Consider the following 60948-nt stretch of genomic DNA (forward strand, 5'->3'; position numbering starts at 1 on the left):
TAGACCGTATAAATACCTTTCAAACATCGAAAAATGAATAAAAAGAATACACTCGTGTTATCGATCAAGTCAAACCATTCATCCACAAAAAGAGCGTTCCTGAAGGAGAAGCTTCCTCTGTTTCATCTACGAATGAAAATCGCCACGTAAGCTGTGTCCTTGAATCTACTGAGATAACGATACCACGTGATAGTGAACGTTGTTGTAGATATAATACATGTTATACTCTCTCGGTGAATAACTGGTGTTAAACAATAAAAAAAAAACTTTGGTTTTAATACATGTTGGTGTATGAACGTTGTCAGTTAGGTCTTTTGGTGTAGACACATAAACATGAAATATTGGTCCTCCGACTCTCTCTCTCTTCTCTCTCTCTCTCTCTCTCTCTCTCTCTCTCTCTCTCTTTGTTTTAACATTTTGTGATATCAGACTACATCATACATTACACTAATATACCGTTTGTCTGTTAAAGTTAAAAGTGTCTGGTAAAGTTAAACGGTCATTCTTTGAAATGACCAGCCTTACATCACCAACTGGAGAAAGTATTAGGACAGGAATTGCTGAAGCCTTTGATAAGTACAATATACCAATCCGTAGAGTAGATGGAACTTCAGTGATGGTAGGACAGGCGAGATGACTGAATGGACGAATGTGGAAAAGGATTCCAAGTTTAAAGTCTGTAAGGAGTCTCCCTAACAGATTACACATAGTTTCAATGAAGAATACAGCAAAATTTCCCATGACTGTCCAAGATCTACCAGGGGAATTATTCTACTGGTCTAAAGATCCCACAAACGCTGTGCTATCTTTAATGAAAAGCAGACCTTTTGTACAACCTTACCATCATAAAATAGCCCTCTGATACACGGTGGTTGGCAATGCAGCAAGGTATGTGACAAGACTACATGGACAATAACATACTCTGGAATGTTATTTCAGTTCGCCGCCTGTGCCCGCTGGATGAATGCGGACGGGAAAATGTGCCAGAAAAGAGTGCAAAGGAAAACCTTAAAGATTAACGTCAATGCTTAACGATGACTTAAATCAACTGTTTTCGTTTCTTAAAAATGTATCTCCGAAAATTTACATCTGTTAATATTACTTTACTGACCTGTAAACCTCCTACATATTCTCCAACAACCAGGATATATTCTCTACTTAAAAGTGTCATGAAATGCTTTGTCATCCACTTGTCAGATTTATTTGTTGAAGAAAATCTTCTTTCGTCAGAAGAATTCTGGTATGGAGAAACGGGTCTTTTTGAACTGACAGGTACCTTGATGCACACTGGTGAAGAACAAGTCGATTGTGAAGAACTGTTACCTCACCAGTGTTAATGAAAGCTGTCATATGACGATGACGTTAAAGAACCTAGCATTGTTGTGTCGGAACAAATATTTTCAAGACCGAGTCTATTCGGGGCTTGAAGTATGGTGTTACACACGATGACCCTCTGACCACAAACTTTAACAATGGATGTGAATGCAACAATTTTGATAGATGATAAGTTCTTATGACATATTCAGTAGAAGATTAGAGTGTGACGTTTCGATGACTACACGGTCACTTTCATCTAATCTTCTACTAGCTGTGTTATAAGAACTCTATTCTATTGACATTACCAACATGAAAAAAAAATGTTCCAAAATAACTACAGATCCAAACCAAAACAAACAATACGATACTGTTGACAGCCAGAAAGACACTAAATTGCTGCCAAAAACCTGTGGTAAGTCCTGGAGAGGACGATCACTGTAATGTATCATACTTTGGTACTTTGTCTGGAGGAAAATGAAGAAAATTTGATGGAAAGATGTAGAGCAAGGAAAAGGAAGATGGTAAGGGATTTCATTAATGAGTAGATATAAAAATGACAGGACATGGTAATGTTAATTGTCAATTTTTCGAGGCAATCTGTCCCTTTATCAAGACCCAAATATTCCATAGATTACATCACATACATAGAACAAAAAACAAACACAAAATTAGGGACAATACGGGCACAAACAAAGAGAGAGAGAGAGACAAAGTAGACAGAAATAACAGATGAACAATAATTCGGATATACTGGACCACAACATAGGTTATGACGCGTATTACTCAGTGTGAAAGATAGAATCTAGTAATATCGACGGTATGGTCCAATATTGGTACTGGATCCTAACAAACAAATGCTTTCATATTGAGTTCGCTGTGAATCTAACTCTTAAGTTTTATCAGAGACGTGTTATATATGTCTCTGGATTTATGCAATATTGTCACAATGTAGTCCTGTCGACACTTATTACTTTAAAGGATTGATTAACTTCACTTGAGCTCCCTTTATGATATCAATATATCGTGTGAAATATATCTCCCTTTACCATGTCAACGTTTTATGTGTAAACCTATCTCCCTTTATGATGTAAACATTTTTTAAAAATTATCTCCCTTTATAACGTCCCCAATGTTTCTGTGTAAATCTATCTCACTTTATGAGATCAATATTTCTCTATAAAATTGATCTCCCTTTCTAATGCAAATTATAGCGCATTGTGTAGTATGTCATCATGATAGAATGATGATATATTTGTAAATTTACCTTTACATATTCTGTAAGTTTACAATTTAAATGATACTTATGAGTTGCAGAGGAAGCTCAAAGAAGATATATCCCAAGAGAGCGACATGCACATTACGGAAAAACAATTTCTATATAAGAACTGTCAAGATATGGAACAGTCTACCAGAATCAATAGTATCCGCACCCAGTATAAATGCTTTCAAAAACGCCATAGATAATCACTGGAATAATCAAGAACTAGTATATAACTACAAAGCAGAAATAACATAATTTATATATAGAAAACAGAACTTTAAATTTTATTTTGAATGCTTTATTTTATACTCAGAAGTTACATATGTATATTTTTTTTATGGAGCCTGGTATAGAGGACTACAACAGTCCTGCACCGGAATAAACTTAACTTAACTTAACTTACCAGTAATTAAAGGCTTTGTAAATGCAGTTACTTTTCATTTTGTCTTTATTAAATATTAATATATGATATGACACACCTTCTTAATCACCTATCTTCATCAGTTTCTAAAAAATTCTGTATTTTGGTTTTAAATAAGTTGAGATGCATAAGTAAACTTTCTATCATTTTCTATTTATAGTTTACATTCATACCCCATTAAAAATATATCATGAAGTTCTATGTCTATAGGAAGGTAGATTGAAAATCAATAAAATCAGCATTTATTATTTTTAACGAAAATTAAACGTCAGGCTTTTCCAACCGGAACGTTCTGAACATAAGGCGGAATATCATAAGAGGTACACATTTTCAGTGACACCGTACAGATTGGACCGGAAATACAGAATCCAGCGGGAAATGTAAACAGCCGATGTTTTGGTGCATCATGTTCGGTGCCCAACGTCATATTACAATATAAATAGGTAAACTAAAATATTCATCGGTTAGAAAATGTCAGACACGTGTCCAGTTTTAGCTGATATGCTACCGAAGTCAGAGAAAATGACACACAATTTTCCGCTTTACACAGACTGACCTTTTTATAATGGATTTTGCAAAGGCGTTCAATATAAGTGTCACATCGTTGTCATTTATACAAATTAAATTTTTATAGCACCCAGTCCAACACTCTTAACTGGATTTCTACTTTCGAAAATAATCATTCCCAGTCGGTAGGGATATATGGTGTCCCTTCTAATAGACCTAGAGTCACGGTTACATAAGGGGCCTCACGGGACAATGTTCTTTGGCCTGCCCTATTCCTTATTTGTTAAAACGAACTCCCCGAATATCTCCACTACAGCAAACTCATGCTATTCGCTGACGGTAGTATTATCTATCGCAAAGTCTTAAGTAATGCAGACTCTGATGAACTGGAGGTCAACTATATCTTGAAGCTGCTGCCAGGTTGGAAGCAGATTAGCTAATGACTTGCCACACTGATAAATATACCTCACTGTCCGTCACTCGCAAGAGAATTCCTATTAAATATAACTACATTCTATATGACCATGTGTTGGAATCTATCTCATCTGCCAAGGTGAGACCTTGGGATGACAGTTCAGTCCAACCTCATGTGCAACATCCACTGTGATAACATATATAACACCAATGAAAAAACCAGCCCTTGGTTTTAGCAGGGACGTCCCTGGTTTTAGTAAGAGAAATCGTGAAATTTTGAACACCGCTATTAACACCAAAGCATATATTTACCAGTCACAATAAGATACAATTGTTCTTGGTGATTTTAATATTGATTTATTACATTCAATCATTTCCTTTATAGAGCAGTTTGTTAAATGTGGTGACATATTTGAATCACAATACATCAAGCCAGGTGTACCACAAGGTTAAATTGTAGGCCCTCTATTGTTCATAATCTATATCGATGATTCACCACTGATATGTATGCAGATGATACAACCATACATGGAAATGGAGCTAACTCTTTGGATATTAATTGTAAACTACAAAATGATCTTGAGAATGTAGTGAGATTGTGTACTAATAATAACATGCCAATAAATCTGCAAAAACTACTAGTATGTTAATTTCTTCACAATGCTGTAGATGGTTTTGGTATTACACCAACAAAAACAAAAATCAGTTTCAAGAAAACTGTTTTCAGCTTTTGCTTTACTTTGTAATATTTCAAAGTATCTACCATGCAATGTTAGGAAGATATATAAAATGCCTACTTTCTCGCGATAATAGATTATGCGGTATTTGGTACTCATCTAACTAAAGAACAAATTAAACTTATAAAAAAGTTACAAATACAAGCCATTCAAGTTATATTAAAGAAACCTGTTTTAACACTGAGCAGGGAACTTTTTAAGGAAAGCGATATTCTACCCTTTGAACTTAGAGTTAAGTATCATACTTGTGTATTGATTTATAAGGCTATCAATAATATGGCTACAGAGTGCATAAATAACTGTATCAGTATATATAATGGTGTGTATTTTATAATTTGAGATATACATCCAATAATTATCTTGTTCTACCGAGATCGTTAACCAAATATCTAAAAAAAAAATTGTTTAGTTTCTCTGGAGTAGCAATGTGGGAGTAGCCTTCTAAGTAAACTGAAATGTTTCATTTTGTTGTTAAAGACAGAATCAAAAACATATCTTTTACTTCAAATATGAAATTCTCCTTGAAGTCATTATTCATAGGAAATGTATTGAGATGTTGTCTGTTAATATTTTTCAAACAGGTCATATAATGAACATGTACTTATGTATATATATTTATCTGATTTCAAAATTTTATTATTAAATTTTATATATTCTTAATTATTGTTACAACTGAACCAAGTTCTAGGTTAACTGTGTTTTAATTATTTCATTATTATATGTATTGTTGTTGACTTTGATTTACTTGATTTAATGGTAACTCTTGATCTTAAATTATATGTGTATATAAATGTGGTAGATAGTATATAGATATATATAGGTACCTGATTGATTGTTAGTATTTATTTTTTATTAATCATCTGGAAGGTTTATGTGGAAGATCAGTATGCTTGTACTAGACATGTTACCCTCTAAAAATAAATGATCATTATTAATATTATTATTACTAGTGTAACCAAAACTTGAGTATGGTTCTCATTATGGGACCCTCACACACATCACAATTTCAACGAAATTGAAATGGTTTAATGACATGCAGTTAGATATGTATTCAATAACTACCACAACACTAGCAGTATGTCAGGAATCATAGAAAATTTCTGTTTGCTATTCCTATCAGAGCATCACCTAAATACATGCCTTGTGGTCTTCTTTAAAATTGTCCAGTGTCTCATTGCTGTTCCTGCCACTGACATCTCTTTCCTACTGACAGTAGGACCCAAAAATTAAACATTCAAAATTCCAGACATATATATGCAACAAATGACACTTCCAAATGATCCTTCTTTCTTTGCGTCATTATCCAATGGAATACCTTCCCTGCAGCCATTGTAGACAGTGCTTCTGCAGATATATTTAAAGTTCAGCTGACTCCATCTGTTCTTAAACCTCTAGTACTCTTAATTATATCTTTGTACATAGTTTTTGTTATCTCTCTCTCTCTCTCTCTCTCTCTCTCTCTCTCTCTCTCTCTCTCTCTCTCTCTCTCTCTCTCTCTCTCTCTCTCTCTCTCTCTCTCTCTCTCTCTCTCTCTCTCTCTCTCTCTCTCTCTCTCTCTCTCTCTCTCTCTCTCTCTCTCTCTCTCTCTCTCTCTCTCTCTCTCTCTCTCTCTCTCTCTCTCTCTGCATCCCCCATGCAGTTCAGCTAAAATCTTCTTTACTAACAAGGTCTGGAGAGAGAAAAGAAGTTTAAACTAAAGAGAATCTAATCAGCTAGGAATTTTAGTATCTAAACTCTTAATGATAATATAATGTCAGTTTTTGCATTTAGTATGCTTTGTTGATATCTGTTGTTACATTCTGACTGAGTATGCTCATGTTAGATCATAATCAATAAAGATGTAAATATCGATAAAAGCATAATAAATATAGACAAACTGTCATTTTAGAGAGAGAAATGGATGTTCCAATCTGTAAAAGCTGAATTATTTTGGAAACAATTTGTCAGTTATTTAACAGGTATTATGCAGTGATACATAGTATCAGAAGAGGCATTTTATACATCATAACATCTGGGAAAAGTTTTCTACACCAGATGTTAGACAGTTTGACCGATCGGTGTCTGTTAACAAGTTCACCAGGCAACTGACTTAAAATTTTCATATCTGGTGTATAGTATAGAATTCATAGAAATACTCACTAGCTCATACAAATAATGGAATAGTCAGGGACCTGAACATCTAAATAGATGAAGTGGAAAGTTTGCCCATCATTGAACCATAAAGCCATTGATGCCCCTACTGGACAGTTATCTCCCTTTCCTCTGTTGGGGATATGTTTGGCCTTTATGAGAGTGTTGACTTAGCACATAGTGGCCTCACCATTGTCTACTGGGAGCCCTAACTGATCAAGCATTCTACTACATGGAAGTTATTTATTTCAAATTAAAGCTATAGTGCTTCTCATTTAAAATTTACTGAATACTACTTGGCTTTATTATGCTATTCCACCGGAAAAGACCATTGAAAGAAATGGTTATTTTCATGCTTGCAGGACGATGATGAACAATTTTCCATCTCCTTACCAATTTTATTTGTTGATTTTCTAATTTGTTTGATGATTACCAGTTCATCATGGAGTAGTTTGACTACTATAAACTATGAGTAGCCAAGGCAGTAACTACAGCCACCAAAGTCAAGGAAGTAACTATGGTAACCCCCGAGGGGGCCAGGGAAGGGGTGGACGAGGAAACTGGCGGGGAAGAGGAAACTGGAGAGGCAGATGGAGGGGACGAGGTGGGAGATACTTCAGTCACCATGGAAACCGAGGAGGAAGAGGTACAAGTAAGCTGATCTCAAGTGAGATCTCTTTTTCACATGTGTTGTTTAATTTTCTGCAGTTTTGTTAAAGTTGTATAAAATATTAGATAAACCATTACATTATTTTCTAATAAAGTTATCAGTGACTGAAAGATTTATGGTAAATGTACTTGTATAGAATAATTGTGGTTGTGTGGGTCATTTCTCTATTTCATATGTTACAAAAATATGAGAACATGTACTGTTTGTTGACCAACAAGGTCGAGCTGGACCGGCTCTGATGGATGATCCTCAAGGGGCTCGTCGTCCTCCCGCCATGGTACAGACAAGGATAGAGGTCCAATCACCCTATAAAGGATGGAGGATGTACTTCCCAGAGGAAGGTAGGAAAAATACAGGTTAACATATATCTGAGTATTAAACTGTCCAGGAAAGAAGTGGTGTCTTCATTAACAGAGGAATTTAAATCTTAAAAGACCGTTTTCACAAATGGAAGAAAGTCTGTGATTAATGTTATGAAATTATCATTATCTGTACCAGTTTCAGAACCAAATATCCTTTTTAACATGAACCACAAGTAATAGCTGCCTTTTGAGTTAGATCCAACACTGAAGTTTTTCTCAAATTTAAGTCATGCTAATCACACAAGTTTCCAGTCTGAAGAATCAATAGTTGGAGTAAATTTCAAGTGTTAATGCCTTATTCTATGGTGGATAGATGCTAAAACAATGGAAATAAAGAGACCAAAGTTCTCTTATTTCAAACTCCACAAGTTATCCAAGAGTAAAACAAACTGACAGAGATCTTTTGGTAGTGTTAACAATACAGTCCATCATCTGAAGAGGTTCATCCAGTCAAGGTTCTATTGAAAAATTTGTGACACACAGCCAGAGTCATTTTGAGGTTGGGATCTTCTTGACTTCCTTACTGAGCAATATACAGGAGCCCTGTCAGATGCCATGACATGCCAAGGAGGCAACTACATTAGCACAAACTGGTCCATTTCTCATCTTCTTGAGGGACACAAGCCACCATGGGTAGGGTACAACAAACTACGCACCTTAGATCTTCACCTTTTGGTTATGTAGACCAACACTCTAACGGACAGAGCTGTTGTGTTCCTCTCTCCATGCTTTTAATGCTAACAAATTACTTTAAAATGGCTTTGTTGAAAAAACTGAAACTTTGAAATGTAACATTACAAACATGACAGTTATTATGAATTGGTGAGTGAGTTTTATTAATGAAACCTGTGTTTACCAACGACTGAAATCACATAAGCAGCTAGAACTAACAAAATTTGCAAAGGTAGAGACTAATCCCGAAACTCCTGATATGGGCAACTCCAAAGGCAGCTTTTGAATAGATATTCTGATATCACAACCAGTAAGAAAACTAACATTTTGATGGCTACAATGTCACCAATGATAGCATGAAGCTTATTTACAATGAGGTATACAGTATATAAGATGACCAGGAAATCCTGATGTAGATGAATGTGTTTGTATTTTTCAGTTTACTGTGACCATTCACCAAATGTAACCAGAATCCAGGTGTTTGAGAAGTACTTTATCAGCTGGTCCAACACCTATAAATGGGTAAAACTTTCAGCCATGTTGAATACTTGATATGAAATTCATTTTTATGCTCCACAATTTTATGGAAAATATGTAATTCATCTGTAAAGAAAGTGAGTTTGTTAGTAAGATGAGAGTTAGTGTGTAGTATACCATGCAAATTAGTTACACATGAAGATTGAATGCGGGTCTTTAGAGTGAATTGCAGTTTTTTGACAAGGTCTTTCCCTCTGTGCTTTGCAGGAGGAGGGTGATCAGAGATTTAAGTGGACTGCCACTGGGCTGTCTCAGTACTAAGCTGATTTCATTTTTTTCAGGTTGATGTTGAAGATAAAGGTAGCTTTACCATAGACTTTAAAGACCTGATCTCTGATGAAAGTAGGTATTCTTTATTTTTTTAATCTTATCCTCCAACCATTTAATGAGGGTTATTTAGTGTTATTGTTATATCCTATCCTTGATTAATGTTATCACTTAAGCAACTTCATTTCTTTATGGATTTTCATATAACTTAACACAGAGGTCAATTGTGACAATACTAGTAATCTCAGGTGAGTTTGTATTTCAGGATTGCCTGGTTAATACAGTTTATAGAAAAAGTTGTTGACCATTGATACTTACCAGGTATAAACATGGGAGATGGTGGCCTTCATATATCTCAAAAGGCATTTTTTAGGTGGATATATATTTGCCAACACCTAGATATGTTGGTAAGAAGATGGCTGTGAAAATTTGTTAAAGGAATTCTAGTATATCGTAAAGTTTTCTACACAAACATTAGTCATATTTCCATGACATTCTCTGCTACATTATATCAGTGGATTTTCCTGTATTGTGATTTAAGCCTTCCAATAAGTGACATTTACAAATGATATTTTTGTCCTGCTAAAGTATAAAAGAAATGATCTATACCTCGAGCTCTGTTTGCTCTAAATGTCAAGAAAAGAATACTGAACAATCAAATTGGCTGTAAAATCTAGGTTCCCTATTCTTAAAAAGGGTATACCAAGATTTATAACCCTTTTTAAGCATAGGGAACCTAGTTTAATTAACATGAACATATAAAAATTTCATATTAACATATTTGGAGCAAAGGTGATCGAAACTTTGATTCATTGTCATTATACTTATGACAAAAAGGACACTAGACTGCATAAACTGGGGATAGGTTACAAATGGTTTACACAAGAATAAAAATGTTGTGTGTCACAGGGATGATCCAATTTTGATATTTTTTCATTGTTTAAGGTTGAGGCTCTTAATGTAGAGAATTACATCATCCTTGTATGCTATATTCAATAAACATATAAACTATTATGAATTTAGTTATGATATTAACCATACTCTTTACATTTCAACATTTTTTTAGTCAGTCTTGATTTTCCTCAGTCTTCTCCTAGACTTCAATATTTTAGGCCACAAGCATCATTGACAAGTACTGGAAGGATATAAAATAGGTGTATAATGCAGTTTAGTTCAATATATCTAATTTTTAATTTGTATTGAAAGGTCCCATTCACTTGTCTTTTATACAATCTTTGTTATCATTGAATAGTTTGTGATTGAGACGCTGTTTCTATGTATGATATTACTAGTAGTTATATGTACTTACTCTGCGTTTCAACAGTAATACAGCAAAGGTTACCACAGTTAGCATCTGATCTGAAGGACATGCCAGAAAATATCCTCTCCTGTCTTGGTATTGCTGCACATCAGGTATATATGGTTGTTAAACTAATGTAGTTAGTCGCAGCCACTGGTCAACATATCACTCTCTGATATCCACACATCTCATCAGTGATCATCTGTCTGGGAATTCATTGCATTTTACAGACACTGTTAATAAGTAATTGATGTGACAAAAATCACCATCTCTCAATATCACCTCACAAAGTTATATATCAAGCTTGTTTCAACTTTAATAACTTTATCTTTTTTTACCTTAACTGAAACTTAAAAAACAAAAACAAAAGAAAAATCAAGTGAGATCCTGTAAATGAAAGTGAAATGTTAAATGAAACTTGTCAATCCTTTTTTTAAAATTTGATTATCCACAATGTCATACAATCTGCCAATTTTTTTCTTTATGCTTATTGATTCATGTAATGTGTCCATCATAAGAAAACAAAGTGTTAGTGACCTGTATGTGTAATAATATCATCCTTTGTCTATAGTTTGTAACAAACTTGAGGATGAGGGAGGCTGCGGAGAATGAGGACAGTACAGAACAGACAGATCCCGGTGTCCCTATGATCCAAGCTAGAGTTACCAACTTCGGTTCACCTATACCATTGAAAAACCTCAAGGCCAATTATTATGGTACAATGTTGAAAGATAATGTTTAAACATTGTATGTAAACCACAAAATTTAGTTTCCACAAACCTCAGAGTTTCTTGACTAGTCAGTAAGCTTTCGTTACTAAAGGAGTATTGTAATATACAGGTAAAAAATCCTTCTTCTTCAAGTATATATCAGAATTTGAACTTAGATATGGGATATATTAACAATAAGCCATCAATTATTATTGAAATTCAATGATTCTAAATTTAGGCAAAGTAGATAGATGATACATGTTCTCTGATAACAAAACACCTATTTAAGATAAATGTCAAGCTAGGTTGTATTTACTAGCTATATTAATGATGGACAGAAACTGGATTCCTACAAACACTACAACAGATGGAATTACATAACCTGAGAAATGGACTATGTCATCATCCTGAAATGTTCCATGTATAAGATTATTTGTAATTGTGGAAAGAAAGCTAATATGTTTTCACTTTGCTACATTTGTGATAAGAAAATTCTGTAATACTTGTATTGCTATGCTTCTGTTTGTAATGAAATTGGAACCTTAAAGTGGGGATGAACTAGCACTCCTGTAACAATTTAATGTTACATGATAAGGGTACCAGATTTTGGGAAGTTCAGGGGCTGATATTTGTTGTAACTTTGCTCTTACAAGCCATAACTGGCAAAACTGGTCAGCCAGGAATGACGTATACTACCTACTTCTGGTGTGAAGCTGGTTATTGTTAAGAACACTCTTACCTGAAAAAAGAATACTGGAACCTAGTGACATATTTATATGTATCACTATTGTCCCTTTATAATGTCTCCTTTACAATTTTATTTCATCATCTTGGATTACAGGAAAGTTTGTTTCCATCAAGGGAACCGTAGTGAGGGTTAGCAATATCAAACCACTATGTACCCGCTTGGCATTTGAATGTAACAGCTGTGGAACAGTTCAGGTATGTTCAAAATATACACTGTCTTGTTCGTCATACAAATGATTAATAGATTTGTTCAAAATGTACACTGTCTTGTTCATTATACAAATGATTAATAGATTTGTTCAAAATATCTCTTTCCTCATGCTAAGGATACATTGTGATTAACTTTATAAAATCACATTTGTTTAATACATTGTGATTAACATTATCAATCACATTGGTTTACTAATTAATGTATGTGTCTGTCAGAAGTGTGTAGTATAAATTTCTATAGAGATAACATTGAAAAAACATGTGTTATCTTGTGTCTTAAAAATTCAACTGCAAAGAAACTGTATGTCCATTATGTAATCCAAATTATTCTGACATTCTATCAACATTTAAGGTCATCAGACCTGAAGGGGTAGGCTTTCCCAATTTGTAGGGAGGGGATGAAGTTTACTATAGTTTATATAAGAAAAATATATTTTTTTTACATCTTCTACTAAACCAGCCAGCCAGTTTTACTTGGTAATCTAATTTGGTCTCAAATGGGCACAGCGGTTCAAAATTGTACAATATACGGTCCTAGCTTCCAGAGAGCCAGAAAAGAGGCCTCCTTAGAGATGGAATATTAAAAAATTTTAAAATCTTCTCCTCAACAATATTTATGGACCATGGGATGTCAGCATGTATTTTGTCAAAGAACAGCATTGTTTCACTCCACATTTTGATAAGATAATCATGTCAAGACTGTTCCAATAATTGTAAGATTTATAAATATTTTAACAAACATTAGTCAGTAGTAATTTTCAGTCTCAATCCACACTCTGCATACCGATATGTCAACACTAACTTCCGCCAATACACAAGCAGAATTGTGCTTTTTACAGGTTGGCTTCATAATCATTGTATTCAAAGTTATGAAGATCAGAATGAAACCTGTGATTTCTTAACAATCTATTAACATGTATTTCAGTACAGGAAGTGTTTCAAAAGATAATAATTGTAATTTCCTGCCCTGCTAAGACATTTTTAGACATTTTGTTGTAATTTTGGGCAATGTCAAACCTGAAAGTTTAAACTCTAATTTATTTTCACAAGCATAATTTCGTATAATTAGCACAGGTTCAACAATATTTAATTAATTTTGTTTGAACTGACCGAAGGTTTACCATAATCTAGAATTCGGGGAATACTGCCCATTTTGGAAGTTTGGTTATGCGAAGAAATAAAAGAATTTTGGACAGTCCTTTTGGTCATTTTAAAAGACAAAAGAGAGATATGACATATATGAGATAAAATGAATAAAATATGACAATGTTGAGGTTATATTGATATTTCTTTTTCTTGATTGCAGGATGTGAAAACATGTTACGTAATGATATTCTAACTTCCAGTAATTTTGTTTTTGGGAAAAAGTTTTCTCTATTTTTGGAAATTTTTTTGAGTATATTAACTTCATGGGGTGTTTGTTGGCATTCAGGGGGAAACCATACCACTTGGGGGTTACAATGTACTACCTGTACCTTTTTCTAGTAGTAACATTTGTCTGGATTAATCCCTGCAGAATGACCTAGATTGTTCATGCAAAGATAGTGTAGCAATAGATATTGCTGCTAATGATGTCTCATAGTCTATGTTACCTTGTCATAGCATCATATACCTTAATAGCAACAACTTCTTCACTGTCTAGTGTGTTTCAGGGATGAAATGATATTATGTTTTAACAAAAATGTAAATAAATATATTTATTCCATAGTTAAGCTCACAAACGACTGGTGTTTATTGCTCTCCACTGACCTGATTAACCTCGAACCAACGGTCAAAATATTGAAACAGTATCTGCAAACAAAAATTTTAAAAAAACCTGTACATAAACATGCTAGAGTCTGATTTTCAGATCCTCTCAACAACCAGAGATGTCATCTCAGCCCACAGAATACTGACAAACAACATATAAATGATAGGAATTTAATGATTTCCTAGAATCCCACTTATTGCTGAACCATAAACATTAAGATCATATTTGGTCTAGGTTAATGATGAGAAGTTGAGAGAAAAAGATCCCACATTTCTATATGATGTAGTGCTTCTGTTCAATAATTTGATGCACGCTGATAAAAAATAACTTCAACGTACACTTCCTGAAAATTCAGGATGGTTTCGCTTGTTTCATAATTGTTCTACTATAAGTACTGCTGTCACACTTTTTAGATGTCAGATGACCTTCAATGCCTGTGTGCCTCTCATATTTATCGATTTGGAGGTAATAAATGCCAAGTTGTCAAGAGTGCCAGGATAATTCAGACTAGCCCTTCACTGATTGTGCCTACATCTGTATCAGAGTATTCTTGTTCATTTTCACATGTGTTTGATTTTAGGATAGCCTCCTTTTCATGCCCTCACCATTTTATTCAATGGGAGGGGATGCATATGGTATTACCCTTGTCTAGGCATCACATCCTGTCACACCCCTTTTTGAATCAATGTCGTATCTTAGCAACATCTCAACAATTATATTTACCTCATAGCATCGTAACATCATGTTCTACACTGTGTCAGATTCTGATTTGCATATGAGCAGGGGTTAGTTTTTAGAAAGATCAAAGTTTTCCAGCTCATTTTGTTTATATAACATCTGTATACCGTCTGGCTTTTCAGTTTGAATTTCTTTTGTTTGTAGACCGTAACTTTACCAGATGGAAAATATGTTTTACCAACAAGGGTGAGTAAAGTTTCTTAATACGAGTGTGTTCTTATAGAAGGATCTTTTTCTTAAATGTCTGATTACCTTAGGTAATATTTACACTGTAATTGGAACATGCAATGTTATGCTGTAAAATTTGCTAACATCCATCCTGTGAAAGTGTTTGAGGACCAAGATAATCACTTTTATGCCCATTGACTATTTGTTCGAAAAAATTGAAATTTCCTCAAATGAGGAGACAACTGACAGTTTTCTTTTTTCCTGATAATTTCACACCCAAGACACTCCATGTCAGTCGGCCATTGTTTATCTGTTGTCATTAACAGTCTGAATTTAACTATCAAATGATCATCAGATTTCATTTATCTGTCATATGAATGCCATCAAGATTATCAGGGTGACAGATAAACTTCTGTGAGGATGTCATAGAATGTACAAAAAAACACTCAAGTGAATTGCATCTTTGAAGGCAAATTTAGAATTAGCTACAGTAGAGCCAAACATTGCATTTACCTTCATCTTATAGCTGTTTCGTCTCTCTGTGGATTGTCAGTGATGATAAGAGCCAAAAGTTTGAAACCAAGTAGACAACTCAGGAAAATCCAAATTTAAATGGGAAGATGCATTGGCCTTGTAATTCAATAAATAGTTTTCATGCGTCTGATAATTTCAGAAGAAGAACATAAAGCACAAATCTGGATGTCATGATTATTTATCTGTCACCCAGATTACATTCCAGATTATTTCATCAAGTTATAAATATATTCTTTCCTGTATATTACTGAACATTATATTAATTAATTATAATGAGTGGTGTAAATCTACATATTATGTGTGTATTCTGAGAATGTATGCAAAGCGTCGATGTAACAGGGCAATCTTACCTTAATGTTTTGGGATCTACAATGTATCCACAGACCTATAATACCTTCTTAATTATCACAGAGTGTATTGGAAACCATGATATTAGGTGTGATCTACAATGTAACCACAGACCTATTAAAACCTTCCTAATTATCACAGAGTGTATGGGAAACCATGATATTAGGTGTGATCTACAATGTAACCACAGACCTATTAAAACCTTCCTAATTATCACAGAGTGTATGGGAAACCATGATATTAGGTGTGATCTACAATGTATCCACAGACCTATTAATACATTCCAAATAACACAGAGTGTATGGGAAACCATGATATTAGGTTGTGAAAAGGTAATATTTGGGCTACTGTTATATAGTGTCCTGCCAAGGAATGTAGAAGCAAGACCTTTGTACCGAAGCGGAGCTCTGATCTTACACAGACAATTGACTGGCAGACTATAAGGTAGAGTAGCATTAGCTGGATGTAAGTAAACACTTTATCATAATGGTGTGATGAGTATAGGATCAGACTCCTTTCCTTCTATGATAATGAAGGGTTTTGTTAACAGCTCCAAGGGAGATAAAACCTGCGGGATTTTGATTTCTCATATGTATTTTACACCTCTTGTGTCCACATGTATACTCTTCCTGTAAACTTGTCATACTCAAAAGAATATCACTGCTGGTCTCTGGTCATCATATTCTCATGACAGTATGGCCTACTTTTTAGGGAATAATATGGAATCCTTCTAAAGTTTTCCTCTGATATACAAATAACATCTTAATAGACAAAATATTAAAACCACTGTAGGAAATATTGGTAGCATATATTTCTTATTTCTTGTCAGTTTCTCAACCAGTGTTGGCAATGGTACTGATAGATTTCAATATTGTTGAAGTAGTTTTTGACAGTTTCTTGTTCATAAAGAAGCGATGGATTTCTTGATGCGATTAATTCATTATGTGATTTATGATCCCACCATTTTGTTTAGATTAGATCTAGTCTTACACATGTCTGTCCGTTGCATCCCATTCTGAATCAATGTCATCTGGAGATTTTGTAAAATTAGGTTGATATTTAATCAACAGTATCATCTGCTTAGTCATTAAACAATGAAATGATGACACATGCATAGGATTAGGGGCATTCATATCTCAAACATTTTCTAGTTTTGTACAATACAAATGTTATATTGCCAAAAATGTTAAATGCAAAGTTTACTCCTTAAAATTTCCTTCCCAGTTGATCAGTTTTCTTCCAAAAATGAGATAAAATGGTCCTTTCTAATATGATTGGAAAATGGTAATATTTCAATTTCAGTATTTTGTTTGAATTTGAATACATTCTATGTTCATTTTGAGATAAGGCGGCTGAAAAACAGAAGTTTCCCAAAGAAAGATAAAACAAACAAATCTTTTGTTATTTTATAATTGTGTATGCATATCTTCCAGAGTGCAAGAAATCATGGGAGATGCACAGAAGGAGACGGGACGCATTCCAAGAACAATTGACTGTGAACTGACACAAGATCTAGGTAAAACCCATAAACACTTGGAAAACTTGATAACATAGATATTCAATAGTCCATATTGCTGTATACAAATATAACAGCAGTTTTGTACTAATATTAATTTCTGTGATCAGTTGACAGTGCTGTTCCGGGTGACATCGTAACAGTGTCTGGAGTCGTCAAAGTCAATAGTGTGGATGAAGGTAAGTCATTAGAATCATATATCCTGGTTATTCTCTTGTGGTATTTTAATAGCATGAACACTTCAATACTGTAGAGTTTTGTATCAGATTTTAAAACAGGTCAAAGCTGTAACAAAAAGAAGTATAATTATGTTTCTGCTGTATCTACAGGTGGTAGCCATAACAAAGACAAATCAATGTTTTTTTGCTGTATCTACATGTAACTGTTACAGATCAGGGCCGTAACAAAGACAAGTGTATGTTTCTACTGTATCTACAGGTGGTAGCCATAACAAAGACAAATCAATGTGTTTTTGCTGTATCTACATGTAACTGTTACAGATCAGGGCCGTAACAAAGACAAGTGTATGTTTCTACTGTATCTACATGTAACTGTTACAGATCAGGGCCGTAACAAAGCCAAGTGTATGTTTCTACTGTATCTACATGTAATCAAAACTTGTACTGTTACAGATCTGGGTCGTAACAACACATGTTTATGTTTCTGCTGTATCTATATGTGATGAGAATTTGTAAATGTTACAGGACGTGGCCGTAACAAAGACAAGTGTATGTTTTTGCTGTATCTACATGCCAACTCTGTCAACAATGCCAAGGGTAATAAATCTGGTGACACTGCTGGCCTGGCTATAGACTTTTCCATCAAAGAACTGTATGCTATAGAGGAGATTCAAAGTGAACCCAATACTTTCAGACTCCTTGTTGGGTAGGTCATATTATTGAATTTTTTAAGGTTTTTGTGCTTTTTTTTTTACAAATGTATTATATTTTTTAAATCTTAATGTTGATGTAGCAGAGCAATCTACAGGCTGAAATTGTGATTAAAATTTGTGTTTTATGTTTAGTATGGTCAAGTACTGTGTATTATTTTTCAGTTATTGCTTGAGTTTTCTTAAAGTTGTATACAGTAAAAAACATGAATAAGTCGAAAGTCAACAGGACCAAATGAAATAATCGACTTATCCGATGGTTCGACTTAGCTGTGTTTCTATGAACAGAGACATTTTGCACCAAAGATTGACCCTATATTCTAACTTTCACCTGTGCACATGTGTAAACATTGGGATTAATATTTTATCTAAAATTACAAAAAGGTTCATTAACACAAATACAGCTGACCGATCACACTCAGTCATTCGGGCTGAAGCCAGGAAAATAAAAAATCATTTTGAGAATGCTGGATAAACAAAAGATTTGATAATTCATTTATTGACATTAGTTTTTTTTTTGCGCTATGATCACATGATTGATTATCCTCTTTGTTTCAGATCTGTGTGCCCTTCCATATATGGACATGAGGTAAATGAGAACTGTCATGTAAAGTGAAAATGGTGTCAAATTAGTGATAAACATGTAAACAGGAAATTAAATGGTTACTTGATTAAAAGTAAACTTGTGATGTCAACATGTTTTATGTTGTACGTTTGTCAAATGCTTAACAAATATGTTTGATATCTGAAATGCACAAAACAAATTGTAAAATATTCCATATCCAAAAGGACAGTGTTAATATCAGAAGTAAAAAGAAGAGTATATGATTACTACCTACCTGTGCTGTTACAGTTGGTGAAAGCTGGATTAATTCTTGGCCTTTTTGGAGGAACACAAAAATACACAAATGATAAGGTAATCTAGTTTAATTATGAAATAAATTGCCATAACTGACGTCATTAATTCTGGTATCATTTTGTTATTCCTTAAACTCATATTATTATTTATGTTAATTCATACGTATATTATCAATACATTCAAATTATATTCTAATAATAATTATATTCCCTAGGCTAATATTGTACATACATATACCAGTATCTAAAAGTAATCAATACCACCTATAATTCTAGTAATTTTCTGTTTGTTCAGAACCGAATCCCAGTGCGAGGAGACCCACACATGTTAGTGGTGGGAGACCCAGGGCTTGGTAAGAGTCAGGTGAGTGGTAGGAGACCCAGGGCTTGGCAACAGTCAGATTAGTGGTAGAAGACTCAGGGCTTGGTAAGAGTCAGGTGAGTGGTAGGAGACCCAGGGCTTGGTAAGTGTCAGGTGAGTGGTAGGAGACCCAGGGCTTGGTAAGAGTCAGGTGAGTGGTAGGAGACCCAGGGCTTGGTAAGAGTCAGGTGAGTGGTAGGAGACCCAGGGCTTGGTAACAGTCAGGTGAGTGGTAGGAGACCCAGGGCTTGGTAAGAGTCAGGTGAGTGGTAGAAGACTCAGGGCTTGGTAACAGTCAGGTGAGTGGTAGGAGACCCAGTGCTTGGTAAGAGTCAGGTGAGTGGTAGGAGACCCAGGACTTGGAAATGTCAGGTGAGTGGTAGGAGACCCAGGGCTTGGTAACAGTCAGGTGAGTGGTAGGAGACCCAGGGCTTGGTAACAGTCAGGTGAGTGGTAGGAGAGACTCGGGGCTTGGTAACAGTCAGGTGAGTGGTAGGAGACTCAGGGCTTGGTAACAGTCAGGTGAGTGGTAGGAGACCCAGGGCTTGGTAACAGTCAGGTGAGTGGTAGGAGACCCAGGGCTTGGTAAGAGTCAGGTGAGTGGTAGAAGACTCAGGGCTTGGTAAGAGTCGGTAGAGTGGTAGGAGACCCAGGGCTTGGTAAGAGTCAGGTGTGGTATGAGACCCAGGGCTTGGTAAGAGTCAGGTGAGTGGTAGGAGACCCAGGGCTTGGTAAGAGTCAGGTGAGTGGTAGGAGACTCAGGGCTTGGTAAGAGTCAGTAGAGTGGTAGGAGACCAAGGGCTTGGTAACAGTCAGGTGAGTGGTAGGAGACCCAGGGCTTGGTAAGAGTCCGGTGAGTGGTATGAGACCCAGGGCTTGGTAAGAGTCAGGTGTTTAAAATAAAAAATGAACATTAATCTTTGATCAGTAAATCCATGTGAGTCACTGGTTAATATGAGATGCAAGAAATTGAAAGATAGGCACAATGACAAGTCTTTTTGTCTGCCATGTTGAACATGTAAAAAGTCAAAGCTTTGTGAGTGGTCCAGGAGATGTTACAGGCAACTTGGTAAGTGTCAGGAGAAGTGTGTATGTGTGTGGTAACACTACAACAACCTCAGGTTTGACTGTAAGTAACTTTTTTGTTATAAAATATTAATACAGGATTTCATTTCACAGGTTGATAGTACTCAGACTGAAAAGTAGTCAGTTTGATTGTTTAGACTAAGTTTGAACTGTATTGTCAGTTTGATTGTTTTAGACTAAGTTTGAACTGTATTGCCAGTTTGACTGTTTTAGACTAAGTTTGAACTGTATTACCAGTTTGATTGTTTAGACTAAGTTTGAACTGTATTGCCAGTTTGATTGTTTAGACTAAGTTTGAACTGTATTGCCAGTTTGATTGTTATAGACTAAGTTTGAACTGTATTGCCAGTTTGATTGTTTAGACTAAGTTTGAACTGTATTGCCAGTTTGATTGTTTAGACTAAGTTTGAACTGTATTACCAGTTTGATTGTTTAGACTAAGTTTGAACTGTATTGCCAGTTTGATTGTTTTAGACTAAGTTTGAACTGTATTGCCAGTTTGATTGTTTAGACTAAGTTTGAACTGTATTGCCAGTTTGATTGTTATAGACTAAGTTAGAACTGTATTACCAGTTTGATTGTTTAGACTAAGTTTGAACTGTATTGCCTGTTTGATTGTTTTAAGTTTGAACTGTATTGCCAGTTTGATTGTTTTAGACTGTATTGCCAGTTTGAGTTTGAACTGTATTGCCAGTTTGATTGTTTAGACTAAGTTTGAACTGTATTGCCAGTTTGATTGTTTTAGACTAAGTTTGAACTGTATTGCCAGTTTGATTGTTTTAGACTAAGTTTGAACTGTATTGCCAGTTTGACTGTTTTAGACTAAGTTTGAACTGTATTGCCAGTTTGATTGTTTAGACTAAGTTTGAACTGTATTACCAGTTTGATTGTTTAGACTAAGTTTGAACTGTATTACCAGTTTGATTGTTTAGACTAAGTTTGAACTGTATTGCCAGTTTGATTGTTTTAGACTAAGTTTGAACTGTATTGCCAGTTTGATTGTTATAGACTAAGTTTGAACTGTATTATCAGTTTGATTGTTTTAGACTAAGTTTGAACTGTATTGTCAGTTTGATTGTTTAGACTAAGTTTGAACTGTATTGTCAGTTTGATTGTTTAGACTAAGTTTGAACTGTATTGTCAGTTTGATTGTTATAGACTAAGTTTGAACTGTATTGCCAGTTTGAGACTAAGTTTGAACTGTATTGCCAGTTTGATTGTTTTAGAACTAAGTTTGAACTGTATTGCCAGTTTGATTGTTTTAGACTAAGTTTGTTTGAACTGTATTGCCAGTTTGATTGTTTTAGACTAAGTTTGAACTGCCAGTTTGATTGTTTAGACTAAGTTTGAACTGTATTGCCAGTTTGATTGTTATAGACTAAGTTAGAACTGTATTGCCAGTTTGATTGTTTAGACTAAGTTTGAACTGTATTGCCAGTTTGATTGTTTTAGACTAAGTTTGAACTGTATTGCCAGTTTGATTGTTTTAGACTAAGTTTGAACTGTATTACCAGTTTGATTGTTATAGACTAAGTTTGAACTGTATTGTCAGTTTGAGTTTGACTAATTGAACTGTGCCAGTTTGATTGACTAAGTTTGAACTGTATTGCCAGTTTGATGTTGTTTAGACTAAGTTTGAACTGTATTGCCAGTTTGATTGTTTAGACTAAGTTTGAACTGTATTGCCAGTTTGATTGTTTAGACTAAGTTTGAACTGTATTGATTGTTATAGACTAAGTTAGAACTGTATTGCCTGTTTGATTGTTTAGACTAAGTTAGAACTGTATTGCCAGTTTGATTGTTTAGACTAAGTTAGAACTGTATTGCCAGTTTGATTGTTTTAGACTAAGTTTGAACTGTATTGTCAGTTTGATTGTTTTAGACTAAGTTTGAACTGTATTGTCAGTTTGATTGTTTTAGAATAAGTTTGAACTGTATTGTCAATTTGATTGTTTTAGAATAAGTTTGAACTGTATTGTCAGTTTGATTGTTTTAGACTAAGTTTGAACTGTATTAAGACTAAGTTTGAACTGTATTGCCAGTTTGATTGTTTTAGACTAAGTTTGAACTGTATTGCCTGTTTGATTGTTTTAGACTAAGTTTGAACTGTATTGCCAGTTTGATTGTTTTAGACTAAGTTTGAACTGTATTGCCAGTTTGATTGTTTAGACTAAGTTTGAACTGTATTGCCAGTTTGATTGTTTAGACTAAGTTTGAACTGTATTGCCAGTTTGACTGTTTTAGACTAAGTTTGAACTGTATTACCAGTTTGATTGTTTAGACTAAGTTAGAACTGTATTGCCAGTTTGATTGTTTTAGACTAAGTTTGAACTGTATTGCCAGTTTGATTGTTTTAGACTAAGTTTGAACTGTATTGCCTGTTTGACTGTTTTAGACTAAGTTTGAACTGTATTGCCAGTTTGATTGTTTAGACTAAGTTTGAACTGTATTGCCAGTTTGACTGTTTTAGACTAAGTTTGAACTGTATTGCCAGTTTGATTGTTTAGACTAAGTTTGAACTGTATTGCCAGTTTGATTGTTTAGACTAAGTTTGAACTGTATTGCCTGTTTGATTGTTTAAGACCTGTATTGCCAGTTTGATTGTTTTAGACTAAGTTTGAACTGTATTACCAGTTTGATTGTTTAGACTAAGTTTGAACTGTATTGCCTGTTTGACTGTTTTAAACTAAGTTTGAACTGTATTGCCTGTTTGGTTGTTTTAAACTAAGTTTGAACTGTATTGCCTGTTTGGTTGTTTTAGACTAAGTTTGAACTGTATTGCCTGTTTGATTGTTATAGACTAAGTTTGAACTGTATTGCCTGTTTGACTGTTATAGACTAAGTTTGAACTGTATTGCCTGTTTGATTGTTTTAGACTAAGTTTGAACTGTATTGCCTGTTTGATTGTTTTAGACTAAGTTTGAACTGTATTGCCTGTTTGATTGTTTTAGACTAAGTTTGAACTGTATTGCCAGTTTGATTGTTTGATTGTTTTAGACTAAGTTTGAACTGTATTGCCAGTTTGACTGTTTTAGACTAAGTTTGAACTGTATTACCAGTTTGATTGTTTAGACTAAGTTAGAACTGTATTGCCAGTTTGATTGTTATAGACTAAGTTAGAACTGTATTGCGTGTTTGACTGTTATAGACTAAGTTTGAACTGTATTGCCTGTTTGACTGTTTTAAACTAAGTTTGAACTGTATTGTCAGTTTGACTGTTATAGACTAAGTTAGAACTGTATTGTCAGTTTGATTGTTATAGACTAAGTTAGAACTGTATTGCCAGTTTGACTGTTTTAGACTAAGCTTGAACTGTATTGCCAGTTTGATTGTTTTAGACTAAGCTTGAACTGTATTGCCAGTTTGATTGTTTTAGACTAAGTTTGAACTGTATTGCCTGTTTGACTGTTATAGACTAAGTTAGAACTGTATTGCCAGTTTGACTGTTATAGACTAAGTTTGAACTGTATTGCCAGTTTGACTGTTATAGACTAAGTTTGAACTGTATTGCCAGTTTAATTGTTTTAGACTAAGTTTGAACTGTATTGCCTGTTTGACTGTTATAGACTAAGTTTGAACTGTATTACCAGTTTGATTGTTATAGACTAAGTTAGAACTGTATTGCCTGTTTGATTGTTATAGACTAAGTTAGAACTGTATTGCCTGTTTGACTGTTATAGACTAAGTTTGAACTGTATTGCCAGTTTGATTGTTTTAGAATAAGTTTGAACTGTATTGCCTGTTTGACTGTTATAGACTAAGTTTGAACTGTATTGCCTGTTTGACTGTTATAGACTAAGTTTGAACTGTATTACCAGTTTGATTGTTTAGACTAAGTTTGAACTGTATTGCCAGTTTGACTGTTATAGACTAAGTTTGAACTGTATTGCCAGTTTGACTGTTATAGACTAAGTTTGAACTGTATTGCCTGTTTGACTGTTATAGACTAAGTTTGAACTGTATTACCAGTTTGACTGTTATAGACTAAGTTTGAACTGTATTACCAGTTTGATTGTTATAGACTAAGTTTGAACTGTATTACCTGTTTGATTGTTATAGACTAAGTTAGAACTGTATTGCCTGTTTGATTGTTATAGACTAAGTTAGAACTGTATTGCCTGTTTGACTGTTATAGACTAAGTTTGAACTGTATTGCCAGTTTGACTGTTATAGACTAAGTTTGAACTGTATTGCCAGTTTGACTGTTATAGACTAAGTTTGAACTGTATTGCCTGTTTGACTGTTATAGACTAAGTTAGAACTGTATTGCCTGTTTGACTGTTTTAGACTAAGCTTGAACTGTATTGCCAGTTTGATTGTTTTAGACTAAGTTTGAACTGTATTGCCAGTTTGATTGTTTTAGACTAAGTTTGAACTGTATTGCCAGTTTAATTGTTTTAGACTAAGTTTGAACTGTTTTGCCAGTTTGATTGTTTTAGACTAAGTTTGAACTGTATTTCCAGTTTAATTGTTTTAGACTAAGTTTGAACTGTATTGCCAGTTTAATTGTTTTAGACTAAGTTTGAACTGTATTGCCAGTTTGATTGGGTTATTTTTAACTTGAATGTTGAGATTAATGTTTTCTTTATCAAATTAACTTATTATTCTTTTGAGCCCTAAATTTAGACCATTTTGACAGGTGACTTTATCAAGGGACGGTGGATCAGGAGATTTTGCCCTAGAAGCAGGTGCTCTGGTGCTGGCTGACCAAGGATGCTGCTGTATCGATGAATTTGACAAGATGGGAAATCAACACCAAGCACTGCTAGAAGCTATGGTCAGTCTTAATATCATAACACACCCTGACTTTGTAGATGGTCAACAGTCATTATAATCACTATCACACAAGTGCCTGATATTTTAGATGAATAATGGCCAGTGTTATTATCACACCAGACTTTGATGTTGTGTATGGTCAGTGTTTACATCACACCAGACTTTGATGTTGTGTATGGTCAGTGTTTACATCACACCAGACTTTGATGTTGTGTATGGTCAGTGTTTACATCACACCAGACCCTGATGTTGTGTATGGTCAGTGTTTACATCACACCAGACTTTGATGTTGTGTATGGTCAGTGTTTACATCACACCAGACTTTGATGTTGTGTATGGTCAGTGTTTACATCACACCAGACTTTGATGTTGTGTATGGTCAGTGTTTACATCACACCAGACTTTGATGTTGTGTATGGTCAGTGTTTACATCACACCAGACCCTGATGTTGTGTATGGTCAGTGTTTACATCACACCAGACTTTGATGTTGTGTATGGTCAGTGTTTACATCACACCAGACTTTGATGTTGTGTATGGTCAGTGTTTACATCACACCAGACTTTAATGTTGTGTATGGTCAGTGTTTACATCACACCAGACTGTAATGTTGTGTATGGTCAGTGTTTACGTCACACCAGACTTTAATGTTGTGTATGGTCAGTGTTTACATCACACCAGACCCTGATGTTGTGCATGATTTGAGTGAAGTAGATCATTGCGCCTTATTGTTTTCATAACATTAATCTCCTCTCTTAGCATTCAGTCAATTTCATTCAAGCTTGGTAGGCTAAATGGTCATGACATGATGGCAGTTTGATTTGACTGTACGAGTAAGAGTTACTGCCGTTTGGTTGTTTTCATAATGGGGATCTTATCTGTAGATCTCGTCTTCTAGTTTTTGACTGATTTCCTTAAACTTGATAGCCTTTATATCTAAGATTTAAAAATGTGTTTTCTACACTGCAATTAGATTCAACAATTTTTAAAGAAGAGTTATTGCCCTTTGTTCAGCATTTTGATTTTATTCCAAGATCTCCTTTCTCAGTTTTTCAGTCATTTATCTGAAACTTGATAGGTTTTATAGCCATAAAATCAGTTATGTTTTCTTCAATGGCATTTATTTTACAATTTTGGGAAGAAATTCTTTGATCTTGCCCACATAACTCCTTTCTAAGTTTTTGACAAATTTCTTCTCAAACTTGTTTTTCTCTTGACATTTCGTCTCGTAATTACCATTTATGTATTTGTATTCCATTTGATACAATAAATCACGAATATTTCATTGGCATGAGATGGGCGCATGCAATTCTAACCAGCTGTGCTCTCGTTCTGCTTTGGATCATCCAGAAATCTCACTTTTGTTGTTTATTTGTACCAGTAAATGTTTTATAGACCACACAGTATTGACTGTACATAATACTACATGAAACTTTTGCTGTGTATAGTTCTATGCCTATTATCACAATCCATCTACATTAGTGTAACTGCAGTTGTAAAGAATTCCCTTATACATCCTTAATTAATCCACAGGAGCAGCAGAGTATCAGCGTTGCCAAAGCAGGAATCGTCTGCAGGTAAATATTTTAAAGGTAACACAAATAACCTTGATACCTGCCTTTTGTCTCATTCAGATTCACAGATTTTATTGGATAGTTTGCTTTGATATCTCTCCATGAACAATTAGGGTCATTTGGAGGGGAGTTTCCTCAGAAGTAGTTTGTGGCTACCTCACTGAACACAATGTGGGAGGCCCATAGTATAAATCCTTGAACTGCTAATCATGTGTGGTTTATATCAGAATTTTATGGTGATTTATGAATGTTTGATAATCAGGAGATAATTATTTGTTATTTAAAATTTGCAAATAGAAATCGTTAAAATGAAAAAAATAAATATTCGGAAATTCCTACTTTTCTGAAGATTAATCAGATTTCAAATTTATTTTCAATTCACTGTGTAATGTAGAAGGCATTTGATAGCATGGATGTTTTGAAATTGAACAGTATGTTATTAAAATAATTGGCAGTGATAAGTTGTCAATAACATATGGAAGCATTTATGCAGAATGATAGCTATATAGATTCAAATTAAATATTCTGACAATGCTTACATCCTTGTATGATGTCTTATTCCAATATCTGTAGTTTGCCTGCTCGGACATCGATCATAGCTGCTGCAAATCCTGTAGGAGGTCACTACAATAAATCTAAGACTGTGTCAGAAAATCTCAAGTAAGTAAACTGTTAACTAGTTAAATGGTAATATCAAACAGTGCAGATTTAAAGGATTATAGAAAATCTGTTTTTACATAGCATATTTTTAGTTTATATGGCTGGATACATTTGTTTGAAGATGTCAAAGATACCATTTATATACTATAAAAGAAAGATGACTTTTGTTTTATCAGGATGGGAAGTGCCCTCTTGTCCAGGTTTGACCTTGTTTTTATCCTTCTCGATAAACCTGATGAGGTAAGTTGGTTGTGCAATCCTGCGTACTAGATCGCTGGTCTTCAACTGAAATCTTGATTCTTTCTTCAGGGCTAGAAAAAACTATTTTCAGCCACTCGTCTGTCGGGCAAATGAAACTTGAAATTCTCTTGCCCGAATCCAATATTCACTCACCCGAAGAAAAAAAGGCTTCAAAACATAATTCAAGGAACACAAATTTTATTATCAATTTCTATATCAAATGTTTGAACTCAACACTTGCTTTTATTGTTTTACTCATATTTAATTCACTGTTAATGTGAGTGAGAACATAAACTTTTTGACAGTAACTACGTACACAAAACAACATCTGTGGTGACGTAATAGGGTTTCGCGTATTCTGGATCAGCCTCAGCCTTGACACATGGTGTAAACAAGGATACTACACCGATGTACTTGATTGACTATCAGTGGATTTAAATTAGTTTTAAGAGTGTTCAAGTAGATAAACATAATTTATTATTGAATAGTTAAAACTACAAATTTCACTTGCCCGTCGGACAAGTAGCTGAAACAAATCACTCGCCCGCAAGTAGCTTTGACTCGTCTAGATGAGCAGACGAGTGGGTTTTTCTAACCCTGTTCTTATAGCAGATTATACAGTCGTAACTTTTGTCTGTCAATGAAAGTATTTCAGCTTTGATAAAAATAAAGAAGAAGAAAAGCAAGAAATGTAAAAGTAACATGTATCTCTTCTGATGATACAAAGTTGTATATCTTTGTTCATTTATAATATTTTATAAGTGAGTTGGTTTTAACTGAAAACATTTAAACTGCAAGATCTTTTATTTTATCATACATTTTCTTTATTAATTTTTGTTACAGGAAATGGATAGTATGTTATCTGAACATGTCATGGCTTTACATGCAGGCAAAAATAGGTAACTAGTCTTTATTGCTCTAATATTTACTGTTAATATTAATATATGTAACACAATATTTACTGTTAATAACAATGTGTAACACAATATTTACTGTTAATAACAATATGTAACAATATTTACTGTTAATAACAATATGTAACAATATTTACTGTTAATATTAATATATGTAACACAATATTTACTGTTAATATCAATATATGTAACACAATATTTACTGTTAATATCAATATATGTAACACAATATTTACTGTTAATATCAATATATAACACAATATTTATGTTAATAACACATATTTATTAATATCAATGTGTAACACAATATTTACTGTTAATATATATGTAACACAATATTTACTGTTAATATCAATGTGTAACACAATATTTACTGTTAATATCAATATGTAACACAATATTTACTGTTAATATCAATATGTAACACAATATTTACTGTTAATATCAATATATAACAATATTTACTGTTACCGGTAAGTCAGTATGTAGCATAAATATACAATAAGTATATATGATGTTTTTACCTATTTTAAGACTGATCCAGGACACATGTCCTGTATATTTTAGTTAGATAGCTTACAGATAGTTATAATTGAAGTTATGATACATTTATGATTGAACTAAATGGACCCTACATTTTCCTTCTATCAAATTGAACAATGTTATATTGATCATATGTTTCTTGACCTAATTTCAGATCTATGTCACGAATCACAGCAAGAAGATCAGGGGTAACTTATGTCTTTGTTGTGTAAAATACCAGACACATGTCTTTTCCCACATGTGCTTGTGTAATGAAATTCGAGAAGAATCATAATGAGGTGAAAATTTCATTAAAAAATAAACAGTTAATGTGGAGGCAGGGTCGCAAAAGATAGTTTTGTTGCCTGCAATGATACATTGATGCTGTTATGCCCCAACGTTTTGGAGGATGGGGATATGTTATGTTACCAATGTCAATATTTTGCTTTTTGCTTTGTTTTCCAAATCAAAGTCATATTTTGAAAACTTCTCACCAGATTTGTTTCATATTTACCCCCATAGTGTAGTAACAGAGTTATACACCTTATCATATGAAGATAATTATAGGTCAAGGTTAAAGGTCAAAGATATGACAATTACTTGTATAGCCCTTTAAAGTTTAATATTTAAGTAATCATCTGCCAGAGGTTTTGGTTATACACCATGTTCAAAATAAATTACACTGATAAACCTCTTTTGACATATTCTGATCAGGGAGATGACTCTATCCTTCTGATGGAGACTGACAAACCTCTGAGTGACAGACTGAAGGTTCCACGGGGAGAAGCATTTGACCCAATTCCACCACAGCTGCTTAGAAAGGTATACATAGTTAAATAATTCTGACCCTGTGTCTGTACCAGTGAATGTGAAAAATAACTTAACAGAGTTGTTAACAAATACCTCTACCATTTGTAATCTTTGTTATTGCTCTGCAATGTTAATCTTCCAAAACAATTTGATCAGATTTCCAGTAATTACTGTAAAAGTTGTTACTTTCCAGAGGTTCTGTTATTTGTTTGTTATTTTTGAGGATCAATTAAGATAATAAAAAATAGATCGTATAAAATTGAAAACAGTAGAGAAAATGTATTATTGTTGCTTTCATCTTTTTGTTGAAATTGGAAAAAATTAAGAGCCATTTACAAAAACAATTGTTATTGTAGTGATTGTAAAAATTCAAACCATTACGATCAGTTTCACTGAAAAGTCATCATAGCAATATTACAGGTCTTTGTCAGTGTGTTGTAGTTTCTTATCCTTTATTTCCTACCTGTGCATGTACATTTACCTGATAGTTTCAGTTCTTCAAGAGCAATAGTAATACGAAATACAAAGTCACTTCTGATTTCCAAAAATCCAGAACTTCAGTTGGTAATGTTGATAAATTAAAACTGAAGAAGTCTGTTCCAAGTATGTGTATCTCAATAAATAATGACCAGGTGTGTGTCTTCACATGTATTTCACAGATCTTAACATGTGATTCCAGAGTTGTGTGCCTTCACATACCGTATGCTTACACCAGTCCTGTATCTTAACATGCTTCATAGTTGTTCTCCTTATGATTGTAGTATGTTGGGTATGCCAGAAAGTATGTCCACCCCAAGATAGGGAAAGAAGCTGCTACTGTTCTGCAGGTAAGATAGGAGGAACAGTTTTGAAATAAAAAATCAGAACCTGTGGAAGTTTCTCGACAATACTAATCTAAGTATCTCGTGATTGTATTACTGAATAGAGAAATAAAATATTGATGAATCAGACGTAATGCCGCAGACCTTTTGATTGAGTTGGTTGTTCCATTTCTTCAGGAGTTTTACCTCGAACTTCGTAAACAACACCAAACACAAGACAGTACACCTATTACAACACGCCAACTCGAGTCGCTGATACGCTTGACAGAGGCACGTGCACGCCTGGAACTGCGCGAGGAGGCAACAAAGGAGGATGCTAATGATGTGATAGAGATCATGAAGTACAGTATGGTGGACACTTACTCTGATCAGTTTGGGGGACTTGATTTCCGCCGATCGCAGCACGGCTCTGGTATGAGTGGGCGCTCACAGGTACATATCGTACTGCGTTCTGAAGGTGGATGTATTAGAAATATAATGTACAGAATGGTCCGAGGACTTTCAAACTCTGTTGAAACAAATTTTACACACTTTAGAACTTTGATTAAAATAGAATGTTCTGAGGTTGATACATATAGTTTTGCTAAAAATAATTGTTTTAATCTCCTGAAACCCAAAGGACAAAAATGGGTTGTTGCTAAGGTAGAGTTTATACTGATGATATGGGGACATACATAGATATATATAGTGATACCCATGTCTGTTATGTCTTATCACAGCACAGCCAAATCTTGAGAACCTCTCAACAGATTTATTTTCATATTTACTGCAGAGTATCATAACATCATGTTCTATACACTCACTACAATAGTAATAAGGTTATGGGTCAAGGTGCTAGAGTCTAAGATCACACCTGATAACTTTTACAAATTCATCAAACAACGATACATGTCTTGGAGTAAGAGGCATTTATGTGTTACAGACATTTCCTTGTTATAGCTCATAGATCACCTGTAATTTATCATAGAACTAAGGGTTTTTAACAATGGTTAGGAAAAGGATTATCTACACATTTTGTCAGAAAATTCGAAAGAATAAACAATGTATGTACAATATTGAATAACAGTATGACTGATTAGAAATCTTTTTTTCAGCCCAAGAAGTTTGTAGCAGCATTGCAGAAAATTTCCGATCAGACTTACAACTCAATTTTTACCATTCAACAAATGAGACAAATTTCAAAGGTAATCACGTCATTCCTGTGTTTATAGACTGCTCTAAAAACATATTTTTCTCTTCTTTAAAAAATGCCCATTTCTTGGACTCTTAATTTCACTGATAAATATAGCTCAATAAATCTACTTATTTTAACAGTTCATGGACATATGAATTCCTGGATTAAGTACCCATGTAATCAAAGGAATAAAACCTCCACAAAAATTAAGGATTTTACTGTTTGTGAATTTCTTTGTAATTCAGATCATCACAGTCAGTCATACAGAGCTGTGTTAGCCAAAGTTTAGACTAGTTTGACCACAGTGGCTGTAACTGTTGAAATGTATTATATTTTATATATGTAAAGATAAATCGATAGACGTTTTCAAGAAAGTGTAAATAACCAGTTTCGAAAGCGTCATGATTGATTCACCTTCTCTGATATTGTTGGACTCATGACTCAAGTTATCAAACCTGAGTATGATACATAAAACGTCTTTATAAAAGGCTATAGTTTCACTTCTACACCCATAACAATACTGATTTGGTCTACTTCTGTTACTGTAGGACTAATGATCACATCATCCTTGCTATTCATTGTTCATGACGTCACCAAACTATGTTGTTTTTACCCATATTGATGACATAATAATCCGTTATTGTTGGTCTGATGATGGTTCGCTCGGATCCAAAACATGTCAACAACCTGATGCACAAATAAATCATCAATTAGGAACGAGCTGTTCATGTTCACTCTTGACCTACATAAAAATATAGATATTACACATTTCGCCTTCCAATATACAAGAGGTTTTTCTACCCCTATACTCACATTGAAATTATGATCATAGCTTGTGGTGAAAGTTCCATTTCTGTTGGAAATCATAGAAGAGTCATTCCTTGCTAATGTTTTTTGAAGGAACTGAAAGTGGTTGTTAGTTTGTGGTTGACAGTTTAAATTTTATTCAGGCAATTGGTTCTCATACATTTTGTGTCCTGATTCTGTCTCATCTTTAATATCTTTTGTTTTCTCCAGGATATCGGCCTCAACATTCTGGATTTTGAAGGTTTTATAAGCTCTCTCAACAATCAAGGATATCTATTGAAGAAAGGGGCCAAAGTTTATCAGTTACAAACAGCAGATTATTGATGGAGGTTTCGAAAGGAAATCTCTTGATAACCATTATTTTCCTGTGACAGATAGTGCTTTATTGATCGATATATATGTTTACCTGTGACAAGACAGCACACCAGCAATGAAGGCATCACCAGAATATCAGTAAATAGACAAAGGTTATCTGTGACAGACTTGTCACTATGGTGGAGGCTTCAAGAGGATATCAAATGTCAATTTTTACCAATTTTCTGGACACTGGATTCTTCGTCATTTTAGTAAAAATATCACCTGGCCTCAAATCATTTCTTCTTAGATGGTAAAAGTTCTTGGTTCTTAAAATAATATTCACTTTTGAAGACTTCTCTTTCCTCTGACATTAATCAGAGTAACGAAATTTACTTTATAACTTAAACCAATAGAAGATTTGTGTGACTTCAGTGATGAAGAGTGATATAGAAGCATATCTACCAGTAAGTAACAATTTTAGAGTAAATACTACTAGAACCAGTATGCTGGTAGTAGTGATTATTGCTTAGACTATCAGGAAGCACGTCAATACTTAGTCACTTTTACTGATTCAAAAGTTTCAATTTGATATGTTACATATTTTGCAAATGTTGATGTAACAAGTCTTGATCTGGTGTGGGTGACTTTGGATATTATAGTGTCAGATTTTGAAAATATGATTGTCCCACTGATTTTTGTTATAATTTTTGGAGGATTTCTCACACTAAATTATATGATTGATTATAGATAACACAGTACATTAAGTTTTTTTAACAGAAATATGTGCTAAAGCAGTGACCAGTGAAATATAATTTGAAAGTTACTGAATACTTTGTGTCTCATCAACTCATATGTTTTGTTACATTGTATATACCATATAGATGTGATTAATTATTATCAATATTGTTATAAAAATGTGGTTTGTTTTTTTCATTATTGTTGAATTTATAATAAAACATTATCTTAACTTTTCAGATATTTTTCTTTTTTCTGACTCAAAAAAGTGTTGTAAAGATTCATGAAAGAGTGTGTAAATGAAGTTTATGTTAACATAGGTATATATATATGTTCAAATATAAAGGTTGAATGCACAGTGTCAGGTGAAATGTATTGAAATAACTTCAAGCAACACATTGAATTATGCATTAATGCTTTCATTTATGAATCTTCATGATCACTTGTTTGATGTCAAAGATAATGTATCTAGACAGTTTATAAAGCACTAATGCTTAATTCATCCTGTGGTTAGAAGTTATTTTAATATATGTAATTTTTTCATGATTGTCATCAATCCAAACAAAATTACAAAATGCAGAATCTGCCAAATAAGTGAAGAAAATGTAGTAATTAGATTGAGTTGGTGAGAAAGATATAGTATAGATTTATATGTACAGTAGAGGCTTATGTGTGTATATCTCCTCAGTGTCAGAAGTTTAGTTTTAGCCTTGAAATAACTGCAGTAGGACTTTTTTTTAATTCAAAGGTCAGGGTCATAGTTAATGAAAATGCATTATATACACATATAGCCCTTACAGAAGGCCAAACTTTCTGAGATAAGAGATGATGATTTATTTGATATGACGATGTGCAATAAAAAGTGTTTAAGATAACAGTTGTGGTTATTACAGCCTAGAATATACAATCTACAAGATATCCCTGAGTCCAGAGAGAGCACATCAACATCCACCACTACACAGTTGTCAGACACATAATGTGACCTATTCTGATGAGTAAATATCCTAGTTTGTTGTGATCTCTACCACTGCAATATCTTTCTTCAAAAAGCTAAAAAAAAATATGGAACGCTTCACGATTAAGCTGGTCATCCTTACGCAGGGGCTTGCTAATCTTCTCTGTATCGTTCCAGTTTTATTATGTGTACCTAAGTACACCTACAATATACTGCATTATATAGGAGTATTTGGGAGAAGTGGATGATGTGAAGAATCCGTAACATATGAATATTCATATAACGTACGTGGTACGTTTCTCAGGGGAGATAATAGAGTTAATTAGAACTGTGAGAGAATATTTTTTCTTTACCTAACAAGCTTGGTTTAGTGAACGTAAATTTGTTATTTTTAATGTTGTTTATGTTAGCCGTCAAATTACACTTGTAATTATAACTGTGTTACGAAAGCTGAATTAAAGATCAACTCAACAAAAAATAGGAAATGATACACTGTACAGCAATAGTTTGGTCTGTTGTAAAGTCATGGTTAAACGTAAATGTTACGTTATCCAAATTGGATGACAGTGTCTCTGTTTGTCACGTATCAATAGTGTTAACTTTCCTAAGGATACGTATTCGCCTCCTGAACATGAGAAACTACCGACATGTTATCCGACTGAAAACCTTACCTAAAATCAAAATCGAGTAAACGAGGACAAAATATGAACAAACAAAAACATAAAGTTTGTAAAGGAGATTATTGAAGAAATACAGGGAGAATTCGAGCAGATGTTCTGGAAGTGTGTCTTGGTTCATGGATCACACTCACCATGAAAATTGTTGGCGAGAGGGGGGCAATGAAAGGTTTTAATATTCGCATATAGATATAACGTATGTGTTACGATTCGAAGGAGGATACGTTTTCAAAGTTTTCATTAGTTTATCTAATTGGTATTGTATCAGTTCTATCTACTTTCCGTCTTTAACTAAAGCTATGACTGAATAATATGTCTTATCCCTTCTGTCATATCAACAATCCATTAAATAAATCTATGATACATACAATGATATAAAGCATTGATTGATTAATAGATAAGTAAATAGTTAGATGTAGGTAATACATTATCTACATGAAGTTCGTGACATACAGTGTCGTGTTTATCATTACTGTTAACTTTCCTGAGAATACTTTCATATAAGGCGCCGTAGTATTGTATTGCATAGGATATAAGGAACATATTACGTTCTAAAAGGAAATTGATTAAACAAATCAAAAATTATAGACAGAGCTAGTCATTGCCATACCGATTCAGCATTATTATAAAGATTTCAGATATAAGAATTATCTCCATTGAAAGTTTTATAAACGGTTTTCAGATTTTAGTCCACCTTCGTCAGATGGTAAGGTGTTCAAATCGTCTGCAGTCCGTCGTTCATATGTAGCTTTTCTTGGTTTTACATAGTCCATTTTGAGATTGATCTGAAGAAAACAAGATGGTAAACAATCCGTTTTTGAAAATCATTATTTGTTATCGTTATTTGTGGAGATTCCATAGTGTTTGTTCCCTTTGATCCGTTTCGATTGAAGAAGAGCTGACCGACAGCCAACTTGAATTGACTAAAAAATTGTCAAATACCCACAGGTATATTTAGTGGGAAATTTACTGAATTATCGGGCCAGTGCGCCTCCCTATCTGGGTTCTGTCTTATCTTTGGATTATTTTGGATTGTCATCAGTTGCCTCCTTGGCTTCAACATTTAGACCCATCACACCACTGACGAGTCCTAGAAGGACGAAACAGCTGTTTGATGTAGCATCACTGACGAGTCCTCGAAGGACAAAACAGCTGTTTGATGTAACATCACTGACGAGTCCTAGAAGGACAAAACAGCTGTTTGATGTAACATCACTGATGAGTCCTTGAAGGACGAAACAGCTTTTTGGTGTAACATCACTGACGAGTCCTAGAAGGACGAAACAGCTGTTTGATGTAACATCACTGACGAGTCCTAGGACAAAACAGCTGTTTGATGTAACATCACTGACGAGTCCTAGAAGGACAAAACAGCTGTTTGATGTAACATCACTGACGAGTCCTAGAAGGACAAAACAGCTGTTTGATGTAACATCACTGACGAGTCCTAGAAGGACGAAACAGCTGTTTGATGTAACATCACTGACGAGTCCTAGGACAAAACAGCTGTTTGATGTAACATCACTGACGAGTCCTAGGACAAAACAGCTGTTTGATGTAACATCACTGACGAGTCCTAGGACAAAACAGCTGTTTGATGTAACATCACTGACGAGTCCTAGGACAAAACAGCTGTTTGATGTAACATCACTGACGAGTCCTAGAAGGACAAAACAGCTGTTTGATGTAACATCACTGACGAGTCCTAGAAGGACGAAACAGCTGTTTGATGTAACATCACTGACGAGTCCTAGGACAAAACAGCTGTTTGATGTAACATCACTGACGAGTCCTAGAAGGACGAAACAGCTGTTTGATGTAACATCACTGACGAGTCCTAGGACAAAACAGCTGTTTGTTGTAACATCACTGACGAGTCCTAGGACAAAACAGCTGTTTGATGTAACATCACTGACGAGTCCTAGGACAAAACAGCTGTTTGTTGTAACATCACTGACGAGTCCTAGGACAAAACAGCTGTTTGATGTAACATCACTGACGAGTCCTAGGACAAAACAGCTGTTTGTTGTAACATCACTGACGAGTCCTAGGACAAAACAGCTGTTTGATGTAACATCACTGACGAGTCCTAGAAGGACAAAACAGCTGTTTGATGTAACATCACTGACGAGTCCTAGGACAAAACAGCTGTTTGATGTAACATCACTGACGAGTCCTAGAAGGACAAAACAGCTGTTTGATGTAACATCACTGACGAGTCCTAGAAGGACGAAACAGCTGTTTGATGTAACATCACTGACGAGTCCTAGGACAAAACAGCTGTTTGATGTAACATCACTGACGAGTCCTAGAAGGACGAAACAGCTGTTTGATGTAACATCACTGACGAGTCCTAGGACAAAACAGCTGTTTGTTGTAACATCACTGACGAGTCCTAGAAGGACAAAACAGCTGTTTTATGTAACATCACTGACGAGTCCTAGGACAAAACAGCTGTTTGTTGTAACATCACTGACGAGTCCTAGGACAAAACAGCTGTTTGATGTAACATCACTGACGAGTCCTAGGACAAAACAGCTGTTTGTTGTAACATCACTGACGAGTCCTAGGACAAAACAGCTGTTTGATGCAGTTTAAATAAATTCAGAAACTATTGCCGAATGAACCGAGAAAACAATTATGAAGAAAAAAAGGGAATCCTTTAGCTTGTACGTAATTGTGAATACAAATTGAGCTTACGTCATATGAAAGCAAGGAGGTGATGATCTTTTGTGATCCTCCTTCACAGCAGGAGAAAGGTATAACATGTAAATTGCTCAGAAGTTTTCATATTGTCATTGGTGTTTTATGAGTGGATTGGTGTTGTTCATGTATCTCAACAAATGACAACACGAACTTAAACAAGGCTCATTGACATCATACATATTACTGTATTGGTTTGAACGACGCCTTTACCGGTGCTAAGAAAGGTAAGATAGTTTTGTACCATATATGGACATCAGAGTGAAATAGCAAAAAGCGCCACCTACCAGAATGTGGAATGGTAATAAAGTATCCGATTCAAAAGGACGAGGGTGGAGAGAGGAGATGATATATGTGGGCAGTAGTGATGAACAACCCAGCACCTGACAGCAATATGTACTCAAATACAGTATCAAAACGAAGTAATGTGGCTATGTACAGACGTAAGTCAGATTGTAAGACGACAAAGAAGACGATTGAGACCTTTATGGAGGGGACATTGAAGAGCTATATACAGAGCTATTGTGAAAAAGCGATGTTATATCTGGTTATTCCTATCATAAGATCCCTTCATATTTCCTTTTCTTTTGTGAAACAAGGGTAAAAACAGGATCCGTGAAAGTAAGTTCCCTTTCTAATTGAAGGAACGTAATTTCCAACACTACATGGAAGAAATGACAACATATCCTTAATATCATGACAAAACCATCTTTCTTTCTGTTTCAGGTTGAGATCCGAGATACGTAGTTCGACGTTCCCTACAGGTTGCGGTTTTTGTTTCTCAGGAAGCAGAGAAACGAACCGGTCTGTGTCGTGGTTGTCCTTGGGCAAGACACTTGACCCTTCCTGTTCAGTGGGGTAGCCACCAGCTACTACAAGGAGGTCACGCTCCGAAATGACCTGACTGTTCAGGGGCGATAAATCCAGTAAACCATCTGTTTACCCTTAATCAAGTAGAGGACACGACCTATTCCAACTATATTGTATAACGTACAAAATTGTGTCATTCGAAACCGTTCAATTTAACTAAAAAAATATATAAGAACGAAAGCCTTATTTTTCTTTGTACACATATCTATTTATTTATAAAAAATGAATTATCTTTGTATGCTGACATGCGTGCTGTTTATCTTTTTTCTTTCTTTTTTGTAAGTTGTAATATAATTTGCTGAAATGATATGTTCAGGATTAAGATTAGACAAGTTTCAGAAATAATTGTCAACTAGAAATAAGAACTTACCCAGTTATGCACACAGATATGTATGTATAGGTAAATTTTATGTTTATGCTGGAGGTAAGTGCGTATATAACTTGTTCCTAATGTTAATGAAAAATTAAGGCAAATGATAATGTTTAAACTACATGTATATAAAGCAGTGGCGTAGCAAAACATTTTAGGAGTGTATGCTTTCAAGAGAGGATCCAAGGGCGAAGCCCCGGTTAAGGGGGTCTAGGGGCGCAGTAAGGTTAAAAAAAAGTAGGGCAAATATATCTCAATGGAATTCGAGTGTATGTTTAAGCATACAAGCATACATTATTGCTACGCCTCTGTAAAGTTTCAAAATGTCAAACTGATAACCAGAGACAAGAGGAGGGGTGGTTTGTCAGTTCGAACCCGTTTGTCGGGTGCTGGAAGGTCGTAATAGCAGACACTGAACCATATAAATAAGTAAAGAAAATAAAGAAAAACACACGTGTCGTCGATATTAATCTGAATACAATTCTAAAAATTCAAACTGATTTACACATCTTTTTAAATATCATGAAATAGTATTTTTGGGAATCTGGACCGAATATGATCATCAGAAACACTACGTTAACCCATTAAAAATTCGTGGTATTTTCAAGTAGTTTGCAAAATATGTGTCTTTAGTATTAAAAATTAGTGTCTTCAAAGGGAATAAAGGAACATTTAATTTTCCATAGCTCCATGTACATGTATTACATCATGGATAGGCAAAGGTAAAGTCACAAAAACAATTACACGTTGAATTCTGTACTATTTAACACAATCTCCCAGATACAAGGTATGTTTGTAGTAATGCCATAGTATTTCAGAATGTATCACTGCAGGTAAATGAAATATGTGTTCATGGAATCTTATGCGCTATATAACTTTTATGGGCCAGCAGGACACAAAAAACAAACAAACAATTATTAAAACAATGATAAAAATCCCAGTCCTGTGTAGCTAAACATCCGTGACATATAAACATCAGTAGTTAATAATTAAAGACAAAAATGGCGGACCATAAAAGAAGCAATAATTGATATTTGTATCAAGAAAAACACAAGCAAACCATTAAAATGATCAACCTGACAGCCAGCGTGGCCAGTGTACAGACAGGCCCAAGGCCAGCGGAAGAATCATAGGGTTCTCAGTTTACCTTTCCTAGATAAGGCCGGTCAGTTCCGTGTTACATGACACCTTCAGCTGTCAGAGTGCCTTCTTCTAACGCCCACGGACTAGATATCGATCCGTGACCCTCTGGAAATGGTCAGAGAGGACAGTTGTCCTTGTGACACACCTCCAAGACTAGACATACTGGTACGAGACAACTGTACGTATCCTCTCTGTAAGCACGGTGAATAATACACCAAAATACCTCCTAATTTATTACTCATTTTAAATAGGAAAAAAACATCTTCAATTTTTTCTTAAACGTCTTAACTGACAGAATATAATAGCCAATCCATCTGAGAGATCTGGTCGATATAACTGATATCAATAAATCATTTCCACCACACCTTTTGTCGTCTACAATAACTTAATTGTGACATTAATTTTCCATTTATATACATCTCACCGTTTAATCTCTACGACTAAGTTACACTCCCCCTCCCTATAAACAGCAATACTATAATGACAGGATGTTCTTATCGCGTCCATGAAAACAAACAATTTCCAACCTAAATGATGTCGTGGTCCGTTCGTTAAGGTTTTTGCGAACAAGTATTATCGTCTTCAAATCCGTTTTATGATACCATAAGTAGGTCACATACCTCTTGTTTTTCCAAGACAATGTAATTGATGACGTCATTTTAAGAACTTTTCCTAATTGATATAAATCAGTTTAAACATTCAAGGACTGACGAGAACAACTTTTTTTATCCTATTTATAAAGACATTAAGCGATGTTAAAAAATGGTATGTAGGCTTTTTAAGCATCATGAAGGTTTATGGAAGCTGAGGTGAAACAAGAATAAGGAGAATAACATGCTTGTTCCCAAAATTAGTAAAACTTTTGTACAAGTAAGCTTGTTACGTTATCAGGAGATTGATACCATTAAGATCTAGTGAACTCGTTCATTTGTTTAAATTTTCCTTACATATTCAGGAACCACGACAGCCATTATTTGCATCAATTCAAAATTGTTCATGTAACAAGACCAGAATCACTTTATAATCCTAGGAATTTGAATATGGAGATCTAGCTTTAGTCTCTAGATGGGTACTAGATATATCAAACATACACTCATCAAAGTTCTCGACCGTTGTCGTATTTCTCCAGTTCTTCTACCCTGTGTAAATATTGTAATATCAGTTTTAATCAGTTAAAAAATCCAGACAAATAGAGTGTAATAAGATAAATGTAGCGAATGAAAATAAATAAAAGCACAATAACCAAGGGTGGGCGTGATGAGCTTTTCATGACTAATAACAGGATAGACAATATTGCACTGTCTTTTTAAACTAAATATTACATTCTGATATTTTGTTTCATCTTAAAGTACTTTCATTATAGAGAAATTAATATTTGGTGGAACGTCATCTATTTGATCACAGATAATATTCCATCACAGACGTATCATTTCCGCGTTATTGACATATGAAATGTGTTTGATATTGTCTTGACTGATGAGGTCTCGACGAAATCTTACCTTTATGATATTATTTTTTGGAGCTGTCTGATACATGTTTCTAATATTCTATATCACATGTCTACGATTCATCAGCGTTAGTCAGTTTATGACGTCTGAAGGTCATCCCTAGTCCTCTGACAAGGTCACACTATTTATGTGGAATTCGATTCTTTGTAAAGATGAACTCAGATGTTCTCAACGTGTTATTACGATGGGGGCATCCTACGTTATAGAATACTTTACTTGGGTAAATATTTGCTCCTCTACTCATCTTATCTGGAGTTCACAGGAGAGTTTATAGCTCGAGTCACAGAAGGTTTGTTTTTTGCGAGCATTGGTGTACAAAAATGGAAACTACGAGAAGAGTTTAAAAATATCGTATATGATAATAACAAAATATATTTTGACAGACTTTAAAGCCTAAATGTGAATAACAAAAACAGGCGGAGACAGACAGTTTGTTGTGTAATTTCCAATTCTTGATGCAACGTCATAAGTCCGTATTATGACATCACAATCTTTTTCTGACTGGCGCAGCCAATGAAATACTTTCTAGGGTAAATTACCATAGTGACATATGTAACAGTATTACACGAGTATATTGGCAGCATATCAGACTTGTAAAAGTTTATTTGAGTCAATGAAAGATTTTGTAGAGATTGACTGACTCTTTTTAAATATTTTCAACTACTAGTACACTTAAAACTAATAAACATTTCGCTGTTCCAGTGTTAAGGATATTCACATGCTACATATTATTATCACGGCCATTACTACCGCAAAAGTATTTAATAGGAAATTCTAAAGGCGATATCTATCACAAAATAACTTATTAGATCACATCCATATATAAGTCATACTTTTGCGAGACTTCTTCGTGAATAGTGAATCATTGCTGTGCTCAATTTGAATTTGGACTACATAATGTTATGTGACTGTTGGCCACTATAATGTTATGTGTCTGTTGACCACTACAATACTATGTGACTGTTGACCACTATAATGTTATGTGACTGTTGACTACTATAATGTTATGTGACTGTTGACCACTATAATGTTATGTGACTGTTGACTGTTGACTACTATAATGTTATGTGACTGTTAACTACTATAATGTTATGTGACTGTTGACCACTATAATGTTATGTGACTGTTGACCACTATAATGTTATGTGACTGTTGACTACTGTAATGTTATGTGACTGTTGACCACTATAATGTTATGTGACTGTTGACTACTATAATGTTATGTGACTGTTGACCACTATAATGTTATGTGACTGTTGACCACTACAATGTTATGTGACTGTTGACTACTGTAATGTTATGTGACTGTTGACTACTATAATGTTATGTGACTGTTGACCACTATAATGTTATGTGACTGTTGACCACTATAATGTTATGTGACTGTTGACCACTACAATGTTATGTGACTGTTGACTACTGTAATGTTATGTGACTGTTGACCACTATAATGTTATGTGACTGTTGACTACTATAATGTTATGTGACTGTTGACCACTATAATGTTATGTGACTGTTGACTACTATAATGTTATGTGACTGTTTACCACTATAATGTTATGTGACTGTTGACCACTATAATGTTATGTGACTGTTGACCACTATAATGTTATGTGACTGTTGACCACTATAATGTTATGTGACTGTTGACCACTATAATGTTATTTGACTGTTGACCACTATAATGTTATGTGACTGTTGACTACTATAATGTTATGTGACTGTTGACCACTATAATGTTATGTGACTGTTGACCACTATAATGTTATGTGACTGTTGACCACTATAATGTTATGTGACTGTTGACCACTATAATGTTATGTGACTGTTGACCACTACAATGTTATGTGACTGTTGACCACTACAATGTTATGTGACTGTTGACCACTATAATGTTATGTGACTGTTGACTACTGTAATGTTATGTGACTGTTGACCACTATAATGTTATGTGACTGTTGACCACTATAATGTTATGTGACTGTTGACCACTATAATGTTATGTGACTGTTGACCACTATAATGTTATGTGACTGTTGACCACTATAATGTTATGTGACTGTTGACTACTGTAATGTTATGTGACTGTTGACCACTATAATGTTATGTGACTGTTGACTGTTGACCACTATAATGTTATGTGACTGTTGACTACTATAATGTTATGTGACTATTGACCAATATAATGTTATGTGACTGTTGACTGTTGACCACTATAATGTTATGTGACTGTTGACCACTACAATGTTATGTGACTGTTGACCACTATAATGTTATGTGACTGTTGACCACTATAATGTTATGTGACTGTTGACTACTATAATGTTATGTGACTGTTGACTGCTATAATGTTATGTGACTGTTGACCACTATAATGTTATGTGACTGTTGACCACTATAATGTTATGTGACTGTTGACCACTATAATGTTATGTGACTGTTGACCACTATAATGTTATGTGACTGTTGACTACTATAATGTTATGTGACTGTTGACTACTATAAGGTTATGTGACTGTTGACCACTATAATGTTATGTGACTGTTGACCACTATAATGTTATGTGACTGTTGACCACTATAATGTTATGTGACTGTTGACCACTATAATGTTATGTGACTGTTGACTGTTGACCACTATAATGTTATGTGACTGTTGACCACTATAATGTTATTTGACTGTTGACTGTTGACCACTATAATGTTATGTGACTGTTGACCACTATAATGTTATGTGACTGTTGACTGTTGACCACTATAATGTTATGTGACTGTTGACCACTATAATGTTATGTGACTGTTGACTGTTAACTACTATAATGTTATGTGACTGTTGACCACTATAATGTTATGTGACTGTTGACCACTATAATGTTATGTGACTGTTGACTGTTGACCACTATAATGTTATGTGACTGTTGACTACTATAATGTTATGTGACTGTTGACCACTATAATGTTATGTGACTGTTGACTGTTTACCACTATAATGTTATGTGACTGTTGACTACTATAATGTTATGTGACTGTTGACTACTATAATGTTATGTGACTGTTGACTACTGTAATGTAATGTGACTGTTAACTACTGTAATGTTATGTGACTGTTGACTACTATAATGTTATGTGACTGTTGACTACTATAATGTTATGTGACTGTTGACTCCTATAATGTTATGTGACTATTGACTACTATAATGTTATGTGACTGTTAACTACTATAATGTTATGTGACTGTTGACCACTATAATGTTATGTGACTGTTGACCACTATAATGTTATGTGACTGTTGACCACTATAATGTTATGTGACTGTTGACCACTATAATGTTATGTGACTGTTGACCACTATAATGTTATGTGACTGTTGACTACTATAATGTTATGTGACTATTGACTACTATAATGTTATGTGACTGTTGACTCCTATAATGTTATGTGACTGTTGACTACTATAATGTTATGTGACTGTTGACCACTATAATGTTATGTGACTGTTGACCACTATAATGTTATGTGACTGTTGACTACGACTGTTGACCACTATAATGTTATGTGACTGTTGACTACTATAATGTTATGTGACTGTTGACCACTATAATGTTATGTGACTGTTGACCACTATAATGTTATGTGACTGTTGACTACTATAATGTTATGTGACTGTTGACCACTATAATGTTATGTGACTGTTGACCACTATAATGTTATGTGACTGTTTACCACTATAATGTTATGTGACTGTTGACTACTATAATGTTATGTGACTGTTGACTACTATAATGTTATGTGACTGTTGACTACTATAATGTTATGTGACTGTTGACCACTATAATGTTATGTGACTGTTGACTACTATAATGTTATGTGACTGTTGACCATTATAATGTTATGTGACTGTTGACTACTATAATGTTATGTGACTGTTGACTACTATAATGTTATGTGACTGTTGACTACTATAATGTTATGTGACTGTTGACTGTTGACCACTATTATGTTATGGTATTATAACTATCAATCTTTCCTCTGTCAGTGTTATGGTATATTGTCCGGTTTTAATTCCGTAGTATTTTTTTGTCATAGTTTCATTATTATTTTTTCCATATTATGTACAATGAGTAGGTTATTTATTGTCAATAATTATCTTTGTTACATTAAAATAATATTGGTATTTACTAATTATTATCAAATCGGTTTGTTCATGTTGCTGTTTATGATGATAATATAAGAATAATACATTGTCCATTGTAGTGACGAGATGAAACGAACATATGTAATATTGAATACTTAGTGACCGAATGTCGAAGTCGATTTGAATAATGGATTGTGTAAAACACGCTGAATATACTCGACAACCGACAGTATGACAACGTGGATAGCCCAATTTCTTAGTTTTTGTCCATGTTTATCATATCTTAAACAAATAAAAAAAATGGTCATCAAAATTTGTATCGGCGGTCGTTGTCAAGTTCCACTGAAATGTTGTAAATGAAGGTTAAAAAGATTCAGGAGGATGTCTGCTTACGGACGTTAAATGCCGACCAAAATAAGTTAGGGTTCAGTGATTTTGGGTGATAAAAGAAATGTTAAGGTAATATCTCTGAAACACGGTGTTATTAAGTTGCGTGACTACCATTGTCTAGGACCACAACATTACAACACCGGCGCATAGAGCCTGTATATCATGGAATGGTGTACCATTCTTCGTTCAATGCCTGCGTCAGTGGCTGTAAGTTGGATGGCGGATTTTGCGGACGCCGTATTTGTCTTCTAAGAATATATAAGATGTGCTTTAATGGGTTCAAATCGAGGGAATCAGCAGACTGGCAAATCTAGACATCATTCTACTGTAAGAATGTCCTAGTCTCGTAACTGGCTTCGGGTTTTGCATTATCTTGCTGCAAAATGGACCCAGATCCTTGGCGCAGTAAAACTGGTACGGCGACATCCTATTTCGTCCAGAAACCGAATTGCATTAAAATTGACATTGGCAATACTCTATCTGGGTCGACTCCCACCGGATATGCCACCCCAGAACATGACACCAAATCTGTCACGATGGGCTACACAGCAGTCTGCAAACTGTTCCTCCATCGTTGTACTACAGACAAAATTTCGAGTCATCGGTTATCAAAACACTGACATATCATCATTTGGCCACACCCAAACTGACTTGTGCCAACTTGGAGTATGCCAATAGCCCCTTCTATCTCTTCTTTAGATAGACATGACATGAAATAGGACATAAAGCGTTTTATTCAACTGAACAAATTCGAGTAAGGTGAAGTAATATGTTTTATTCTTTGAGACAATCTTTGGATTCACACCAGGTACCGACTTCAGTAAAACTGTTGGCAACTTGTACAGAGTTTCCTATAAAACACATTTGTAACAGAAAATGTATATTTAATCAGCCAACGCTAGATGTACGGTAAAGGGTTTTTTTTTTTTTTGTTTTTTGTTTTTTTTGTTTTTTTGTTTTTTTTTTTTAATTTTTTTTGTTTTTTTGTTTTTTGTTTTGTTTTTGTTTTTGTTTTTTGTTTTAAGTATATTGGGCAACACACCAAATACGTTGTGCGGAAGAGAGACCATATGTAGATCTTTAGCCATCCTCGTGATATATGTAATTCTATATCACTGTTTTGGGTTCGTATATGAAGTTAAATAACCTATAACTTTAAATGAAACGGTATCCTAACCAATCATATTATATTGAACACGCTACCAATTCCGACGCCATTTTTTGTCAGGTGTTGACGAATTACCAGTAGTGATTTTAAGATAGGGCAGACCCGGTAGATGTAAGAATTATTTTTCTTTTTGAATACATGTACTTTTCCTTTTGTTAATTCATAAAAGAAAACTTTAAAATGTAATAACGAGTTAAATCTTTATTTTCAACTTAGAACGTATAATAAAAACGACTTTATTAAAACTACAGCTGATCGTTCAGACTTCAGAACGTATAATAAAAACGACTTTATTAAAACTACAGCTGATCGGTCAGACTTCAGAACGTATAGAAGTGTCGAAGGAAAACCAGCTGATGTTTCAGCTGCTTTAGATGTCAATACAAATCATCTGTTAAAAATAAACAAAAGCAATATTAATGTCATGTGTGTACATGGTGGACAGTAAAACCGCTGAGGTCTCTTCTATATCTCTCCTCATCCGAGGAATGTCAGTTATATAGGCGTATGATTCCTTTATATGTACAAACAGCCATAAAAAACTATCATTTATGTCAATAAAATATGTTTATACTTCAAAAACAACGGTCACACAACAATAAGACCAAGGATTGGTGAATGCTACCTTCATAAATCTATATCAAGATCTTACAAACACAGATTGAAACAATTAAATAGGGTGTGTAAATGTGACTTTTAGGTAATAGTGTTTTGCGTACCTCGTTTGTGACGGGGTTATTACAAGCACACATAGAATCAGGACCACGTATATCCATCCACACTGCATCACCTGACTTGCAGCCTAAAATAGAACATGTGAAAACGTGATGTTTATACAGACAATCAACCCTTAAGGACTCTAATTATCAATGTACAAGAATTACAACACATACTGATATGTGAGTGGGTGGTCACACGTTTTCCCAGTGTCGCTAACTCATCGTCAGATCATTTGATGTTAGCTATATCATGGTCTCTTCAAATCTTGAAAATGTTATAATCATCTAGGGTTGTTGTTTTTTTTTCTTTTGATCACTATATCAAAATTACACTTTCAGTCAATTCTTGAAAGTATAATGTCAAAGTGATGTTCAAAAGTAATTAAAATGTCATCTAAATATATAAATACATCTGATAACTATAAAACCAAATCTATATCAGATGACTTTACCGGATGACCCTTCAAAACACTCTGTTACTCTAGAATTTGAAGGCAGTGACAATATATTATTTGACAAGAGGTTGGCGACACTGTTTTACCTCTCAGTGACTCTTCCAGTCACTAGGAGTTCTCTCACCGACGTACGTGTTCTGTTGACTCCCAAGGCTACAGAGATTGCTTAATTTTTTTATTTTGCGGCGAGCGTCTTTTTATTTTAGCTGTACTGCACACTGAACACATAAACACGGTAGGTTGTGGACAATGAACACATTTCTGATGACTTATGAATGACCTTATCATTAATTTTCATATTTATCTGTAAAGCGTAGAACTTACCTGTCTCACAGAAGCACACCTGTCCTACTTTACATAGACTCCACTTATTCTGGAGTACGTTGTAATGGACACACTTCTGACCATTGTTCAGCTCATTGTTCCAACAGTCATTGCTGCAGCAATGATTAGATTATATGTTATCAAACGATATACCATCAATGTGTAAAATGTGATAATCTCAACTTGGTCGATTTCCAAGGTAAAGACGTTGCTTACTTAAGATACAATCCCCATTATTAACATATGGCAATATTTACAATGAATTGCACTTCTTAAAACAACAATATCCCAAACACAAAAACGTTAATATTTTATAAATTAATCTATTTATACTTTTATTGAGATCAAGCTGCTCAATCATGACACTCCGCCGTTCGTTGGTGACACAACTGTAAAGATTTCAAATCAAGGGTAAACAAAATGTAAATTGTAATAGGTGTTATTCCTGAAATAAATATCTATAGTGTATAATATAGTGTAACAGTACAGTAATATATATAGTGTAACAGTACAGTAATATGTATAGTGTATAATATAGTGTAACAGTACAGTAATATCTATAGTGTATAATATAGTGTAACAGTTCAGTAATATATATAGTGTAAAATATAGTGTAACAGTATAGTAATATATATAGTGTGTAATATAGTGTAACAGTACAGTAATATATATAGTGTAACAGTACAGTAATATGTATAGTGTATAATATAGTGTAACAGTATAGTAATATATATAGTGTGTAATATAGTGTAACAGTACAGTAATATATATAGTGTATGATATAGTGTAACACTATAGTAATATATATAGTGTATGATATAGTGTAACAGTACAGTAATATATATAGTGTAACAGTACAGTAATATATATAGTGTAACAGTACAGTAATATATATAGTGTATGATATAGTGTAACAGTACAGTAATATATATAGTGTAACAGTACAGTAATATATATAGTGTATGATATAGTGTAACAGTACAGTAATAGAGTAATATATATAGTGTATAATATAGTGTAACAGTATAGTAATATATATAGTGTAACAGTACAGTAATATATATAGTGTGTGAGATAGTGTAACAGTACAGTAATATATATAGTGTATAATATAGTGTAACAGTATAGTAATATATATAGTGTATGATATAGTGTAACAGTACAGTAATATATATAGTGTAACAGTACAGTAATATATATAGTGTATGATATAGTGTAACAGTACAGTAATATATATAGTGTATGATATAGTGTAACAGTATAGTAATATATATAGTGTATGATATAGTGTAACAGTACAGTAATATATATAGTGTAACAGTACAGTAATATATATAGTGTATGATATAGTGTAACAGTACAGTAATATATATAGTGTAACAGTACAGTAATATATATAGTGTATGATATAGTGTAACAGTACAGTAATATATATAGTGTAACAGTACAGTAATATATATAGTGTGTGAGATAGTGTAACAGTACAGTAATATATATAGTGTATGATATAGTGTAACAGTATAGTAATATATATAGTGTATGATATAGTGTAACAGTACAGTAATATATATAGTGTAACAGTACAGTAATATATATAGTGTGTGAGATAGTGTAACAGTACAGTAATATATATAGTACGTACAATGTATTAACACAGTGTGGCGATTCATCTTCATCTGTAGATGTACCAACATGATAATGTTATTTTAGGAATGAAGTATACGATGTAGTGTTATATATATAAAAACAGCAGATGAATTATTTTCGTACATCCTTATATAGTGCCTGGAGAGTCCCTATGGTGTAAACAGGTGACGTACACAGCTTAGTATGTAATTAATTCTTGACACTTACTCTACCCGACAGATGGCGTAAGACACTTCAAACAGGACGGACAGGCACACAGCGAACACAAAGGGACTGGTTATCCTCGCCATACCTCTAAATGAAGCAAATCAATTCTAAGTAATAATGAGATTTAACAATCTGGTAATAAACAAATCGATTTTATCCTCTTTGATTTACTGCTGTTTATAACTTTTACTTCGTTGTCCAAAATTCAGTACACTATACTGATAAATACATAGGGATGTGACAGTAAGAAATCAATATCTAAATCTGGGTGACAGATAACCAGGATCACGTTCGTTGGGATTGCATTCATATTGACAATACATACGATCTGGCGACAACTCATTACTGTATACTGTATATAAATACAATATTTACATCTCAGATATCGTCTTAAAACCTTAACACTTTAAATCAAACTATATAGTTTTCCTCTGTATGTTGATTTACTGGGTGAACTTTTTGGAAAGCATCTGAATGATTTACTGAGCTATAATGTGTGCTATAGTTGAGTGTAGATTGACTTTTACACCCTATGTCTCCTGGTGTTTCAGCCCAGAGATTTGCAATCCAAGGTTACATGAGTTTTACGACACCCTAGTTCTGCTGGTGTTCCAGCCCACAAATTTTACAACCCAAGGTTGCCTGTAGTTTTACGACACCCTAGTTCTGCTGGTGTTCCAGCCCACAAATTTTACAACCCAAGGTTACCTGTAGTTTTACGACACCCTAGTTCTGGTGTTTTCAGCCAACAAATTTTACAACCCAAGGTTACCTGTAGTTTTACGACACCCTAGTTCTGGTGTTTCAACCCAGAGATTTGCAATCCAAGGTTACATGAGTTTTACTACGCCCTAGTTCTCCTGATGTTTCAGCCCACAGATTTTACAACCCAAGGTTACCTGTGTTTTACTACACCTTAGTTCTCCTGGTGTTTCGGCCCACAGAGTTTACAACCCAAGGTTACCTGTGTTTTTACCTGTACAGCTGTATCATTAGATATATTAAATAAATATTAGAAAAAAATGTATCGTTATCAAAATGAAAAATAAAACTTTTATATCTAACAGCTATTTTTTATATCTAACAGCTATTTTTTGTATCGTTCTAACAGCTATTTTTTCAATCTAACAGCTATTTTTTTTATATCTAACAGCTATTTTTTCAATCTAACAGCTATTTTTTTTTATATCTAACAGCTATTTTTTATATCTATCTAGCAGCTATTTTTTCAATCTAACAGCTATTTTTTATATCTAACAGCTATTTTTTATATCGTTCTAACAGCTATTTTTTTAATATAACAGCTATTTTTTTATATCTAACAGCTATTTTTTTAATCTAACAGCTATTTTTTTTTATATCTAACAGCTATTTTTTATATCGTTCTAACAGCTATTTTTTATATCTAACAGCTATTTTTTATATCTAACAGCTATTTTTTTTATACCTAACAGCTATTTTTTTAATCTAACAGCTATTTTTATATTTATCTAACAGCTATTTTTTTTATATCTAACAGCTATTTTTTATATCTAACAGCTATTTTTTATATCGTTCTAACAGCTATTTTTTTTAATCTAACAGCTAATTTTTATATCGTTCTAACAGCTATTTTTTTAATCTAACAGCTATTTTTTTTATATCTAACAGCTATTTTTTTATATCTAACAGCTATTTTTTTTTTTTAATATCTAACAGCTATTTTTTATATCGTTCTAACAGCTATTTTTTATATCGTTCTAACAGCTATTTTTTTATATCTAACAGCTATTTTTTATATCTAACAGCTATTTTTTTATCTAACAGCTATTTTTTTTATATCTAACAGCTATTTTTTTAATCTAACAGCTATTTTTTTTATATCTAACAACTATTTTTTATATCTAACAGCTATTTTTTTTATATCTAACAGCTATTTTTTATATCGTTATAACAGCGATTTTTTATATCGTTCTAACAGCTATTTTTTTAATCTAACAGCTATTTTTTATATCTAACTGCTATTTTTTATATCGTTCTAACAGCTATTTTTTTTATATTTAACAGCTATTTTTTTTATATCTAACAGCTATTTTTTTAATCTAACAGCTATTTTTATATTTATCTAACAGCTATTTTTTTTTATATCTAACAGCTATTTTTTTATATCTAACAGCTATTTTTTATATCTAACAGCTATTTTTTATATCGTTCTAACAGCTATTTTTTTTAATCTAACAGCTAATTTTTATATCGTTCTAACAGCTATTTTTTTAATCTAACAGCTATTTTTTTTTATATCTAACAGCTATTTTTTATATCTAACAGCTATTTTTTTTATATCTAACAGCTATTTTTTATATCGTTCTAACAGCTATTTTTTATATCGTTCTAACAGCTATTTTTTATATCTAACAGCTATTTTTTATATCGTTCTAACAGCTATTTTTTATATCGTTCTAACAGCTATTTTTTTAATCTAACAGCTATTTTTTTTATATCTAACAGCTATTTTTTATCTAACAGCTATTTTTTTTTTATCTAACAGCTATTTTTTTAATCTAACAGCTATTTTTTTATATCTAACAACTATTTTTTATATCTAACAGCTATTTTTTTTATATCTAACAGCTATTTTTATATCGTTATAACAGCGATTTTTTATATCGTTCTAACAGCTATTTTTTATATCGTTCTAACAGCTATTTTTTTAATCTAACAGCTATTTTTTATATCTAACTGCTATTTTTTATATCGTTCTAACAGCTATTTTTTATATTTAACAGCTATTTTTTTTATATCTAACAGCTATTTTTTTAATCTAACAGCTATTTTTTTATATCTAACAGCTATTTTTTATATCGTTCTAACAGCTATTTTTTATATCTAACAGCTATTTTTTATATCTAACAGCTATTTTTTTTTATACCTAACAGCTATTTTTTTTAATCTAACAGCTATTTTTATATTTATCTAACAGCTATTTTTTTTATATCTAACAGCTATTTTTTTATATCTAACAGCTATTTTTTATATCTAACAGCTATTTTTTATATCGTTCTAACAGCTAGCTAATTTTTATATCGTTCTAACAGCTATTTTTTTAATCTAACAGCTATTTTTTTTATATCTAACAGCTATTTTTTATATCTAACAGCTATTTTTTTTATATCTAACAGCTATTTTTTATATCTTTCTAACAGCTATTTTTTATATCGTTCTAACAGCTATTTTTTATATCTAACAGCTATTTTTTATATCTAACAGCTATTTTTTATATCGTTCTAACAGCTATTTTTTATATCGTTCTAACAGCTATTTTTTTAATCTAACAGCTATTTTTTATATCTAACAGCTATTTTTTTATCTAACAGCTATTTTTTTTATATCTAACAGCTATTTTTTTAATCTAACAGCTATTTTTTTATATCTAACAACTATTTTTTATATCTAACAGCTATTTTTTTTTATATCTAACAGCTATTTTTTATATCGTTATAACAGCGATTTTTTATATCGTTCTAACAGCTATTTTTTTAATCTAACAGCTATTTTTTATATCTAACTGCTATTTTTTATATCGTTCTAACAGCTATTTTTTATATTTAACAGCTATTTTTATATCTATTTAACAGCTATTTTTATATCTATCTAACAATTATTTTAATATCCATTTAACAGCTATTTTTATATCTATCTTATCTAACAGCTATTTTAATATCCATCTAACAGCTATTTTTATATCTATCTAACAGCTATTTTTTATATCTATCTAACAGCTATTTTTATATCTATCTAACAGCTATTTTTTTATATCTATCTAACACTTATTTTTATTACTTGGTTGTCAATTAACAGTATATAATGCGTTCAATTGATTAATTTCCAACCAACGAAAACTCTATAAATTATATAATTTCTCCTTAAATCAGGATGGCTTTTATTCATCGCAAATATTATGTATCTATTCAATTAATTTTATTTCGAATACCATGCAATGCATAAGACTTTACATTAGAATAAAAACAAGGTAATTAACTGTAGAATACTATACGAGCAAGGACTGACATTAGACAGGTAAAAACCACAGGTAGCCATAAAGACTGCCCATTACCTATATATTAGGGGGAGTCAATCACCTGTACCACATCTAGTGCACTAGTAGCTTATCTGTAGTCTACACCTCGCCTAAACCTAGTCTTAACTATGTGCACTAAAAGTGCACCAGGGTTAAATATTAGTCTACACTCAAATGTTTGAATTAATCATATTCATTGCAAAAAATTATTACAACAGGATTAGGTACAAGTTATTAAAAATTATGAAACACCCTTTCCCCAATATATAACAAAATATAGTTAGACAACGCAATAACCATATGGCAACAAATACACTAGAGAGAGAGAGAGAGAGAGAGAGAGAGAGAGAGAGAGAGAGAGAGAGGAGGAGGATTGAGAGGGTAGTTTAGGTTTAGGCGGATGACGTCATGTGAACCTATTACTAGATCTAATAAAGTTTTGGTCGTTCAAAACAATTTTCGAGTTTGTTTCAAAAGAAAGATCATTATTACAATACAATATCAAATCTAAATCACAATGTATGGGTAAATTTAAATCATCTAAATGTTGAAAAAGAACATTTCTTTGTAAATTATAATGACAACACATAAAGAAAAAATGATAAGAATTTTCACACAGATGTCCACAAGAACAACTGGGGGTATCAACAAGGTTTATCCTGAATAAATCATAATTTAAAGAACTGCACTGGTGTCTAAGTTTCGTTAGCATAATATTTAATTTACGGTCACCTATCCCAATATGAGAAGGCGGAGAAATGTGATCGATAGGTTTAAGAGACTTTTTAAAAACACTTAATGAGGATGACGACCTGATTGAGTTATCCATATTATTCCAACAACGCATAGTAGACGGCAAGAAAGAAGAATTAGTTGTAGAAAGACGGAAAAAGGGAATTCTATAATTATTACTATTTCTCAAAGAATATTGAGCTTGATCTTGTACAGTAGAGAAAAGTAACGAGGAAAGATATCCAGGTGTTTGGTTAGTATGCATTTTGTAGAAGAGTTGAAGTTTTCTTCTTTTCCTTCTAGAAGACAAAGTTTCTAAACCCGTTTCAAAATTTTCAAAGCATGAATACTAGCAGAAGAAGGAAGGCCTGTAATAATTCTAGCTGCTTCACGTTGGGCTTTTTCTAATTTTTCAGATTCCAAATTTGAATGTTTCTGAGACGACGTGCAAAGCCTAAGCGTAATTACGTCCACATGGAGCCATATTATTGTCTAGCAGTCTAGAATGTATATGTATACCAATCCATATTGACAGCGAGTTAATAAAATGCCTTAATGTGAAATATAAAGATACAGGAATAACTACATATTGCTTGGTGCGCATTAAAATTTCTCTAAGAAGTTACAGATTATAAATAACATTCCTTTTATGTACATTTTATAACCACATATAATAGGTCATTAAACATAAATAACATTAAACAAAATATAAGAACATCGGCGAGTTCAATTCAATAGCCATATTATACCGAAAGCAGTAGGTGGCATTTCCTGTGCGTCACTGACAACGCGAACAGTAACGATATAGTTTCGAAGGCAAATGATAAAATCGATGTTTTTATTTGCTTTCTTTTAATGTCACATTTAGATGTCTTGCATATCACATTCAATCCATGTTTGTATAAAATTAGAGATGTAAACAATAGTTGCACTTACAACCGGTAAATAATAATGACAAAACCGTACGCACTTTACAAGCCTAATCGTTACGCGTCTTTGTCAATAGATTAAAAATAATAATAAAAACAAAACATTGAGGTTGGTTATCTCCATCTAAATAATTTTCTTGGTCAAGAACATGTATTAAAGTTCTACCAGATATAGCGAGGTGTTTTGTAGAGACGTATGGTCTAAAACAAGCGGAATTACACGAATTTACATCAACATATAGTCTAAAACTGACGGAATTACCCGAATTTACATAAGCAAATGGTCTATAACAGACGGAATTATCCGACTTTACATAAACATATTGTCTAAAACAGACGGAATTACCCGACTTTACATAAACATATGGTCTAAAACAGACGGAATTATCCGACTTTACATAACATATGGTCTATAACAGACGGAATTATCCGACTTTACATAAACATATGGTCTAAAACAGACGGAATTACCCGAATTTACATAAACATATTGTCTAAAACAGACGGAATTATCCGACTTTACATAAACATATGGTCTATAACAGACGGAATTATCCGACTTTACATAACATATGGTCTATAACAGACGGAATTATCCGACTTTACATAAACCTATTGTCTAAAACAGACGGAATTATCCGACTTTACATAACATATGGTCTATAACAGACGGAATTATCCGACTTTATATAAAGATATTGTCTAAAACAGACGGAATTGCCCGAATTTACATAACCATATGGTCTAAAACAGACGGAATTATCCGACTTTACATAAACATATTGTCTAAAACAGACGGAATTATCCGACTTTACATAACATATGGTCTATAACAGACGGAATTATCCGACTTTACATAAACATATTGTCTAAAACAGAGACGGAATTATCCTACTTTACACAACATATGGTCGAAAACAGACGGAATTACCCGACATTTAATAAATATATTGTCTAAAACAGACGGAATTACCCGAATTTGCATAAACATATTGTCTAAAACAGACGGAATTACCCGAATTTACATAAAGATATGGTCTAAAACAGACGGAATTATCCGACTTTACATAAACATATGGTCTATAACAGACGGAATTGACCGAATTTACATAAACATATGGTCTATAACAGACAGAATTGCCCGAATTTACATAAACATATGGTCTAAAACAGACGGAATTACCCGAATTTACATAAAGATATTGTCTAAAACAGACGGAATTATCCGACTTTACATAACATATGGTCTAAAACAGACGGAATTACCCGAATTTACATAAAGATATGGTCTAAAACAGACGGAATTATCCGACTTTACATAAAGATATTGTCTAAAACAGACGGAATTATCCGACTTTACATAAACATATGGTCTATAACAGACGGAATTGACCGAATTTACATAAACATATGGTCTATAACAGACGGAATTGCCCGAATTTACATAAACATATGGTCTAAAACAGACGGAATTACCCGAATTTACATAAAGATATTGTCTAAAACAGACGGAATTACCCGGATTTCCATAAACATATTGTCTAAAACAGACGGAATTTCCCGGATTTACATAAAGATATGGTCTAAAACAGACGGAATTATCCGACTTTATATAACGTACGGTCTTAAACAGACGGACATCGAATAAAATTATAAGAAAATCTGTTCAGTATTTTAGAAATTAATATAAATATATAAATTAATTTGAAAACATTGACAAATGATAATCGAAATAATGTATCCAGTTTTTTTATTGTAGTTTCATCTTTGTCATACTGTATAACTAAACAACTATAAGAAATATTTAAGGATTTTTAAGTATGTTTAAGTTTAAATTACAAATTAATTTACAACACTTATATCTTCAATACTCACGGTTGTCTGTTCAGTGTAGATTTGTAGCACCGAATGGAGCTGAGTTCACGCCCGATACTATATAAAGCCTACATCCCACTCGATCAGAAATATCGGTATCCGTCGTTAATCAGTGTAATCGCATCGATTGGATAACCCCAGGCTTGTTATTGTTCAGTGACGCACTGCCATGAAAATTAATATCTATAATAAAGATAGCATCATCCGTATCATTGACCTGTACTTCTGATAACAAGATAAGGAGCGAGACAGTCCCATTATAATGGAAACGGTCACAACATCGCCGACATTGTTCAAAACAATAGTTGTCTTACATCAACAACAACAACACCAACGCCACCACCACCCCCACCACCACCACAAATAACAACAAAAACAACAACAACAACAACGACGACGACGACGACGGTGGCGACAACACCACCACCAACAACAACAGCAACAACGACGACGACGGCGACACCACCACCACTACCACCACCACCACCACCAACAACAACAACGACGACGGCGACAACACCACCACTACCACCACCATCACCACCACCACCACCACCACAACTACCACCACCACCAATAACAACGACGACGACGACTACTACGACGGTGGCGACACCACCAAAAATGATTGCGATAAGAATAACACCACCACCAACGACGACGATGACGACAACAACAGCAAAAATGACGACGACGACGACATAAACGAAAATTCACAGCATAGCATCAAAGATTTGAGTTTATATGAAGAATTTTGTAAAGAATATCATTGGTTGGAATCATGCTTGTGGCGTTACTCTCCCGAACAAAAATGTAGAGAAATAAATACCCCGTAATAATAAACCAAGCGAGCGTTCTATAAACACCGCTCAGAAATAGATACCGCTGGTCTCCGATATAGATGAAGCACTGAACACATTTCTATTATTGTGCATTAAACTTCAAACATACATAAAAACATGAAATTATAAAAAAAAATAATAAAAAAGACAAAACCCAGATTTTCTATAAATCAAGTCCGAGAAAACAAGAGGATAACTAATCACAAAGTGTATAAACACGTAAATGAAATTGAGAACATATGTACCATTAACTGAGAGCGTAGAAGTAGATACAATCTTTGAGTCGCTCATTGATTGATGTTTGAACCGTGGATCAGCTGATTAAACCGGGAGTTAATAGGAGTGTATGGTTCTATATTATTATCTACCGATACAACACACCCAGTCATTAATTTGATAACTCAATCAATGCAGTCAATTAATAAATTGTTTCATTGATTTCTATAGATTGACAAAGTGCTTAGGGATATTCAGCTTTATACGACGATGTCAGTGAAAGCTAGTGGTATTGTGTATGTCGAAGCTTAAGAAGTCTAACTTTTACGTGTGTGTCTATATCTAAGGTTAGCATCGTTATTATTTTTTCTTTGAAAATATCTGATAGACACAATGTTCGAGTATAAATAAAGATTGATGAGAAAGGAAAAGTCGCTAGTATGTTGGATTAATCAAGGTGTAAAAATAGCGACCAACATTTACTACATATTTTGTAGTGATTGTAGTTTTATTAATGACTTTGTTTTCGAAATGATAAATTTCTGTCCATAGGAAATAACAAGATATACATTTTAATTCGCTGTTTGTCATCCAATAGAAACGGAGAAAAACAAAAATAGAAAAAATATTGATTAGGAACAATGCATTGGAATATTCATTTTAATTGACAATTATGTTGAATATATGGTTTATGGTCTCTCCCCCCCCCCCCCACCTCACACACTATTTTTTTTTTATAGAAACGCTGCTGATTTCATATCGATCTTGTTTCTAACGAACAACAGATTGTGTCTTACCATACAGTGCACCATGACTGATTTCCTAAATACCGAGCACTGAAGTTTGGAAGACAGTTTAAGATGTTGGAAGAGGTTATATCCGAAGCGCTTATATATACCGATGTGACACAAAATAAATTAATCAGCCTTCAAAGTTGACATACTTAAATCATTTTGAGTCATTTTTCTTAACATTAAACGCTATGTCCAATGGAATCGTTAAGTATAGATGCAAGCCATTATGATCCGGGTCCTCTGATCCTTTATATACAAAGTTACTGGTTCTAAATGTTACGCTAAATACTGCCTCTCTGATAATGCTTTTACTAAAGGTCTTATAAAACAGATTGTAAATTATGAAACAGACTAAAATATGAACAAAAGAATGATCAATACAGTGACACCTGGA

General features: G+C 33.6%; 2 protein-coding genes and 1 non-coding gene across 3 annotated transcripts; 1 reads left to right on the forward strand and 2 right to left on the reverse strand.

Annotated features, from left to right (window-relative positions):
- The first annotated feature begins 3415 nt into the window (after positions 1–3415).
- LOC132548429 (DNA helicase MCM8-like) lies at positions 3416–33131 on the forward strand. The gene is made up of 28 exons (XM_060212293.1): positions 3416–3442; positions 7224–7439; positions 7676–7798; positions 8931–9013; positions 9310–9370; positions 10620–10708; positions 11167–11311; positions 12147–12247; positions 14895–14936; positions 16159–16244; positions 17234–17316; positions 17427–17495; positions 18021–18201; positions 18764–18794; positions 19059–19121; positions 19359–19431; positions 20474–20553; positions 25150–25287; positions 26819–26862; positions 27433–27519; positions 27696–27759; positions 28603–28658; positions 29371–29404; positions 29910–30017; positions 30767–30832; positions 31004–31258; positions 31921–32010; positions 33018–33131. Exons 2-28 carry the CDS (start codon positions 7256–7258, stop codon positions 33129–33131), a joined length of 2550 nt encoding a protein of 849 aa, XP_060068276.1. The 5' UTR covers positions 3416–3442; positions 7224–7255.
- A 1764-nt stretch (positions 33132–34895) lies between these two features.
- LOC132548469 (U6 spliceosomal RNA) lies at positions 34896–34996 on the reverse strand. The gene has a single exon (XR_009554155.1). It is a non-coding gene; the product is annotated as a U6 spliceosomal RNA (small nuclear RNA).
- Positions 34997–48127: 13131 nt separating this feature from the next.
- On the reverse strand, positions 48128–51192 carry LOC132548421 (uncharacterized). Its single transcript, XM_060212284.1, has 4 exons — positions 51110–51192; positions 49256–49368; positions 48477–48559; positions 48128–48148 (listed from the first exon to the last, which is right to left on the reverse strand). The coding sequence occupies exons 1-4, from the start codon at positions 51190–51192 to the stop codon at positions 48128–48130; spliced, it is 300 nt and encodes a 99-aa protein (XP_060068267.1).
- Positions 51193–60948: the final 9756 nt, after the last annotated feature.

Source organism: Ylistrum balloti, unplaced genomic scaffold (genome assembly GCF_031769215.1).
Source record: "Ylistrum balloti isolate Yb309-2 unplaced genomic scaffold, AGI_CSIRO_Ybal_v1 Utg370010, whole genome shotgun sequence".
Classification (NCBI taxonomy): domain Eukaryota; kingdom Metazoa; phylum Mollusca; class Bivalvia; order Pectinida; family Pectinidae; genus Ylistrum; species Ylistrum balloti.

Excerpts from the sequence above, each read along its gene's own strand:
- LOC132548429 (XM_060212293.1), top strand. The coding sequence starts at position 7,256 with ATGAGTAGCCAAGGCAGTAACTACAGCCACCAAAGTCAAGGAAGTAAC. Across the intron at positions 9,014-9,309 it reads GGTCCAACACCTATAAATGG|GTTGATGTTGAAGATAAAGG; the intron begins GTAAAACTTTCA and ends CATTTTTTTCAG. Across the intron at positions 17,496-18,020 it reads AGTCAATAGTGTGGATGAAG|GACGTGGCCGTAACAAAGAC; the intron begins GTAAGTCATTAG and ends TAAATGTTACAG.
- LOC132548421 (XM_060212284.1), bottom strand. The coding sequence starts at position 51,192 with ATGGCGAGGATAACCAGTCCCTTTGTGTTCGCTGTGTGCCTGTCCGTC. Across the intron at positions 49,369-51,109 it reads TACGCCATCTGTCGGGTAGA|CAATGACTGTTGGAACAATG; the intron begins GTAAGTGTCAAG and ends TCATTGCTGCAG. Across the intron at positions 48,149-48,476 it reads ATAACCCCGTCACAAACGAG|ATGATTTGTATTGACATCTA; the intron begins GTACGCAAAACA and ends TATTTTTAACAG.